A 72,089-nucleotide genomic window follows, 5' to 3' on the forward strand; every position below is an offset into this window, starting at 1 on the left:
GTGTAGTGTAATACAGTCTATGGAGGATGTTCATAGGCTGCAGGGTGACTTGGACAAACTGAATGTTTGGTCATCCACTTGGCAAATGAGGTTTAATGTGGATAAATGTAAGGTTATGCACCTGGGGGCCAATAATCCAAAGGCAAAATATGTCCTTGGGGGAGTAAATCTGGGAGAGTCCCTTGTTGAGAAGGACCTGGGGGTACTAGTAGATCATAAATTGAATAACAGCATGCAATGTCAATCAGCTGCCTCTAAAGCCAGTAGGATCTTGTCATGTATCAAAAGTGGTATGGACTCTCGTGATAGGGATGTAATATTACCATTATACAAGGCACTGGTTCGGCCACACTTGGAATATGCTGTCCAGTTCTGGGCACCGGTCCATAAAAAGGATGCCCTGGAGCTGGAGAGGGTTCAACGTAGAGCCACAAAAATGATAAGGGGTATGGAGGGTCTCAGTTATGAGGAAAGATTAAAACAACTAGATTTATTTAGTCTGGAAAAGAGACGACTACGAGGGGACATGATTAATTTATTTAAATATATGAATGGTCCATACAAAAAATATGGTGGTAAGTTGTTTCAGATTAGATCAAATCAAAAGACGAGGGGGCACTGTCTCCGTTTGGAGAAATCAAGGTTTAATCACCGGAGGCGACAGGGCTTTTTTACTATGAGAACTGTCAATCTGTGGAATAGCCTGCCTCAGGCGCTGGTCACAGCAGGGACAGCGGATAGCTTCAAGAAGGGTCTAGATGCCTTTTTACACCTAAATAACATTGATGGTTATGTTATATAGAATTGTTTCCCCTAAATCCCTTCCTCATCCAATCCCTTCCCTTCCTTGGTTGAACTTGATGGACAAGTGTCTTTTCAACCGTAGAAACTAGAATAGCCGGCCAGCAGAGAAAAGGATAGATTGGAGTCGCATTAGAGAGTTTGTGGGAAGAACCCAGAGAAGAGTGCTGCAATAGTCCAAGCAAGAAATGATAAGGGCATGAACTAGTAATTTTGTAGACTCTGGGTTAAGGAGCGGTCAGATGTGGGGTATGTCCTTGAGATGGAGGCGGCAGGTTGTAGTAAGGGCCTGGATGTGAGGCTTAAAGGATAAGGCAGATTCAAAGATGACTCCAAGTGTGGAGTGAAGTATGGATGAGTTGTGATGGTTAGGTCTGGTGGGAGGGATGTGCTAGGTGGAGGAATTACCTTTATAACAGTTTTATTAGGTCAATGTGAACATGTCATTATATGATCAGTTTTGTAAGACACACAGAATTTTATGTAGTGCATTGTGTATTATACATTGCTGGTATTACTTACAGGCCCCAGTATATACTGTATTGCTTAGGTCATTATTGCTCTATGAAGCCACTTTGCTTTGTTCAGGATTACCTGGGTAATTGCTGTAATTATTTCTTTGTAGCTGTTTGTCTTCTGGGAGTAATAATACATATTCATAAAACTATATATATGGTGGATTGTAACGTAGGCACCTTAGCTGCATAAAGGATGCTATGAGATTGCAGGTATAGGAGCATTACATATTTATTGTAGGAGACATTGAAAAGTACAGGACCAGATTTTGTTTGTGCCTTATACCAGAAACTCTTTGCTCTTACACGATTTTACTTAAAAATAAATAACATTGGAATTTAAAAATATTTATAAAATTGCATAGGAAGCCATAGGAGCTGCTATGGGGTCCATAGTGTCAGGGGGGCCCTGCATCTGACCTGACCTGATGCGCACCATTATATACCTGCTCTGCTACACATTGGGGCACATTTACTTACCCGGTCCTGTCGCGATCCCTGCTGTGCATTGTTCGACGATCATGCACTGTGCCTTGATTCATTAAGATTGTGCGCCCGATATCCTGCATGTGTAGCTTCCCCACTCAGGTCCCACAGAGTTCACCATCTTCTTCCTGGTGCATGTAAGTGGTTTCTATTCAAAATCCGAACACAAACCCCTTCTAAATACCTGTCACAGCGGGGCAAATTCCGAAAATTTCTAAAAGCCGACGAAAGTGCGATCCGCGGGACTCTTAGTAAATAAGCCCCACTTTGTTTGTGTGTGCATATTCTTTATGTCTGAATTTGTTATTGTAACTATGTGTGTATTAGTTGTATGTTTATATATGATGTGTTTATGATCTATATGTCGTCCCATACTTACATAGTTAATGTATGAACTAAAGATGAAAAAAGACACAGGTCCATCAAGTTCAACCAAGGAAGGGAAGGGATTGGATGAGGAAAGGATTTAGGGGAAACAATTCTATATAACATAACCATCAATGTTATTTAGCTGTAAGAAGGCATCTAGGCCCTTCTTGAAGCTCTCTGCTGTCCCTGCTGTGACCAGCGCCTGAGGCAGGCTATTCCACAGATTGACAGTTTTCATAGTAGAAAAGTCCTGTTGTTTCTGATGATTAAACTTGGTTTTCTCCAGGCGCAGACAGTGCCCCCTCGACTTTTGATTTGATTTAACCTGAAATAACTTTCCACCATATTTTTTGTATTGACCACTCATATAAATATATGAATGAATCATGACCCCTTTTAGTCGTCTCTTTTCCAGACTAAATCAATCTAGTTGTTTTAGTCTTTTATCATAATTGAGCCATTTTTGTGGCTCTTCGTTGTACCCTCTCCAGCTCCAGGGCATCCTTTTTATGGAATGGTGCACAGAACTGGACAACATATTCCAGGTGAGAAATACATACATGACAAGATCTTACTTCTGCATGTGTATATTTTATGTACATAACACATGCATGTCTGTGTATATGTTGTATGTCTGTGTATATGCTAAATAGGTGGATATAGTACTCTATGAATGTGTGTAAAAGCTGTATGTGTGTATATATGGTGTGTATATACTGTACGTATGTTTATGCTGTATGTCTGCATATATGGTGTGTATATGCTTTAAATGTGTATATGATGTATACATACTGTATGTGTGTATTTATACCATATGTCTTTATATGGTGCTCTATGTATGTGTGTATATATGGTGTGTATAAACTATATATTTGTATGAATAAATATATATATATATATATATATATATATATATATATAAATAATTGTGTTTATATTGCATACATGTGTATATATAGTATGTGCATACTGTATTTGTAATATATATATATATATATATATATGTGTGTATTTGATTTTGTATATACTGTGGGTATGTATAGGAGGTAAATATACTGTATGTTTGAATAAGATATATTGGGGCTCATTCACTAAGGGTCCACGGAGCGCATTTACGTCGGGTTTTCCCGACGATTTCAGTTTTGTGCTGCATTTAACAGGGGTTTTTGGTGCATGCGATAGAAATTTGGCGGCTTGCATGCAGCAGAAATCAGGGGGTGGACCATCGGACAACCCGACTGATTCGGACTACGTGCAGGATTTAACATTTAGAATTGTGTCGCAAGACACGCACTTACAAGCGCCATGAAGGAGAAGGTGAACTCCGGTGGACCTCGGTGGGGAAGCGACGGATGCAGGAACTCGGGCCCACGATCTTTATAAATCGCGCCGAACTTCATCCTCGTCGGACCGTCCGAATTGGGGATCGCAATAGGACCAGGTAAGTAAATTTGCCCCATTGTATGTAAAACTGTATGAATGCATTAATGCATTATGCATAAATGTGTGCATGACTGTATAACAGTGAATACACGTGTATAAGTAAAGTACGGTATGTGTGTATATAAGTATATAGAAATATTTATAGTAATTGTAATTTTCCTTTGATCAAAAAGTTTCATTTTTTAATTAAAATGTTTAATTTACAGAGGAAATAGATCATCAAAATTGGTTACTTTCAAAATCATTTTAAAAATTGTCAAATGTCCGATGAATTTAGAAGTAAATAATACGTCTGAGGATTTCCACCTTCTTGCTTTCTCAGGACTTCTTAATATCTCTTATGTTCTTATTTTTAGCATTGTATTGATGTATCTTCTGTGTATGATAGGAAATTTCATCATTATATCGGTTGTATGGGCGGTACCTCGACTCCATACTCCTATGTATTTTTTCTTGTGTAACCTCTCTACTGTGGACATGGCTTATGTATCTACGATTCTACCAAAACTCCTGGACTCTCAAATAACTGGAAATAACACAATTTCCGTGACAAGTTGTTTCATTCAGCTATTCATGTCCATCGCATGTATGGAAATAGAATTTTTATTACTATCTTCTATGGCATTTGACCGGTATGTGGCCATTTGTGTCCCCTTAAAATATTCCATCATTATGAATCAGAAATCATGTGTTGTACTTTCTCTGTCTCCTTGGACTTTTGGGTTCTTGAACTCATCATTATATGTCTTCTTGATATCTCATCTGTCGTTTTGTGGTTCCAAAAATATCTTCCATTTTTATTGTGACCTGAAAGCCCTTCTAGGGGCCTCCTGCAGTGACATCAGACACGTCATCATTGTGATATTATTGGAAGGATTTCTCATAGCTTCTCTAGCATTTGGTATGATTTTAGTATCTTATGCTTTTATTATATCGGCTATCCTGAAGATCAAGACATCGGCAACAAGATTGAAGATCTTCTCTAGTTGCTCGTCGCATCTAACGGTTGTTTCACTTTTCTGTGGTTCTTTGCTTTGTGTCTATATAAATCCTGACCCTAAGAGCTTTACGGAACAAGAAGACGTCATGCTCTCGCTGTTGTATGTGGCGGTGGTACCAGCCTTAAATCCTCTAGTCTATAGTTTGAGAAACAAAGATGTGTTAGATGTTTTAAGAATTCCTTGTAGTTTCTTCAAAGCTGGCAAATGAATTGAGGCAATTTGATTCCTTTACCATATATACTCGAGTATAAGCCTAGTTTTTCAGCACAAAAATGTGCTGAAACCCCAAATCCGGCTTATACTCAAGTAAAAAAATATAGGTTTTACCAGGTTTTTGTGGTAGACTCAGCTTATACTTGGGTCAGCTTATACTCGGTATATAATATAATATAATCATTGCTACTATTATGATGGGGAACACTCATTTTAGTGCCTTAAAAGTCCGAACTGTTTTTAAGCAAGTTTGGAGCCCTGATTCTGAAAACTACACCTGCTTTCCGCTATCAGCTCTTTGGAGATCTGGCATTGCCGCCTTACGAGCTATGCGCTGCTCAAATAATTTTTGACTCAATATTGTACTACCGAAATTTTGGAAATGAGTGTCAACTCAATTATAAATTTCATATTGCTGCCCAAACTAGTTGTCACTCAATATTGTGCTAAAGAAATTTTGGAAATTGATGACTAGACAGTTTCCATCAGGTCCCTAAAACCCTTATTTCTGTGATTTTTTTGTGATAAGTCTTTCTTGGATAGTCAAGCTGAAAGCTATAACAGTAATCAGCCATCATATGTGCATCCACTACACCATTATTACCGTCATTATACTTGTACTATTTTCGGAATCAGCAGCTCAAGAATACTCAGACTCCAGACTCCCTGAATTTTTTTTCTTATTTGTTCCCCACTGTATTTATTACTCATCACTGGTACAACATTTCTTTTAACTGTTTGATAGATTTATAGATCATAGATAAATTATTGATACTCCAGTCGGGTCAGGGGTCCGGGGTTTGGGAGTGTGCGTGACTGGGGTGAGTAAGCCCACCAGTCCATACCAAATAAATAAAATATCAAACATTTTTGCTAATTTTTTTCAATTTAAACTAAGTGTTGACATAGAAAGAAGAATGTAGACCTGTTGCTATGACAGTTATATTTCTGATAGTTAGGCCACCAATTTCTCTTGATTTTCTATAAGGCTGTGTTCACATGTGGCATTAACATTGTAATTTGAAACAGCGCAGCAGCTAAGAGAGAAAATTTGCCTAATTACATTTTGTTAACAATCGTGCTAACAATATTCACATTTACGGTCTGTAAATGCAATTATATTGCAATATTAACTAAATGTAAACATTTTTTGGAATTCATTAATATGTTGCAGGCCCCGACAGTGCAGAGCTCAACAACACTAGTCTAGCGCTGTGCCAGATTCATCATTGTGATGATGAATCTGTTGCAATATAAGACTGTTGAATTCTACTTTTAGACCTGGCTTAAACTGTGTGCCAACTCCTTAATTTTTTGGCACTCATCCAAACCACACACCCTTTTCTGGATACCATGCCCCTCTTTTGAAGTCACACCCCTTTTGTCGGGACACTCGTAAAAGTTCCAAAAAATGGTCTAAAACCTTGCTTTTTGGAGCAAATCCATATGTCTTTGGTTTAGGAGCATGAATTCTCCCCGATGTAATTAGGCAAATGGGAGAAACTTCCAGATCAACTCTCACTGGAGCATTACTTTCATCAAGGTTTAATGGCAAAGGGGCCAGAAAAAAGCCTATCTTCATTAATAATATATGTGATGAGTAGAGATGGGCAAATTTTTCAAAAATTTGATTTGCCGAGTTTGCTTAGTTTTCCGTCAAAATTCGATTCAATACGAATCGAATCATGGTGGATCACATTAAAAAAGAGGTATTTCCTGAATGCAGAGCGCCTGTAGGGTGTTGTAGAGCATTGTGGCATGCTCAAATATGCAAAGGGAGCGTGGTTTGGTCTTCAAACAATACTGTGTTTTAGTATGACACGCACATGACAGCTGCCGCTTCACTCTTCAATTCCATGGGCACTTACAGGGCCTACTTGACAAAATAAGTGAAGTGGGAACGCAGCCTGACAAGGTAACATCTGTGCCAGCTTGAAAGGACTGAGCTGAGGGCCAAGATCCCACTATAACATCAAAGAGTGCACTCTTTTTACACTGACATCAGATGATTCCATAGTTTACGACAGAACCTGTTCTGTTAAGCACTGATAAATGTAGATATAGGAGCACCCATGACATGGAGGTGGCGGCAGCGGCAGGAGGTCAGAGAGTGGCACAATCATAGTGTGTGTTGGTGGGCGGCAGCAGTAGCAGCAGCATGAGGTCAGAGAGTGGCACAATGGCAAATTCTGTTGGTGGCAGCAACATGGTAGGCCACAGTGTGGCACGACGACAGAGTGCGGAGGTGGGCAACTGGCAGAAGATGTGGGGCATCAGGCAGGTGGCAGCATCGGAATAGTGGCTGAGGCAGGTAGTTAGAATCCAGACTCATTTCTCAACATTTCGGGGAGGCGTTATGGCTGATCTAATCTGATGCATATAGCATCGGTGTGTTGAAATCCTGTCCGATCCACGCCTGATTTAGTCTCTCCACTTTACGGGTGGACAAGCGGGTTCACCTTGGGGTAACTATGGCCCCCTCCGCACTGAACACCTGCTCTGATGCCACACTACTGGCCGGGCAGGACAGCTTCTCTACTGCAAACCGTGCAAGTTGCGGCCACACATCAAGTTTGGCTTCCCAGTAGTCCAGGGGATCCTCTACCTGGGGTGGTAAAGTCCTGTAGGCCACCACCTGCCATGGCATGGTCTGCTCCATGTCCTGCTGTTGCTAGCGGCTACCCTCCTCAATAGGCGGGTGAAAGAAGCTGCTCATTAAGAACTCCAGACTTAAGCTGCTGCTGATGGAGCTGCTACTGCTCCTACCCCCCTATCTCCCCAAAACAGCCGTGGCAGTAGTACATGAGCAATGACTGCCAGTAATTTCTTGATATCTACTTTTGCAACAAAAAAGAATTGAAATTTGGGGAATACAAAACCCCAAAAATTGACATTCTGGACTTTGAGAAAAAATCGCTTCAGCAACTATGTTGATTTGACACTGATTTTTTTTATATCAACTTTAGCAACAAAAGAGAATTGAAATATGGGGTACACAGATTCCCCAAAATGGAGACCCTGGACTTTGAGCAAAAATCACTCCATCAGCTACTTAGTACAAGCAGCTTCCCAGAGTTCCCAGATCTTCCCAGAGTTCTCTGCCCCACGAATCACCGTAAACTTCAGAGTCGTGCACAACCGAAGTTTTCTAAAGGAATTCCACTTTGTTAGAATCGATTCGCCCATCTCTAGTGGTGAGTGAAAGCTTCTAAGCATCATATATAGACCAGACAGTGTTTAACACCTGCTCAATGTACTCCTAACAGTAAAGCATGGTGGTGGTACCATCATGTCGTGTGGGTCTTTATAGTAAACCTGTCATCAGAAATTAGCCTACTAAACCTCTACCAGTATGTTGTCAAGCAGCTGAGCAGATTGTAGAAGATTTTTCTTTCATGGCCCAGTGTTATGACATTATCCAGGAAATCAACATTGATGTGAGATATAAATTGGTTTTATGGAGGTGGAGAGTTCAACACAGAAATCAACCTTTCCCTGTCTTAGGATGTCCCCTTTACTGTAATTCATGGTCCTGTGTCATAGTGACATAATTGATCAGATCTACTGAAGTCCGGTGAATGATGTCAATCTCATGGGAGGAAATGTTCAGAGGCAGGTAGAGCTTGACCTCAGTGTTAAACTCTCTTCCTCTCTGACTTTATACAGCTAACTTACATCTCACTTCAAAGTTGATTTTCTGGATGATAGGCAATAAAAGAAACATGATCTGGATGATGTTCCGCTGCTTTACTGATAGTGGTTTACTAGGTAAATTTCTGATTGCAGGTTCTCTTTAAGCTTCAAGGACAGAGAGACAGTTGAGGTTTAAGGGGGAGCTGAATGTGGTGCAGAGATAGTACTTACAAATAAACACCAGATCCAGAGTGTTCTGTACCAGTGATGAGTGGACCTGTTAAGTTTGGGAACGCTCATTGAACCTCTGGCCTAAGTCCAGATTTGGGGACCTGAAGACTGTAGTTTGGATATGCTCAATCCTACTCTGCAGTTTAAACTGGAATTTTCATTTACACCAGGACAATTTCCCTAAACACAAAACCAGGACAACATAAGAGTGCCTTACAGATCGCTCTATGAATGCCCTGAGGTGACCCAGACAATACACTGACTAGAACCCAATCCAACATCTCTGGAGACAGCTGAAAATACCTGTTCTCCTTTTCATGGGGTATTAAGCTATTGGGGGGAAAAACTGATTTATTTTTTTAAATTTTTTATATTGGTACAAGTATAAAACTTAACAAATGAGAAAAATGTACTTTCTGTATACAAATAGAAGAACGATATTCAGTTTACCCTTACTCGCAAAAAAGAATGGAAAAAAACGGCGCAAGGAGGATACAGGTTAAAAAGATCCAAAAAAATAACCAGTAAATGTTAGTACAAAATTGATTAATCCTCCACCTCTACGTTCATCCACTCCACATTTAGGAAAAAAAGATGCAGTACCTTTCCAACCAGAGATTTTTGGTACTCACGGGGACAGTCCTTAGTCCATACCCAATGTCTTCAGCGTTGCATGCCTAGGGCATGAAAAATCCTCATACAGGGTATGGTAGCTCGGCTAATCTGTGGAGTGGATGAACGTAGAGGCGGAGGATTAATCAATTTTGTACTTTCTGTATACGTTGGGGCACATTTACTTACAGGGTCAACGGAGTTCACTGTCCGACTATAATGCACAATGCACCGATTCACTAAGATTGTGCACTCAAAATCCTGCATGTGTCGCTTCCCCACACAGGTCGACAGAGTTTCCCCGTCTTTTTAGTGGCCACCTGTGTGCTTGGGCTTGCGGCACAATTTAAAAGTTAAATCCTGCGATCAGTACGAATCAGTTTGAACGGCGTGGCCCCCAATTTGTGGCGCATACTTTGTCGGTGCCTAATCCCTCTCTCCGAAGCCTGAATAGTATTTATAATAGACACCAATGTATGCACCAATGTATGCAAAAATAATTGAAACAAATACATTTAAGTTAAGTTTTAATGTTGCACTCTTGCTACATGTGAACGAGGGGAAAAAGCACCAAGGGCAGTGAATTTTGCAGTTCCCCAGTTACATTAGCTTCTAACTCCTATGGAACCTGGAGCCCCTCAGTCTCATTTGCATAGTTTAAAAGCCTTGTTTCTTTAAAAATCAGGGCATAAGAAGCTAAAAGAAGAGCAGATCCTACCAGAGGCACATACCAGTATGACAGTGTGCTTGGCTTACAATATTTGATCTGGTGAAAGTTGTCATTTAACCCCTTCCTAACATTTGACGTATCATATTATCATAGTATAGTATGTAAGGCTGGAAAAAGATGCAAGCCCATCAAGTCCAACCTTTAAGAATTAAATGTTTTATCCCCATAACCCGTGATATTACAACCTCCTGCGGCAGAGAGTTCCATAGTCTCACTGCTCTTACAGTAAAGAACCTTTGTCTATGGTGATGGTAGAATCGCCTCTCCTCTAGGCGTAGAGGATGCCCCCTTGTCCTGGTCACAGGCCTAGGTATAAAAAGATCTTTGGAGAGGTCCTTGTACTGTGCCTTCAGGTATTTGTACATTGTAATGAGGTCTCCCCTCAGTCGTCTTTTTACTAAACTGAATAATCCCAAATTTTGTAGTCTAGTCCCCCCAATAATCTTGGTTGCTCTCCTCTGCACCCGTTCCAGTTCTACTATGTCCTTTTTATACACTGGTGCCCAAAACTGTACACAATATTCCATGTGTGGTCTCTGCCCACTCCTCATGCTTCCACAAATCCCTCTGTAATGCTAAACTAGTACTGCATAGCGGGAGGTGAGTTCCCGCATTATGCAGTACTATTACATCATGGATTGTAACCATCACTGTATCTGTAGATCAATGACAGCAAAGCATCTTCACCCATGGACCAGGGGGGTCACTCCCCCTCCATGCCCACAATCGCTGAAATCAGCTGGTCAGCGGTCAGCCGCCAATCAGTGTTGTACTTTACTGGTCATTGTCTGTGCTCTTTTTTGGGAAGTTTTTTCCTTGTGTGTGCTGCGACAACTAAGCCTTGATCAGTGACATTTTGCTGACCAGTATCTGCTAATTTTTTTTTGTCGTAGTATTTTTTTTATGTAGGAGAATAAAAGTTTATTTTTTTAACTGTAGTAACTTTTTATACTGCATTTTTTGTACTTGTTTTGATGAGCTGAGCGCTGATCATTGACATTTTATTATTCAGGTCTGTGATTCTTTTTTGTCATAGTGGGGCACATTTACTTATCTGTACGGAGGAGTTCACAGAAAGTGCATTGTCCGACGATAATGCAGTGTGTCCGGATTCACTAAGATTGTGCGCCCGATATCCTGCATGTGTTGCTTCACTGCTCAGGTCCGACGGAGTACACCTTCTTCTTCCTGATGCATGTAAGTGCATTGTCTTGAGACACAATTTGAATGTTAAATCCCGCACTCAATTAAATCAGTCGGATCCCGACGGCACTCCGCCCCCCCCCACCCTATTTCTGCCGCATGAAAGCCAGCGCAGCTGCGCCAACACAATCCCCTGCATAATACCTTTCATAGTCGTGTAATCCCTGAAAATGTTGGAAAATCAGATGAAAGTGCGTCGGCGGCATATGCTTTCTTTGCCTCTGGTACTGATTCAGAAGAGGAGGATGCCCTGTTCCTCTATTTATCCTCCTCCTCTATCTCCTTATCCGGTGATGAGGGGCCCTCCAGAGGTTGAGGTTGTTCCCCAGGCCCCAAGTGACTCTGAATGGATCCCAACCCCTGATAATTATGAGTTTCAAATTCCTGAATTTGTGGAAGTTTAGGAATTAATTTTGAGACAGAAGGCCTCACATAAATTGATTTTTTTCAAAGTCTTTTTCTCTGAGGGTCTTGTGAATTTGATGGTTTTTACAAACAAATTTGTATGCCCAACAGTTTTTGGCACAAAACCCAACATCATCAATTTCTAGGCGGACCCCTGTAGATGCTTGTCAGGATCAGTGGATCCTCTGGACCACCACGGGAGATGGAACTAGCCGACACCTGGGCCCAAGCGGCACCTGGTTTTCACCAGAGCCTGCCGCAAAGCGGGTTGGACCTACTGCAGCAGGATACCAACAGGTCGTTCCACAGGTGCGACCAGCCCGTGGTGGCAGCCGAGGTCGAGGTACCTTAGCGGATGACAGTCTCGTAGTCAGGTCCAGGCACAGGGTTAGGGCAGACGGCAGAGATGCAACGTCAAGTCCAAGTCCGAGGTCAGCAACGGGAGGTCCAGGCAGGTGGGAGCGGGATCACAGGCACACGGTACACAGCAACACGGAGGAACTCAGGTAACATGGGAACACAGGACTCAGGAGCGGGAACACACAGGAATACACAGGAAAGCAGGTATAAACAGGAACGCAGGAATACACAGGAACGCAGGAATAATCGATTGGAAGCTTTCTCTTAGGCTATGAGGCACAAAGATCTTGCAAGGGTAACAGGAAGAGGCAGGCTTATGAAGAATTGGGCAATATGGCCAGTGCCAATTAATGGCGCGCTGGCCCTTTAAATCTGGCGAAGGTGCCGCGCGCGCGCCTTAGCAGTCGGGGACGCGCGCGCACAGCGGAGGGGAGTGAGCCAGGAGCCGGGACGGGTGAGATGTGCTGGCGGCGCGCTGGCGGGGGCAGGGACCAACCGTGACAATGCTGTAGAAATTATGAAGTTTTTGGGTCTTGTACTACACATGGGCATTGTCAAAATACCTAAAATAAGTCAGTATTGGATTTCTGATATTTTCTACAGTACTCTTATTTACTGCACAGTAATGACTCGCTCACGTTTTGAGGCCATTTTAATTTTTTTTCACTACAATGACAATTTACAGTGCCCAACTCAAAGTGACCGGTCATTTGATTGTCTCCACAAAATTAGGCCAATCCTCAATCAGGTTAGAACAAAGTTTTTCGAGGCCTACACCCCTGAAAAATTAATTTGTGTACATTTTAAAGGAAGACTAAGAATGCAACAATACCTGCCCAGCAAGAGAGTGTGGTATGAAGGTATGGAAGTAAAATTTACAAGCTGAGCGAGAGTACCACAAGGTATACCCACATACTTAGGGTTTATGAGAAAAGACAAACAAATAAGCCCCCCAGAATGCCCCCCTGTTCTAGGAGTTACTATGAAGTTTGTAGGGGATCTCGTGCATCCACTGATGGATAAGTGTAAATATTGGGTGGGGTTGATCAAGTGCTGAAGCTGTACAACACCCTATGGAAAACAAAGATATGGTATAAAAAGGTGGTTGTATACATTGTACAGATGGCACTGTATAATTCCTATGTCCTATACCAAAGTGCAGGTCATGCTGTATAATTTCTTCACTTTCAAGAGGCGGTGATCAAGGCCTCTTAATTGGTCATCAGCAAGGACCCAGTAGCTCTGATGTCCCCCATATTGTACCAGGGAAACATTTTTCCCAGTGAGGTACCCCAAACTGGAGGACGAGGAGGGGCACAAAAAAATGCAGTTACAAAATGGGGAAAAGAAAGGACACAATTTATCAATGTGACACCTGTCTTATGCTCATATGCCCTGGTACATGCCACCACCATAAACCCAACCACATACTACTTGTTCCCTTCCAAGTCCTGCTGTGTGTCCCTTCAGAAGTTTATATCCAAAAGTGGGGCATTTCCATGTTCAGGAGAAGCCCTTGTGGACTCAAAAAATGGGGAAACAATGAACTTTTGAGGAAAAAAATTACTTTTTTCATGTTGCAGCCGAAATTCTTGATCACCAGTGGGGTCCAAATACTCATTATACACCTTGATAAAATCTCTGAAGGGTGTAGTTTCCAAATTGGTGTCTGTTTTGGGGTTTTTCACTGTAATGGTACCTCAGGTGCTCTCCAAATGCATCATGGCCATTGAAAACAATTTTTGTCCAAACTGCCTTCAAAAAGTCACTGGGGCTTTCCCAATCGACCATGGAAACATAAAGGTATTCCAGCTTAATCTACTCTGCAAAAACTCGGTGGTGCTCCTTCCTTTCTATGCCTTGCTGTGTGCCAGTACAGCTTTGTACCACCACATATGGGGCATTGGCATACTCAGAAGAAGTTGAGTATCAATCTCTGTGGAGCATTTTGGTATTTTATTCACTGAGGACAGGTAGATTTTTTGAAAAACATAATAATTTAGCCCAAAAAAATTAAATTTGAAAATGTAACCTGATTTTGTTTTCACTCCTCCTCAAAATCAGCAGGGTATGTTAAAGCGTTCCAAAGTTATCTCCATATGATTTGAAAAATAGGGCCGTGTCAGGAAGGTAAAAAGTGGCTTCAGCGGCAAGGCAAATCTTATAAATCTTTATTAACCCGAATGACACAAAAAAACCAATATACTAAAGGTACACAAAAAACATGATGTATCAGGTGAGTTATAAAATTAAACTGCATACAAACAAAGTGCAAGTGCATCCGAGGGTGTCGCCAGAGCCCCTCCGGTGCCCAAAGCACTTGTAACCCATCTCTCTTCTCCCTCACTGCTCTTCCCTCTTTCTGCCTGCCAGGAATATTGAGAAAGAACAGAGCTAATACTCTGTGTTGCCGCAAGATTTTCTGCAGAAGGCACAGAGAGTTGGAGAAATGCTTCGGGGGACATGTAACAGCAAGAGTTCCTGGAGGAGCTCCAGATGGATGTGGGTGGGTACTTTCAGGTTGTGACATCAGCTCAGGGCAATGAAGCCAAACCAGGACAACATGTTTGTAATGGGCCGATGAGCCATACTTGTGACATCATTGAAGGTCTCTTGCCAGAACTCTAAGGACTTTCAAATGACGCAGAACAGCATGTTAGTAATTGGATGGCCCAAAGCATGTGATGAGTCACTACAGGTCCTACAGCCCCTCTCAACAAGCGTCCCTCTTAACTGCTGTACCATGCAGTTTCCCATGGCAACAAGAAAGCATGGCAAATGGAGAATAGCCTGGGGGGCAAGGTAAAACCTCTGCCGGCTGCTAAACAGCTGCTAATTATAGAAAATTATAGTAAATTAGAGAATTGCTTATTTTTGCTTAGTGCAGGGCAAAAGTTTTTATACTTTACAATTATACTTTAACACGTACATGTACAATAACATGTCCTATAAACATATTCATGCTGCTAAGATCTACCCAGCAACACATTGTACTTGATTAATGAGAGTAATTGCTCATTACTGTAGAATTCTTCCCTCTGGGAGTAATAATAATTATTCTTAAACCTATAAATATGGAGGATTGTTAGAAAGACAGGGCAGCAGTGTACAGAGAGGCCTGTGCGCAGTCAGGTAAGTACTTCTTGATACAGAATGATTATATGTATATGATATATTGTACACCACAGTCCTGCTTTTAGTACAGGCACTTTTTTTGTTCCAGTTTATTCCCTGACCACTTTATGACTAGGCTGTATTTATCTCTAAATGATCCGTCATGTAGAAGTTCTTATTTTAGGTGAAGGTTTTAAAGCTACAGCTTGACTTATTTTTTGAATCAAATAATTTGGGATTTTAAAAGGTTTTTTTTTAATTATATATAGAGATTTTTTAGAAATAATTTTTAAAGAGGACAATAATTGATTTATAGATCCGGTATGAATCTGGGCATTTTCAAATCCAAATCTTTTCTTACTTTCTTGTGACCTATCTTGTACGTAGGATAATAATCGTCCGGTCTAATAGATTTGTTAAAATGTACATTGATTTTTAATGGTTTTTGTTTTCCTGTTTCTACCACTTCCTTTAGACTTCTCCTTTAGAGAAAGCTGAAAATTAACAAATCTGTAAAAATTAATGATACAAGAGATGTTCTCTGCATTTTAGAAGATAAGTTCATCTGTATAGAAATTTCTAGGACAATTAAAGCAACATTAGGACTGAAAAAATGTATTATCCATCGGAATGAGGCAAAAACTATTAAAAAATTCCAAGCATTTATTTAGGGAAATATTAAAAACGGCGAGGACAGGAACAAGAAGGTAACGCGTTTCGGACCTATTCGCATTGGTTGGGATTGATTTCCTTTGGTTCCGGATTGAATGTTACAATAAATTCTGCAAAGTTTAATGAATTAATCATCTATATTATGTTTGTATTTTTATTGTAACATCAGAGATAAATAAACATAATGTAATAAGTAATAGATGTTTGGCCACAACATAATAAACCCCATTAAACAGAACTAATCCCCATGCCTCAGGTTTTCTGTTAAAAATACATTTCTGACACTGAAAATTTGTGTGAAAATATTTTCATTTTTTTTTCGCCAGTTATTCACCCTGTTCCCCCGATTCAGTCCTCCAGTCAGTTATCTACACTTTTGGCTGGGGTATATGTCTCTCTGGCCGCGTGGATAGCACGGTAAGTGAACAATTTTGTGGGTATATGTATACATAAAGGCAAAAATGGTAATAAAGTAACTCTACCTCTCCCTGTATTTTTCTACCATCTTCATCCAAATAAAATAAAACCGGAATTAAAAGTGGAAATTTAAAGCACAAAGAAAATTATTTAAAAGTATATGGTTTTTATTTTGCAACTCATTTCCAACATGGTTAAACTACAGATGTATGTAACGGCCATTAATACCTCCTTTTCTGAAGATTTTCACCTTCTAGCTTTTTCAGGACTGCAGAGTGTCTCCTTTGTTCTTATCTTTGCTATATTATTACTGTATCTTCTGTGTATGATAGGAAACCTGATTATTATAGCGGTTGTATGGACGGCACCGCGGCTACACACTCCTATGTATTTTTTCTTGTGTAACCTGTCCGTCCTGGACATGACCTATGTATCTACTATTCTGCCAAAGCTCCTGGACTATCAAATTACAGGAAAGAACATCATTTCCTTCACAAGCTGCTTCACTCAGCTATTCATGTCCGTAGCATGTCTGGATACAGAATTTTTATTGCTGTCTTCGATGGCATACGACCGGTATGTGGCCATTTGTGATCCCTTGAAATATTCTATCATTATGAGTAGGAAATCATGTATATCTCTGTCCCTTACTCCTTGGACATTTGGCATGTTGAACTCATTGCTATATGTTTTCTTGATATCTCATCTGTCGTTTTGTGATTCCAAAAATATCACCCACTTTTACTGTGATCTTAAAGCCCTTCTAGGAGCCTCCTGCAGCGACATCAGATATGTGAACATTGTGATATTATTAGAAGGATATATCCTAGGTGTAATAGCGTTTGGTATGATATTGATTTCTTATGTTTTTATTATATCGGCTATCCTGAAGATCAACACATCGGCAAAAAGACTGAAGATCTTCTCTAGTTGCTCGTCTCATCTGACGGTTGTTTTTCTTTTCTGTGGTTCTTTGTTAAGCGTCTATATAAACCCTGATCCTAAAAGCTCCAAAGAACAAAAAGATATAATATTCTCATTGATGTATGTAGCAGTGGTACCTGCTTTAAATCCTCTAGTCTATAGTTTGAGAAACAAAGACGTCTTAGATGTTTTAAGAATTTCTAGTGTTACTTTTGGTCATATTTCGAAATTTGGAAAGCTTGTTAAGGCAGTTTGAGTCATTATATTGTTAAATTTATTGTATTATTATGATAATTATGATTCATTTTATTTACTCTATGAAGAAGTCTCAGTAGTGTCGAAAGCGAGCAACTGTCAATTAGCAATGGTATAAATGACTTTTAATTTTTATCTAATAATATTTTATTTAATTATCATTTGAAGTCACTTTTTCATTTCATCACAATGAGCTAATAAAAAAAACCCTCAGATTTGAGACAATGGTCTTATGGGTGTGATAAATAGATTGTACATTCATGGATGAAGAACATTATAAAATGGTCATAAATATACAGGATAGGGTCTGTAGGTTTGTTCTTTAGTTGAATTTGTAGGCAAGTCGGAACTGTATACTTCATAATTTTAATCCCCGTCAAAAAAAATGTTTGTCTCTGTGACAAATGGATTTTAAAAATGTTCTGTTGTCATAAGAACCAGGATTAACAATAAAGCTTAATTGCAGACACTTTTGATAACCGTTATAGCTGTTTATTGTAGCCTAGGGATAAAGGACAGTAAATTACCAATATCCAGAGGTCGGTTTGTAACTAGGGGTCATCTGTAAGTCGGGTGTTCTTAAGTAGGGGACCGCCACATACATGATTTCGTATTGGAAAGTATAGAGTGTTCATGATTCTGAGACCTTTCACATTACCATTCTATGATACTAATATTACAATATATTCTCAGTATATCAGTCAATATTATAATTTACATAATAAAAGATGTGGCCATGGTTGATGACAAGTTTTTTAAAAGCCATTTTTAGGACATTTACATATAAGGGATCATCCTTTATTTATTTTTTTAGGGCTGCCCCTGTCTTAGTTGCTATGGGGAAACCCCATGACAATTAAAGCCTTGGCTAGTTGCTTGGGATGTCAATTTCCTGGATTGGTTATAGACATAGATGATAGCATTCTAGTGAAGGTCTTAAAAAAACTTACAAAACAACACACGAGTAGAGATTAGTTGCCTTGACGTTTTAGTTCGGGTCCGGCCGCACATCCTGGACGTATTGCCGGATTGGTGGCCGAACAGGCAATCCAGAAAATTGACGCCACTAGCAAAAAGCTATGGCTATGGTTAGCCAAAGTGACCCCGTAGCAACTAGCCATGCCTATGACTGGCCAGGGGTAGTTGCTTTGTCAATTTGCCTGATTGGCTGTTTGGCTGCCAATTTCATTTTTGCCCACACTTATGTAACAGATTCAAGCTGCTGATCAAGTAGATATTTGGGGTAGCACAGCAGCCATTTATGGCTTCAATGGTTTGAGAAAGAGTCTGAAGGCACGGAATGGCCCATCACCTCGCTCTGTTTTCTATGTGCTACATCTGACAATATAGCATATTCATACGTATATTGGTGACTGCCGCTGCATGCTTTCTTCACTTTAACTACATTTCAAGGACTGTATTTCGAGCAGAGCACCACCCATCAGTACGATATACCCGAAACCCACCTTTCCATTCTCCTCAAGCCCACCTCTATAGTGCCAGGGCATTTCTTTCTCTGTAAGAAATATTCGGGTAACACTTCGGGAAAACGCGAATCGGGCCCTTAGTAAATGACCCCCAATGTGCTCTTCCAATGGAGCTAGGAAACTTAATGCACACTTTCTACCTAGACCAAACTCCATACCCAACCAATCCAGGTCAATGATGACAAAAGCCTCTGTCTACTATGTGACTGCTATATCATAGAGAGGGCTGTATGGCTCTATAAGTATAAACTTATACTGCTAACTCACCCCTGTCAAAATTCATAGACTTCAATAACTCAGTTATGAATTTATTATGAGGTCCTATGATACTTTCAGGAAGCCAAAACAATAAATTATAGTATGTCACTTGCTGGACACTTCTTCTTGTTGAAAAATCCTGAGAAATATATGACATACTGGGGGTCATTTACTAAGGGCCTGATTCACGTTTTCCCGACGTGTTACCCGAATATTTCCGATTTGAGACGATTTTTCCTGAATTGCCCTGGGATTTTGGTGCACGCGATCGGATTGTGGCGCATTGGTGCTGGCATGCACGCGATGGAAATGGGGGGCGTGGCCGAACGAAAACTCGACGGATTCGGATAAACCGCCGCATTTTAAAAATAAACACCTGGTGGACGTCGGAGGAACTGCCTTAGTGAATCGCCGGAAGACCCGAATCCACCGCAGAGAACACGCCGCTGGATCGCGAATGGACCGGGTAAGTAAAGCTGCCCCATTGTACATCCTCCAACATGACATGCATATCGAGATCTGAGGGAGGTCCAGCAAGACCGTTCAAATGGGCATATCAACATTTCCATTCATTCAGCTTTAGATGATGCAACCCAACTCCTGTAAGTACTGTAAGTTGCTTTATATGCAACATAGATATGATCCCATACTTTCAACAAGGTAAAATCAGCCGTGTTATATTGTAAATGACTAAGTACTAGCAGTTATTCTGCTGTCAACAACAATAAGCATATAGTTGGGGCTATTAGCCTGCATTTAGATCGATAGAGCAACCTGTGTTAAGATCATATATGTTGTAGATCAATACAACAAATTAATACCAAAACTAATTAATCCACATACACTGCAGTAATAAACTACAGATATTAACACATGGTTAGAAATGGATCAAAAACCACAAGATAGTATTACCCTGAGAGAAAGAGCACCAACCTTAATGGACATTGCAGCATTACATTCCTAGCCCAGAAGAAGGTGTTCTTTCTTTGCTCTATCTTGTGTTTTTGACCATACCAGTGAAATGTACTGGGTAGTGATGAGTGGACTCAAACCCGAATGTCCGCGATAGGTCAGTGCCAAACATAGCAGGTTCCGGTTCCCAAATCTGACCAGTGATTGGTGCTGATTATGAATGTTAACTCTTTAAATGTAGATGGTAAAGCTGCCACTTTCTCAGGATCGAACTCGATCAAACCCATAATTTAAAAGGTCCCTATATTTATAGCACTGGAAAGCTGAAAAACAATTCCAAAAATGCTGGAATTGACCAAAGAAGCACAATTCTGCCATCTTCCAATGGGCTTTGTTTTTAAAGGAAACCTACCATCAAGAATTCACTAACTGAGGTATTCTCGATGGTAGACTCCTTCTTCTGCACTGTTTTTTGCTTGTATTGTTCCATAACTAACTTAAATATTTATCTGTTTGATCGCCGACAGGTAAGGCTACATAATGCCCAGTAGTCTCTTCCTGCTCTGCCTCCTGCGGTGCTGCTGCTCATGCCGGTGCATAGTCAGTAAATTCTGGCTTGGCCCCGGTTCTCTTTTGCTTTGAGCATGCGCATTAGTGGCTTCATCACTTACCTCTGCTCTTTATAGGTCTTTGCTCTTTCACAGAGCCAACACTTTAATAAATGTGAGCCAGTATGTAACCAAGAGTACATACCTAATTTAACCCTTTAACGATCTAGCCCTTTTTTGTTTTTTCATTTCCATTTTTCACTCTTCTCGATTAAAAATCTGTAACTTTTTTTCTACATGTAATAATCTCTGTGAGGGCTTGTTTTCTGTGTAACAAATTGCACTTCATAGTTACAGTATTTAATATTCCATGTCATGTACTGGGAAGCTGGAAAAATAATTCCAAATGCAGTGAAAATGATGAAAAAACGCATTTGCACCGTTTTCTTGTGAGCTTGGATTTAGCGACTTTTTACTGTGAGCCAAAAATGACATGACTTTATTCTTTGCGTTGATGCGATCACGGGGATAAAAAATTTGTATAGGTTTTATCATGTTTTCATACATTTTGCCATCTTCTGGTGCTAATAACTTTTACATACTTTGGTGTACAGAGCTGTGGGTTTTCAGACTCTTGATGACATTTTCAATGCTTCTATTTTTAGGACTATATGACCTTCTAATCACTTTTTATAGAATTTTTTATATTTTTCAAAATGGAAAAAAAAGTGCCATTTTCAACTTCAGGCGCTATTTTCCGCTTAAACACAGTGAGTTAAACACAGTGAAAAAACGTTATTATATTTGATCAGCCATTTTTGGATGTGCCAATACCTAACTTGCTTATGATTTTCACTGTTTATTTAAATTTATATGACTTCTATGGTTTTTTAATATATTTTTTTTTTACTTTTTTATTTTTACTTTTTTTCAGACCCCCTAGGGTACTTTAACCCTAGGTTTTCTGATTGATCCTACCATATACTGCCATACTACAGTACTACATACTACATGGGGATTTTCCTCCTCATTCATTACAATGTGCGAATCGCTCATTGTAATCAATAGCTTAAAACGAGACAGCCTTGGGAAGACCCGAGGCTGTCATGGCAACCAATCACCACTCCCCGATGACGTCAAGGGGAGCGATGATCTTCACCAAGTTTTGAAGCCGCAGAGATATGCAGCAAAGACTTACTGGCTATGGAGAAGGCTCAGCCCTATGAGCCCTCTCTATGCACCCACAGCCAACCCGTAACGTGCTATTATATCATGGGTCATTGAAGGGTTAATACATGACAAGTTGCGACTGTCTTTGAATGACATTGCATGCTGTTATTTTATCCATGATCTACAAATGCACATAGTTCATTCTCAACATGGGGCACCCAGATTTACTCCCCTTTAAGACATATATTATGTTGTTTGCAGATTATTCGTTCCCAAGTGCATGGCCGTACATTTGCAAGTTGATTCCTACACACTGAGCTTTCAGCCTGGGAACATCCTCTATAGACTGCACTAAACTCACTGAATACAGAGAAGAACAAATGTTGAATGTCAGTTTCCCCCATAAGACCCCATTTTATAATATTACCGTACTCCCATTTCCCTTCTATAATATTGAGGAATCAAATAAAACCGATGAAGATAATTTGGTCATTTAGACCTTGATGGATGTCAATTCCTTTGTATTCCATTTGCACAAGCTTGTAAGATAATTCCCCAGGCCGATAATAGGAAGTATACAAACACAAGACAAATGGAGAGCAGAGGCTATGGGCCTCCGGACTTTGAGGGGCCCACTGAGGAGCTTTCATTTCTAGATGTGTCTCTAGGAGGAATACAAGATCTTACAGTCTATGAGGATGAGAGGGGCACAAGAGATAACAGTCTATGAGGATGAGGGGGTGACACAAGAGCTTACAGTCTATGAGGATGAGGGGGTGACACAAGAGCTTACAGTCTATGAGGATGAGGGGGGACACAAGAGATTACAGTCTATGAGGATGAGGGGGTGACACAAGAGCTTACAGTCTATGAGGAAGTGGGGGGGACACAAGAGCTTACAGTCTATGAGGATGAGGGGGACACAAGAGCTTACAGTCTATGACAGTGGTGGCGAACCTATGGCATGGGTGCCAGAGGCGGCACTCTGAGCCCTTTCTGTGGGCACCCAGGCCTTCACCCCAGAATGAAGTTCACCAGACAGAACTCAAAAAAATCTGCCTGCAGAATCTTCCTACAATAATAGATGAATTTGCCCTCCTCCTTTTAACTGTGTTGGTGTCCTTAGGAGGCTGAAAAATTGAAAGTTGTCAATGAACAAGGAGAAATACATTACTGCTTACATTGCTGCGCTGGCACTTTGCAATAAATAAGTGGCTTTTGTTTGAAGTTTGGGCACTCAGGCTCTAAAAGGTTAGCCATCACTGGTCTATGAGAATGAGGGGGTGACACAGGAGCTTACAGTCTATGAAAATGAGAGGGTGACGCAATAGCTTCCATTCTATGAGGAAGTGGGGGAGGACACAAGAGCTTACAGCCTATGGGCATGAGGGGGTGACACAAGAGCTTACAGTCTATGAGGATGAGGGGGTGACACAAGAGCTTACAGTCTATGGGGATGAGGGGGTGACACAAGAGCTTACAGTCTATGAGGATGAGGGGGGTGACACAAGAGCTTACAGTCTATGAGGATGAGGGGGTGACACAAGAGCTTACAGTCTATGAGGATGAGGGGGTGACACAAGAGCTTACAGTCTATGAGGATGAGGGGGAGACACAAGAGCTTCAAGAGCTTACAGTCTATGAGGATGAGGGAGTGACACAAGAGCTTACAGTCTATGAGGATGAGGGGGTGACACAAGAGCTTACAGTCTATGGGGATGAGGGGGTGACACAAGAGCTTACAGTCTATGAGGATGAGGGGGTGACACAAGAGCTTACAGTCTATGAGGATGAGGGGGTGACACAAGAGCTTACAGTCTATGAGGATGAGGGGGTGACACAAGAGCTTACAGTCTATGAGAATGAGGGGGTGACACAAGAGCTTACAGTCTATGAGGATGAGGGGGTGACACAAGAGCTTACAGTCTATGAGGATGAGGGGGTGACACAAGAGCTTACAGTCTATGAGGATGAGGGGGTGACACAAGAGTTTACAATCTATGCCTCCCTTTGGGTGGCATCCAATGAGGGCCGGTCTCTCCCACTGGCCAAACTTTTACCTACACTAAGGGCAGTACTCACTGGTGTGAGATTCCCTATGATGAGGGACAGCATTTCATAATTATTCTCAACTATGCTGGACTGCTTTCAGAAAATGTGCTCCCGTTGATGTCCTCAATGATGTCAGATGCCTACTCGCTCCTGCATACAGAAGCACAGCACCCTATAGAGAGGTGTAGCATCAGTTAAGCTCTAGGAGTGGGCACTTAGCAGGTGTGGAATCAAACCCTTGCCATGCCTGATGTGTGCCCTGATTGGTGCCTGAGCCAGAAGGCATCACTTGCTCAAGTTGAGACAGAAGCCACTTAAACCCAGGGATTGGCTGGGGAACTAAGGCTAATATCAATGCCTATACATCTGAAACTAAGACATATCTGTTTCCAGATGTCAGACAATAACCCCTTCAAACACATCATTTGGTGGTTTCATGGTGTGGGGAATATTTTCTTGGCACTCTTTGGGCCCCTTGGTACCAATTGAGCATCGTTGCAACGCCACAGCCTACCTGAGTATTGTTGCTGACCATGTCCATCCCTTTATGACCACAATGTACGGTACCCAACATCTGATGGCTACTTTCAGCAGGATAAAGCGCCATGTCATAAAGCTGGAATCATCTCAGACTGGTTTCTTGAACATGACAATGAGGTCACTGGACTCAAATGGCCTCCACAGTCACCAGATCTCAATCCAATAGAGCATCTTTGGGATGTGGTGGAACGGGAGATTCGCATCATGGATGTGCAGCCGACAAATCTGCGGCAACTGAGTGATGCCATCATGTCAATATGGACCAAAATCTCTGAGGAGCTTCCAGCACCTTGTTGAATCTATGCCACGAAGAATTGAGGCAGTTCTGAAGGCAAAAGGGGGTCCAACCTGTTACTAGCATGGTGTACCTAATAAAGTGGCCGGTGAGTGTATATCCCTCTTGCCCAAAGTGCCCCCAGGTCTGAATTGATAGGAGTGAGGGTTGCATTTTGATAAGCATCTTACATCTTATGCATCATATTCAAGTCAGATACTGGAAACTGTATCTTGTGTACTAGTTTTTCAATCCCCTATTTTTATCCCTTCTTTAAAAAATATATTTTTTAATCATCCTATAATCTATTAATGAATTGCATTATATACAGTGAGGAGATATCTTCAGTGTCAATGAGCGGAGTACAGTAATTCAATTAGATGACGGTCATGTACCTGCTCATGTGAGAAAAGGGGGTCTCTCTCCTATTTCCACTCATGGCTTCCACTACAAGCAGTTCTGCCCAACCGGATATCTCCTACTTTGTCCATCATGTTCTATACTGCTCTTCACTCTCCATCTCCCGCTATTTCCCACAACTTCTAGATGTTATGAACTTCTAGAAAAAAAATTAAAAACGCCCCTTTAGGTAGTAGCATGGCCTACATGGCATACCCTACAAATAATTCCACTCACACACAATACTCTCCATCCCTCTCCTTCCTCATCTCTGCCACATTATTTTTTTCTCTAATCCAAACCCCTCACATACTTGTTTGTCTCTTTGGACTTCTCCTGAGATGCACCAGTTTTCTGGGATACCCTATTCCAGGCTATGAGATGATTACACAACTTCTTTAAAACCTCTTCAATGAAGACCTATTACACACCTTAACTGGATGTAGCTTTAACTCTTATTATTATAATTATTAATTATTATTATCCCCTTAACAAAATATAACGTACATGTATGTGGTAGAGCAGTTAAGGATGTATGAGCAGGTCTCACAGGCTGAATCGGCTTCAAACATGGTGGCTGTTGGCTGCATTATATAGGCAACATCCATGCTGACCAGTGCTAGGGGCAGGTGATTGCTGACTGCGCACGGACATCACCATCTTGGATGTGATTGTCGCCCCCTTTGTTGTCATCAGGAAGCGACAATCCATCCCCCTGGCAGCCTGGAGTCTGTGTACTGTAGTTTTACAGTATATGGTAGGAGTAATCGACCCCCAAGGGTTAAAGTACCTTCTTGGGGGGGGGGTCTAAAAAGTAGAAAAAAAAATGACCCGCAAAAAACTACATCTTACACAGCTCAGTATAAGTATAAAAACTCAATGGGTGTCAGAATAAGGCAAAATGAATAAAACATTTTTGTACAAAATATTTATAGTTTTGGGGACCTGTAGTATTTTAAAAAGTTAAAAACATTGTAAATAAAACTCTATTCGCTACCGCAGGCTGTCCACGTTTTATCCACATTCTTATAGGTCTGTGTTGCTTTGACACTGTCTTGAATGGGGTCACTTGTATTATCATAGAAATTAAAGCAATTGTCGATCTGGATGGAAACAATTTAGACCCAAACAAATCTGACTACATTTTATTGATAGATTTTAAGTTTTTTCTTTAATTTTACTCTTACATTTTCTGTGCAGAGCTCAAAGGCTCATTCAAAGCATTAACATAGTAGAAGAAAGATATTTGTCAAATTGATTATCAGAGTAATTGCTCATTATTTCCTTGGAGCTTGTCCTAAGGGAGTGATAAATACTTATCCATAATGCTATATAAATAGGGGACTGTAAGACAGACAGAACAGCATCACATGGAGAGACCTGTGTACATTCAGGTTACTGTCATGAATTGCATTAATAAACTTAATTAAACATGAATATAGTCCACAAAATATTTTTCTTTTCCAATAATTTACAATATTGTTATATTCCAGATGAACGTGAAGGTCATTAATTCATCAATTTCTGAAGATTTTTACTTGCTGACCTTCTCTGGACTTCAAAACTTCTCCTATGTTTTTATACTCACTATTGTATTGATGTATCTTCTGTGTATGATAGGAAATCTGATCCTTATAGCGGTTGTATGGGCGGCACCACGTCTACATACACCAATGTACTTTTTTCTATGTAACCTCTCTACATTGGACATGGCTTATGTATCTACTATTCTACCAAAGCTTCTGGACTCCCAAATAAGTGGGAAGAATACAATTTCCTTCACAAGCTGCTTCACTCAGCTATTCATGTCGGTAGCATGTATGGCCACAGAATTTTTATTACTATCTTCTATGGCATTTGACCGGTATGTGGCCATTTGTGTCCCCTTGAATTATTCTACCATTATGAATAAGAAAATATGTATTGTACTTTCCCTTACTCCATGGACCATCGGTTCCTTGAACTCATTGCTATATGTCTTCTTGATATCTCATCTATCTTTTTGTAAGTCCAGAGATATCATCCACTTCTACTGTGACATGAAAGCCCTTCTAAGAGCCTCCTGCAGTGACATCAGACACGTGAACATCGCAATATTATCAGAAGGATTTACTTTAGGTTTTTTAGCATTTGGTATGATTCTGATTTCTTATGTTTTTATTATATCGGCTATCCTTAAGATCAAGACATCGGCAAAAAGATTGAAGATCTTCTCTAGTTGCTCGTCTCATCTAACGGTCGTTTTACTCTTTTGTGGTTCTTCTCTAAGTGTCTATATGAACCCAGAATCTAAAAGCTCAACAAAACAAGACCTGATACTTTCCTTGTTGTATGTGGCAGTTGTACCAGTCTTAAACCCTCTGGTCTATAGTTTGAGGAACAAAGACGTCTTAGATGTTTTAAGAATTCCTAAGTTTACTTCTGGTCGTTGTTTAGTAATTGTCAAACCTATTAAGGGCATTTGATTAAATGAAAAAGAATATGAGAAATATTATATTTATTATTTTATGTCTGCAGGTGGCTTATAAGCTGGGCCATGTGAAGACCATTGACATGCACCTTAGCCACATACTTTTCTAAAGACAAGGGGAGATGCCATTGGAAATCACAAAAGATTTTTTTTAATACCATATATACTCGAGTATAAGCCTACCCGAGTATAAGCTGAAACCCCTAATTTTAACACAAAAAACTGGAAAAACCTATTGACTCGAGTATAAACCGAGGGTGGGAATTGCATTTGTCACAGTCTCCCCAGTATATAGCCAGCAAGCCCCCTGTAGTATATAGCCAGCCACTAGTAGTATACACCCTGCAAGCCCCCAGTAGTATACAGCCAGCCCCTATGTAGTATACAGCCAGTTCCCTGTAGTATACAGTCAGCCCCCTGTAGTATACAGCCAGCCAGCCCCCAGTAGTATACCCGGTATACTAGTATACTGGGTATAAGCGGAGTAGTACTCGGCTTATACTCGAGTATATACCTTTGTTGGTACCAATGGTTCTGACCACCAATGCATAACAGCTGCTCTATTGCTTTACTTTCTACTTCTATATCATTAACTTCCTTAGCTTTGCTGCATAATATGAATGATATTTTGGTAACTAAAAGGGTTTTTTTCTTTTTATTTTCATTAATCACAATTAATCATAGGTTCACTTCTACTGTGAGGGATAGAATCTATCAAAAATTCAGAAGATCACTTTGTATGATTTTTATATAATTAATTTGCATTTTATGGCATGAAGTAAATATTTGATACAATAGAAAAAAACAGATCTTAATATTTGGTACAAAAACCATTGTTTGCAGCTACAGAGATCAGAAGTTTCTTGTAGTTCTTGTATTTTGCATACACTGCAGCAGGAATTTTGGTTCCACTCCTCCATAGAGATCTTCTCCAGAGCTTCAGGTATTGGGGCTTTTGATGAGCAACACTGAGTTCTGGTTTTCTCCAAAGATTTTTGATCAGGTTAGGCCATTCAAGGAGCCACTCCTTAGTTTTCCTGTTTTTCAGGTCATTTTTATTCTGAAACAACAAGCCACAAGCTTCAATGTTCTCACTCAGGGAAGGAGGTTCTTGGCCAAAATTTTGCAGTACATCACCCCCCATCCAACCTCCCTTGAATATAGTACAGTCGCCTTTAAATAAAGTCAGTCTCAAAGTATGATGCTACCACCCCATGGTAGGAACAGTAATTTTATGTTCTAAATACGGTAAGTGGTGTTTGTACCAAAAAGCTTTATTTTGGTCTCATCAGAACACATGACCTCTGGATCATTCAAATGGTCACTAACGAACTTCAAACAGGCCTGGCAGTGAAGTTCTGGCATAAGAAGGGGGACCTTGGTTGTCCTACATGCTGGTGTCGTTTGTTACTAGTGGTAATCCATGAGTCTGTGGTTCCATCCAACCTAAGCCATTGTCGAGGTAAGCCGATGTAGTTCTGGGCTGATTCCTGACCTGTCTCAGAATATTCTGTAACCCAGTAGGTGATATCTTACATGGGGCGCAGACCAAGGAAGATTGACCTTCATCTTGTGTTTCTTCCATTTTCTAATAATTGCATCAACAAATGTTTAAGGAGGCATTCAATACTGACCCATTTCAGCACCCATGACAGAGTCTAGTATTAAGCATACAACGATCAAGCTCCTTTTACCATTATTATTTGTACACTGGTCTAGTAACACGAGCTTCCATTAATCATGAAAGTCAGTCAACTTCAAACAAAACTCAAATCAAATGTGCAATCCAAACTATCTTCTTTATATAAACTTTGGATGACAAAGACAACAGTAGCACATATACATCACCAGTTCCCGGCTAAATATGCATAAGTCCAAATAAAGTCCACACTAAGGATTCCTGGCTTCCACTGAGACGCCGAACGCCCGGTGTGTCCTGTGACGTTTCGGAGGGAGTTCCTCCTTCCTCAGACATGCGCAATGCCGGTCAGGTAAGGGTTTTAATACATTTGTTACTACATCTTAATTCAACATTTACAAACCCTATTGAAACAACATTACACAACATAAATCACACATCTTAAAATATTACAAACAAAATTTAGAGAAACGCGCAAAAACAGCATTGTTCATATAACCCTCAAGTTGCAAAGTATTCAGCTTAATAATCCAATACGCCTCACGTTGTAATACCGTATATACTCGAGTATAAGCCGACCCGAGTATAAGCCGAGACCCCTAATTTTACCACCAAAAACTGGGAAAACATATTGACTGGAGTATAAGCCGAGGGTGGGAAATGCATTGGTCACATACCCCCCCAGTATATAGCCAACCGGCCCCCTATAGTATACAGCCAGCCCAGCTTGCCCCCAGCAGTATACAGCCAGCCCAGCCTGCCCCCAGTAGTACACAGCCAGCCCAGCTTGCCCCTAGTAGTATACAGCCAGCCTGCCCCCAGTAGTATCCAGCCTGCCCCCAGTAGTATACAGCCAGCCACCATTGCTCTCTCCCAGCCGGCACCTAGTATGACGCGCCCCTCAGAAGAATGAAGACGGGCGTGGAAGCCTGAAGACGAGCCGCGCGGACATCGGGGGAGCAGCGCTGCACACCGGGGCCACCGGAGGGTGAGTATATAAGTTTATTATTTGTTAAGTGCCTTTTTAACTCGTGTATAAGCCGAGGGGACATTTTTCAGCACATTTTTTTTGCTGAAAAACTCGGCTTATACACGAGTATATACTGTAATCTTTTCTTCAGAAGTAAGTCATTTTCATGTGTACCTTCTTCTAATATTAACCAGCGCAAATCACTTACATAATGTTTATATTCCCGAAAGTGCCTAGCCACGCCAGTCTCTTGTTTAACCCTTTCACTACTCAATTTGAGTTCTTCTTCCGCTTTGGTAAGATATTGCCTAATCACTGACGTGTTCGTTCAGCCTTATTCTTATGGCTCTACTAGTCTGACCAACATAAGTCAACAGCATGGGCATTTCAACATATACACAACAGCTTCAGTGTTGCAAGTATAGAAACCTTTGATCTGAACTTTAGTCCCTTTCCTAGGGTGATTTACAAAATCACCTTTAACAACGCCAGAACAATTTTGACAGGAAGGACATGGAAACGTGCGATTCCTCTTAGCTGCTAGTAGAGTTTGATGTGACTTTTTCTTTTCAGCTATATCAGATCTAACTAACTCATTAGCGATTGAGCGACCTTTCTTATGAATAAATTCGGATGATATTTAAGCAATAACCCATATTTAGGGTCGTGGGTAAGTATATTCCAATTTTTCATATTAGTTTTTTTATCAAATCGGCATGTCTATCATATTGTGAAACATAGGATATCTGTTCTCTCAATTTTTTAGTTCTAGATGTTCTAACAACTTCTCTGGGTAACTCAGACACTTCTCGACCCACTCTCTCTACTTCTTTTTTAGGCTAACCTCGATCAACAAATTTCTTAATCAATTTATCCCAATTTATATTCTTGGTCATTACTGCAAATCCTTTGGGCGCGTACAAACTGGCCCTTGGGGATCCCTTTAAATGTTCAGGGTGCATGATTTAATAGGTTATTGCGGTCTGTTTCTTTAGTATAAAGAGTAGTAACCACTTGTTCCTGAGACTTTCTTATTTTGACATCTAAGTAATGTAACACATGAGCACTTTTTGCAGAGAACTTAATGGGGCATATTTACCAGGACCAAATGCTAGCTTATTGCTAGCACTAGCGATTATTTTGCCCTCTCCGGCACCTTCACGCCAGTAGGGCGTGAAGGGGTGGGAAGGGGGGGACGCAGCCGGCTGAGCCGAGGGCGCGGCCGGCCGGGAGTGTGCCGGCGCGGGGCGTTACTGTCCCCGTGCCGGCGCACTCGCTACTGCCTGCGACTTTTCATATGTGAAAAGTCGCCGGCTGCGTATTTTCCCTACGCCAGGCCCTGGGGAAGCCTCTTGATGTATGCCGCTGCGAACATGCAGCGGCGGGCCATCATACGCTTGCGCACGAGCGCCAGCGTATGATAAGTATGCCCCAATGAGAGTATGATATTGATTCAAATACACGATAAATTCATCAAGGCTCTGTTCTGAGCCCTTCCATAATAAGCAGACATGGTCCACATACCTCATCCATAGTGCAATGGATTCGGACCACTGGCTTACATACACATATTTACGTTCAAAAAAACGCCATAAAAATATTGGCGTAACTTGGAGCCACAGGACCCCTGTAGCTGCAAGTAATACTCCTCGCCAAATCTGAAATAATTTTTCCTGAGAATAACATCAAGCAATGTCATAAGAAATTTTATCTCCCTGTTGTTCAAAGACACCTCATTCTTAAGCGCTTCATACACTGCCATGGTCCTCTCCTCCTTTATACTAAGGAAACCGCAATAACATATTAAATCATGCACCCCGAACATTTAAATGGATTCTTAAGGGCCAGTTTGTACGCGCCCGAAGGATTTGCAGTAATTTGCAGTTGTGCCCATAGGGATAAATTGATTAAGAAATTTATTGATCTAGGTTAGCCTAAAAAAGAAGTAGAGAGAGTGGGTCGAGAAGTGTCTGAGTTACCCAGAGAAGTTATTAGAACATCTAGACCTAAAAAATTGAGAGAACAGATATCCTATGTTTCACAATATGATAGACATACCGATTTGATAAAAAAAACTATTATGAAAAATTGGAATATACTTACCCACGACCCTAAATATGGGTTATTGTTTAAATATCGTCCGAATTTATTCATAAGAAAGGTCGCTCAATCGCTAATGAGTTAGTTAGATCTGATATAGCTGAAAAGAAAAAGTCACGTCAAACTCTACTAGCAGCTAAGAGGAATCGCACGTTTCCATGTCCTTCCTGTCAAAATTGTTCTGACGTTATTAAAGGTGATTTTGTAAATCACCCTAGGAAAGGGACTAAAATTCAGATCAAAGGTTTCTATACTTGCAACACTGAAGCTGTTGTGTATATGTTGAAACGCCCATGTGGTTTGGCTTATGTGGGTCAGACTAGTAGAGCCATAAGAATAAGGCTAAACGAACACAAGTCAGTGATTAGGCAATATCTTACCAAAATGGAAGAAAATTCAAATTGAGTAGTGAAAGGGTTAAACAAGAGACCGGCGTGGCTAGGCACTTTCGGGAATATAAACATTATGTAAGTGATTTGCGCTGCTTAATATTAGAAGAAGTTACACGTGAAAATGACTTACTTCTTAAGAAAAGATTATTACAACGTGAGGCGTATTGGATTACTAAGCTGGATACTTTGCAACTCGAGGGTTAAATGAACAATGCTGTTTTTGCGCGTTTCTCTAAATTTTGTTTGTAATATTTTATGATTTGTGATTTATACCTGTTGTAACGTTGTTTCAATAGTGTTTGTAAATGTTGAATTAACATGTAGTAACAAATGTATTAAAACCCTTACATGACCGGCATTGCGCATGTCTGAGGAAGGAGGAACTCCCCCGAAACGTCACAGGACACACCAGGCGTTCGGCGTCTCAGTGGAAGCCAGGAATCCTTAGTGTGGACTTTATTTATACTTATGCATATTTAGCCGGGAACTGGTGATGTATATATGCTACTGTTGTCTGAGTTTTGTTTGAAGCTGGCTATTATTGCGCTTACATTAGAAAAGTGAAAAGGGCACATTTACTTTGGAAGTGGTAAACTGCCCTAAAAGTACCGTATATACTCGAGTATAAGCCGACCCGAGTATAAGCCGAGACCCCTAATTTTACCACCAAAAACTGGGAAAACCTATTGACTCGAGTATAAGCCGAGGGTGGGAAATGCATTGGTCACAGCCTCCCAGTATATAGCGAGCCAGCCCCCAGTAGTATACAGCCTGCCCAGCCTGCCCCCAGTAGTATACAGCCAGCCCAGCCTGCCCCCAGTAGTATACAGCCAGCCCAGCCTGCCCCCAGTAGTATACAGCAAGCCTAGCCTGCCCCCTTAAGTATATAGCCAGCCCAGCCTGCCCCCAGTAGTATACAGCCTACCCAGCCTGCCCCCTTAAGTATACAGTCAGCCCAGCCTGCCCCCTTAAGTATACAGCCTGCCCAGCCTGCACCCAGAAGTATACAGCCTGCCCAGCCTGCCCCCAGTAGTATACAGCCTGCCCCCTTAGGTATACAGCCTGCCGAGCACTAACAAAAAAAAAATAAACTTATATACTCACCCTCCGGTAGCCCCAACGTCCGCGCTGCTCCCCCGATGTCCGCACGGGTCCTCTTCTGTCTTCTATCTTCCTCTGTCTTCTGTCTTCCGCAGGGCGCGGGCGGCAGGCGCATAGTATGACGCGGCTGCTGCTGACGTCATACTATGTGACGGCCGGAGAAGAACATGGCGGCGCCCTGCGGAAGACAGAAGACAGAGGAAGATAGAAGACAGAAGAGGAACCGTGCGGACATCGGGTGAGCAGCGCGGACATCGGGGGAGCAGCGCGGACATCGGGGCCACAGCCTCCCAGTATATAGCGAGCCAGCCCCCAGTAGTATACAGCCTGCCCAGCCTGCCCCCAGTAGTATACAGCCAGCCCAGCCTGCCCCCAGTAGTATACAGCCAGCCCAGCCTGCCCCCAGTAGTATACAGCAAGCCTAGCCTGCCCCCTTAAGTATATAGCCAGCCCAGCCTGCCCCCAGTAGTATACAGCCTACCCAGCCTGCCCCCTTAAGTATACAGTCAGCCCAGCCTGCCCCCTTAAGTATACAGCCTGCCCAGCCTGCACCCAGAAGTATACAGCCTGCCCAGCCTGCCCCCAGTAGTATACAGCCTGCCCCCTTAGGTATACAGCCTGCCGAGCACTAACAAAAAAAAAATAAACTTATATACTCACCCTCCGGTAGCCCCAACGTCCGCGCTGCTCCCCCGATGTCCGCACGGGTCCTCTTCTGTCTTCTATCTTCCTCTGTCTTCTGTCTTCCACAGGGCGCGGGCGGCAGGCGCATAGTATGACGCGGCTGCTGCTGACGTCATACTATGTGACGGCCGGAGAAGAACATGGCGGCGCCCTGCGGAAGACAGAAGACAGAGGAAGATAGAAGACAGAAGAGGACCCGCGCGGACATCGGGTGAGCAGCGCGGACATCGGGGCCACCGGAGGGTGAGTATACAAGTTTTTTTTTTTTTAAGTGCTGGGCTGCCTATTGACTCGTGTATAAGCCGAGTTGAGGATTTTCAGCACATTTTTTGTGCTGAAAAACTCGGCTTATACACGAGTATATATGGTACTATTTAAAGTACTAAGTATAATGCCGGGTGTAACAGATTCTTTAAGATTGTGCGCCAGAAATCTTGAATTGGTCCCTACCCCGCACTGGCCTGACAGAGTTCACCATCTTTTCATCTTTTTTGTGGGGCACCTTTAACATACGACATGCGACACAATTTTATAGTTAAATACGACGCTCGATCCGATTCACTCGTATGGAGGCCAGCGCAGCTGCTCACAGAAGAGTCACATGCAACACAACTTCGTAAATACATGTGCAAGCCGTTTTAGAAGAATGTGTAAAGTCCGAAAAAAGTGTGGCACAAAGCCCTTAGTAAATGTGCCCCAAGAAGTTTCAAGAAAGAGGTTTGTTTAAACCTATTTAATTCAAAATTAATTCAATTCTTTTCCAGTGGAAGGATTTAAGTAAATGGAGTCCTGCTGGATGTCCTCCCTCTATCTAGTAGTGTAGAGTTCTACCATGTTAGCCATGGAGAGCATAAGAAGAGTGAAGAAATCAGGCGATACCTTTTTGAGACTAACTCACTGGGGCAGATTTACATACCCGGTCCATTCGCGATCCAGCGGCACGTTCTCTGCGCTGGATTCGGGCCCGGCCGGGATTTATTAAGGCAGTTCCTCCGACGTCCACCAGGTGGTGCTGCTGCGCTGAAGTTCCCTGGAACGCACTGGAATACACCGAGCCTGGCTGAGTGAAGGTAAGTGCAAGCTCCGCGACAGATTTTTTGTTTTAAATGCGGCCGTTTTTTCCGAATCCGCCGGGTTTTTGTTCGGCCACGCCGTGGGAACATTTTTTTTCCCTCTTTATTAGCAAAATGGCCATGAGAACAAAGTGTTACATGGGGCAGAGAACTCTGGGAAGAAGAAAGGAACACCCTCAATCACATGTGCAGACATGTAAGCCAATCAGCAACCGGCAGGCTTATGTGATGTCACAGCCCTATAAAAACAGACTTACATTTGCAATCCCGTCATTTCACATTGCATGTGCTCTCTCTAGCATCCAGCTGCTTGTACTCAGTAGCTGGTGGAGTGATTTTTGTTCAAAGTCCAGGGTGTCCATTTTGGGGGATCTGTACACCCCAAATTTCAATTATTTTTTGTTGCTAAAGTAGATATCAAAAAATCTTTGTCAAATGACACTGTAATTGTGCCACTCTCTGACCTCCTGCTGCTGCCACCTACACACTTTGTCATTGTGCCACTCTCTGACCTCCTGCTGCTGCCACCTACACACTTTGTCATTGTGCCACTCTCTGACCTCCTGCTGCTGCAGCTGCCGCCACCTCCACGCTCTATCATCGTGCCACACATTGCTGCCACCACCAGAATTTGCCATTGTGTCACTCTCTGGCCTCATGCTGCTGCCACCACCTTCACGCTCTGTCATTGTGCCGCACTGTGGCCTACCATGTTGCTGCCACCACCAGAATTTGTCATTGTGCCACTCTCTGACTTCATGCTGCTGCCGCCACATCCACTCTCTGTCATTGTGCCACTCTTTGGCCTAATGCTGCTGCTACTGCTGATGCCCACCTAAACACACTGTGATTGTGCCACTCTCTGACCCCCTGCTTCTGCTGCTGCCACCACCTCCACACTTTGTCATTGTGCCACTTTGTGGCCAACCATGTTTCTGTCGCAACCAGAATTTGTCATTGTGCCACTCTCTGACCTCCTACTGCTGCCCCCACCTTCACACTCTGTCATTGTGCCACAATGTGGCCTACTATGTTGCTTCCACCTCCAGAATTTGTCATTGTGCCACTCTCTGACTTCATGCTGGTGCTGCTGTCTCCACCTCCACACTCTGTCATTGAGCCACACTGTGGCCTACCATGTTGCTGACAGCTCCAGAATTTATAATTTTACCCATATTCGCGAATGCGGAGTTCAAGTATCCCATCATGCCATTTGGACAACTGTATTCCAGGAGTTTGTTACCGACATTTTCCGAGACCTGCCATATACATGTGTTGTGGTTTACCTGGACAATATCCTGGTGCTCTCTGCTGACCATGAATCCCATCCGGGTCATGTACATCTAGTCCTCAGGCCCCTAAGGGCCAATTGCCTGTATGCTACATTCAATAAGTGCCTATTCCACCAAAAGACTCTTCCTTTCCTTGGGTATATCATCTCTGACAAGGGACTACAGGTGGATCCAAAGAAATTGTCTGCGGTGCTTCAATGGCATTGCCCTGTGGGACTTTGTGCCATCTAGTGAAAGGGCCCAAAGGTCTAATCCTCACCTGCGGTTTCTTCTCAAAAACTTTCCACAGAAAAGAACTACTCCATAGGTGATTAGGAGCTTCTGGCCATAAAGGCCTTGGATGAGTAGCGTAATCTTGTAGAAGGAGTTTACCATCCGGTCTGTATCTATACTGACCACAAAAATCTCCTGTATCTCCAGACCTCTCAGCGCCTCAACCCACGACAGACTTGTTGGTCCCTCTTCTTCTCTTGCTTCAACTTCCTGTTCTGAAGATGATGAGTTGGTACTGGAGGATGCCCTGGTTGGGTCACAGGAGGCCTTGTTTAATCTAGTTTACTGAGAAGGGAAATATCCAATTTAATGCTAGACTTCCAACATAGCAGCATGGGACAAAATGAACCCCACTAATAATGTGGTGGGTGGAAGAGATGTCATCATCCTTGTACAACCCACTTTAGCATAATTGCAGACTGAACATCAGACTAGAGATGAGCAAGCACTAAAATGCTTGGGTGCTAGTTATTCGATACAAACTTTTCCCGATGCTCGAATGCTCGTATCAAATAACGAACCCCATTAAAGTCAACGGGAGACCCGAGCATTTTTTCACTGAAAGATTACATTAAAAGAACAGTGAAGAACAACAAATTGCAGATGTTTACAGATGTTTTCCTTGTAAGAACACATTGAGAGAACACTATTCTTCACATTGCAGGTGTTCGCAGGTGTCTTCCGATAAGCTAGGAGATGTGCGCGAACATCTGCAGTGTGAAGAATAGAATAAAAACAGTGAACACAGGATCATTTAAGTGAAGTACACATTGAAAGAACACTATTCTTCACATTCCAGATGTTCGCACACATCTCCTAACTTATCGGAAGACACGCGTGAACACCTGCAGAGTGAAGAATAGTGTTATTTCAATGTGTTCTTACAAGGAAAATATCTGTAAACATCTGTAATTTGTTGTTCTTCACTGTTCTTTCGTAAACTAAATGCTCGTTATCGAGCAGGGGAAATACTCGTCCGAGCAACGAGCCGGTCCAAGTATGCTAATACTCGACCGAGCATCAAGCTCGGACGAGTATACTCGCTCATCTCTACATCAGACTGAATTTGAATCCTGGTCATGTAGGGATATCAAGAATCAGTCAAGGACATCGAGAGGGTGTGTTATATATATTATTAAACTCTACACCAGGAGTTACATTTGCCCCACAACTCTCTTTATTGCTAGCTCCAATTTTGACATGCAGTGGAGAGACAATTTTGGAAGTAATAACAATTTTTTTATGTAAACCTTTGGAGATGATTGTCAGGACCAGGGACCTCAGTATGCATTTATATAGACAGATAAACAACTGGCTGACATGCACCCGTCCCCTACAAAACATTCTTATGCAGAGTGGCAAAGGCAAATCTATCTCCAGGATCAAGGATTGTAAATAGAGATGAGCGAACATACTCGTCCGAGCTTGATGCTCGATCGAGCATTAGCGTACTCGTAACTGCTCGTTGCTCGGACGAGTATTTCGCCCGCTCGAGAAAATGGCAGCTCCCGCCGTTTTGCTTTTTGGCGGCCAGAAACAGAGCCAATCACAAGCCAGGAGACTCTGCACTCCACCCAGCATGACGTGGTACCCTTACACGTCGATAGCAGTGGTTGGCTGGCCAGATCAGGTGACCCTGGGATAGACTAGCCGCTGCCCGCGCTGCTCGGATCATTCTCTGTCTGGATGCCGCTAGGGAGAGAGCTGCTGCTGGTCAGGGAAAGCGTTAGGGTGTTCTATTAGCTTACTGTTAGGCAGGAGTGATTCTACAACAGCCCTTCTTAGGGCTACAATAACGTTATCCTTTTTTTTTTTATTTGCTTGTGGCTGGGCTTGCTGGCACTAGTAGTGTGGTAATAGTACCATATTGTGAGGAATTAGCAGGGGGACTTGCTACCGTTGTGTTTAGCTCTTAGTGACACACATATCCACCTCAAACACCAAAGTGGGAAAATTTATTAGGGGTTTGATTTCAATTAGGCACAGTCTGCCAGTTTCTTTTTATTTTACGTTTATTTTTTTCATAACTCAGCGTCATCTCATCTGGCATAGTAGTGTGCTTTAATACTTGACTAGAAAATAGCCATAGGAGAATCCAAAACGGCTTACTTACGCCTACAGTAGCGTTATATATATTTGATTTCTGGTTGATCTGCTGGTGGCTGTAGTTGTTGCAGTGCATCTACTAGCAAATTGTGAGCAATTTGGAGTGAGACTTGCGACCACTGTGTTTTGCGCTTAGTGACGCACATATCCATCGCAAAGACCGAAGTGGGAAAATTTATTAGGGCCCGGGGTTGGATTTCAATTAGGCACAGTCTGCCATTTCCTTTTTTATTTTACGTTTATTTTTTTCATAACTCAGCGTCATCTCATCTGGCATAGTAGTGTGCTTTAATACTTGGCTAGAAAATAGCCATAGGAGAATCCAAAACGGCTTACTTACGCCTACAGTAGCGTTATATATATTTGATTTCTGGTTGATCTGCTGGTGGCTGTAGTTGTTGCAGTGCATCTACTAGCAAATTGTGAGCAATTTGGAGTGAGACTTGCGACCACTGTGTTTTGCGCTTAGTGACGCACATATCCATCGCAAAGACCGAAGTGGGAAAATTTATTAGGGCCCGGGGTTGGATTTCAATTAGGCACAGTCTGCCATTTCCTTTTTTATTTTACGTTTATTTTTTTCATAACTCAGCGTCATCTCATCTGGCATAGTAGTGTGCTTTAATACTTGGCTAGAAAATAGCCATAGGAGAATCCAAAACGGCTTACTTACGCCTACAGTAGCGTTATATATATTTGATTTCTGGTTGATCTGCTGGTGGCTGTAGTTGTTGCAGTGCATCTACTAGCAAATTGTGAGCAATTTGGAGTGAGACTTGCGACCACTGTGTTTTGCGCTTAGTGACGCACATATCCATCGCAAAGACCGAAGTGGGAAAATTTATTAGGGCCCGGGGTTGGATTTCAATTAGGCACAGTCTGCCATTTCCTTTTTTATTTTACGTTTATTTTTTTCATAACTCAGCGTCATCTCATCTGGCATAGTAGTGTGCTTTAATACTTGGCAAGAAAATAGCCATAGGAGAATCCAAAACGGCTTACTTACGCCTACAGTAGCGTTATATATATTTGATTTCTGGTTGATCTGCTGGTGGCTGTAGTTGTTGCAGTGCATCTACTAGCAAATTGTGAGCAATTTGGAGTGAGACTTGCGACCACTGTGTTTTGCGCTTAGTGACGCACATATCCATCGCAAAGACCGAAGTGGGAAAATTTATTAGGGCCCGGGGTTGGATTTCAATTAGGCACAGTCTGCCATTTCCTTTTTTATTTTACGTTTATTTTTTTCATAACTCAGCGTCATCTCATCTGGCATAGTAGTGTGCTTTAATACTTGGCTAGAAAATAGCCATAGGAGAATCCAAAACGGCTTACTTACGCCTACAGTAGCGTTATATATATTTGATTTCTGGTTGATCTGCTGGTGGCTGTAGTTGTTGCAGTGCATCTACTAGCAAATTGTGAGCAATTTGGAGTAAGACTTGCGACCACTGTGTTTTGCGCTTAGTGACGCACATATCCATCGCAAAGACCGAAGTGGGAAAATTTATTAGGGCCCGGGGTTGGATTTCAATTAGGCACAGTCTGCCATTTCCTTTTTTATTTTACGTTTATTTTTTTCATAACTCAGCGTCATCTCATCTGGCATAGTAGTGTGCTTTAATACTTGGCTAGAAAATAGCCATAGGAGAATCCAAAACGGCTTACTTACGCCTACAGTAGCGTTATATATATTTGATTTCTGGTTGATCTGCTGGTGGCTGTAGTTGTTGCAGTGCATCTACTAGCAAATTGTGAGCAATTTGGAGTGAGACTTGCGACCACTGTGTTTTGCGCTTAGTGACGCACATATCCATCGCAAAGACCGAAGTGGGAAAATTTATTAGGGCCCGGGGTTGGATTTCAATTAGGCACAGTCTGCCATTTCCTTTTTTATTTTACGTTTATTTTTTTCATAACTCAGCGTCATCTCATCTGGCATAGTAGTGTGCTTTAATACTTGGCTAGAAAATAGCCATAGGAGAATCCAAAACGGCTTACTTACGCCTACAGTAGCGTTATATATATTTGATTTCTGGTTGATCTGCTGGTGGCTGTAGTTGTTGCAGTGCATCTACTAGCAAATTGTGAGCAATTTGGAGTAAGACTTGCGACCACTGTGTTTTGCGCTTAGTGACGCACATATCCATCGCAAAGACCGAAGTGGGAAAATTTATTAGGGCCCGGGGTTGGATTTCAATTAGGCACAGTCTGCCATTTCCTTTTTTATTTTACGTTTATTTTTTTCATAACTCAGCGTCATCTCATCTGGCATAGTAGTGTGCTTTAATACTTGGCTAGAAAATAGCCATAGGAGAATCCAAAACGGCTTACTTACGCCTACAGTAGCGTTATATATATTTGATTTCTGGTTGATCTGCTGGTGGCTGTAGTTGTTGCAGTGCATCTACTAGCAAATTGTGAGCAATTTGGAGTGAGACTTGCGACCACTGTGTTTTGCGCTTAGTGACGCACATATCCATCGCAAAGACCGAAGTGGGAAAATTTATTAGGGCCCGGGGTTGGATTTCAATTAGGCACAGTCTGCCATTTCCTTTTTTATTTTACGTTTATTTTTTTCATAACTCAGCGTCATCTCATCTGGCATAGTAGTGTGCTTTAATACTTGGCTAGAAAATAGCCATAGGAGAATCCAAAACGGCTTACTTACGCCTACAGTAGCGTTATATATATTTGATTTCTGGTTGATCTGCTGGTGGCTGTAGTTGTTGCAGTGCATCTACTAGCAAATTGTGAGCAATTTGGAGTGAGACTTGCGACCACTGTGTTTTGCGCTTAGTGACGCACATATCCATCGCAAAGACCGAAGTGGGAAAATTTATTAGGGCCCGGGGTTGGATTTCAATTAGGCACAGTCTGCCATTTCCTTTTTTATTTTACGTTTATTTTTTTCATAACTCAGCGTCATCTCATCTGGCATAGTAGTGTGCTTTAATACTTGGCTAGAAAATAGCCATAGGAGAATCCAAAACGGCTTACTTACGCCTACAGTAGCGTTATATATATTTGATTTCTGGTTGATCTGCTGGTGGCTGTAGTTGTTGCAGTGCATCTACTAGCAAATTGTGAGCAATTTGGAGTGAGACTTGCGACCACTGTGTTTTGCGCTTAGTGACGCACATATCCATCGCAAAGACCGAAGTGGGAAAATTTATTAGGGCCCGGGGTTGGATTTCAATTAGGCACAGTCTGCCATTTCCTTTTTTATTTTACGTTTATTTTTTTCATAACTCAGCGTCATCTCATCTGGCATAGTAGTGTGCTTTAATACTTGGCTAGAAAATAGCCATAGGAGAATCCAAAACGGCTTACTTACGCCTACAGTAGCGTTATATATATTTGATTTCTGGTTGATCTGCTGGTGGCTGTAGTTGTTGCAGTGCATCTACTAGCAAATTGTGAGCAATTTGGAGTGAGACTTGCGACCACTGTGTTTTGCGCTTAGTGACGCACATATCCATCGCAAAGACCGAAGTGGGAAAATTTATTAGGGCCCGGGGTTGGATTTCAATTAGGCACAGTCTGCCATTTCCTTTTTTATTTTACGTTTATTTTTTTCATAACTCAGCGTCATCTCATCTGGCATAGTAGTGTGCTTTAATACTTGGCTAGAAAATAGCCATAGGAGAATCCAAAACGGCTTACTTACGCCTACAGTAGCGTTATATATATTTGATTTCTGGTTGATCTGCTGGTGGCTGTAGTTGTTGCAGTGCATCTACTAGCAAATTGTGAGCAATTTGGAGTAAGACTTGCGACCACTGTGTTTTGCGCTTAGTGACGCACATATCCATCGCAAAGACCGAAGTGGGAAAATTTATTAGGGCCCGGGGTTGGATTTCAATTAGGCACAGTCTGCCATTTCCTTTTTTATTTTACGTTTATTTTTTTCATAACTCAGCGTCATCTCATCTGGCATAGTAGTGTGCTTTAATACTTGGCTAGAAAATAGCCATAGGAGAATCCAAAACGGCTTACTTACGCCTACAGTAGCGTTATATATATTTGATTTCTGGTTGATCTGCTGGTGGCTGTAGTTGTTGCAGTGCATCTACTAGCAAATTGTGAGCAATTTGGAGTGAGACTTGCGACCACTGTGTTTTGCGCTTAGTGACGCACATATCCATCGCAAAGACCGAAGTGGGAAAATTTATTAGGGCCCGGGGTTGGATTTCAATTAGGCACAGTCTGCCATTTCCTTTTTTATTTTACGTTTATTTTTTTCATAACTCAGCGTCATCTCATCTGGCATAGTAGTGTGCTTTAATACTTGGCTAGAAAATAGCCATAGGAGAATCCAAAACGGCTTACTTACGCCTACAGTAGCGTTATATATATTTGATTTCTGGTTGATCTGCTGGTGGCTGTAGTTGTTGCAGTGCATCTACTAGCAAATTGTGAGCAATTTGGAGTGAGACTTGCGACCACTGTGTTTTGCGCTTAGTGACGCACATATCCATCGCAAGGACCGAAGTGGGAAAATTTATTAGGGCCCGGGGTTGGATTTCAATTAGGCACAGTCTGCCATTTCCTTTTTTATTTTACGTTTATTTTTTTCATAACTCAGCGTCATCTCATCTGGCATAGTAGTGTGCTTTAATACTTGGCTAGAAAATAGCCATAGGAGAATCCAAAACGGCTTACTTACGCCTACAGTAGCGTTATATATATTTGATTTCTGGTTGATCTGCTGGTGGCTGTAGTTGTTGCAGTGCATCTACTAGCAAATTGTGAGCAATTTGGAGTGAGACTTGCGACCACTGTGTTTTGCGCTTAGTGACGCACATATCCATCGCAAGGACCGAAGTGGGAAAATTTATTAGGGCCCGGGGTTGGATTTCAATTAGGCACAGTCTGCCATTTCCTTTTTTATTTTACGTTTATTTTTTTCATAACTCAGCGTCATCTCATCTGGCATAATAGTGTGCTTTAATACTTGGCTAGAAAATAGCCATAGGAGAATCCAAAACGGCTTACTTACGCCTACAGTAGCGTTATATATATTTGATTTCTGGTTGATCTGCTGGTGGCTGTAGTTGTTGCAGTGCATCTACTAGCAAATTGTGAGCAATTTGGAGTGAGACTTGCGACCACTGTGTTTTGCGCTTAGTGACGCACATATCCATCGCAAAGACCGAAGTGGGAAAATTTATTAGGGCCCGGGGTTGGATTTCAATTAGGCACAGTCTGCCATTTCCTTTTTTATTTTACGTTTATTTTTTTCATAACTCAGCGTCATCTCATCTGGCATAGTAGTGTGCTTTAATACTTGGCTAGAAAATAGCCATAGGAGAATCCAAAACGGCTTACTTACGCCTACAGTAGCGTTATATATATTTGATTTCTGGTTGATCTGCTGGTGGCTGTAGTTGTTGCAGTGCATCTACTAGCAAATTGTGAGCAATTTGGAGTGAGACTTGCGACCACTGTGTTTTGCGCTTAGTGACGCACATATCCATCGCAAAGACCGAAGTGGGAAAATTTATTAGGGCCCGGGGTTGGATTTCAATTAGGCACAGTCTGCCATTTACTTTTTATTTTACGTTTATTTTTTTCATAACTCAGCGTCATCTCATCTGGCATATCAGTGTGCTTTCATACTTGGCTAGAAAATAGCCATAGCAATAGGATAGCATCGTTTGGTTTTAAAAACTAAAAAACACACAAAAAAAAAAAAAACACAAATAAAAGGTAAAAAAAAAATTAAAGTTATAACTCTCATTTTCAAAATGTTTAACCCGAGGGCTAGGGGTAGAGGACGAGGGCGGGGACGTGGGCGTCCAACTACTGCAGGGGTCAGAGGCCGTGGTCCTGGGCGGGGTGAGACACCACCTGCTGATGAGGGAGCAGGGGAACGCCGCAGAGCTACACTCCCTAGGTTCATGTCTGAAGTTACTGGGACTCGTGCTAGAGCACTGTTGAGGCCAGAACAGTGCGAACAGGTGATGTCGTGGATTGCCGACAATGCTTCGAGCAATTTGTCCACCAGTCAGTCTTCCACGCAGTCCACCCATGTCACCGAAATCGGCACTCCTCCAGCTCCTGCACCTCAGCCTCCTCCCCCCCAGTCTGCCCCCTCCCAGCAAAATTTGCCATTTGAACCGGCATACTCTGAGGAACTGTTTTCTGGACCCTTCCCACAGTCACAAACCACTTGTCCGGTTGCTGATGAGCAATTTTCCGATGCCCAGGTTTTCCACCAGTCGCAGTCTGTGGGTGATGATGACCTTCTTGACGTAGTGGAAGAAGTGTGTAAAGAGGTGTCCGACGATGAGGAGACACGGTTGTCAGACAGTGGGGAAGTTGTTGTCAGGGCAGGAAGTCCGAGGGGGGAGCAGACTGAGGGATCGGAGGATGATGAGGTGACAGACCCAAGCTGGGTTGAGAGGCCGGGTGAACACAGTGCTTCTGAGACGGAGGAGAGTCCTCGACCAGAACAGGTTGGAAGAGGCAGTGGTGGGGCCAGACGGAGAGGCAGGGCCAGAGCTGGTGCATCAGCGCCAAATGTGTCAACTAGTGAAGCTCCCGTGGCGAGGGCTCCTGCGGCGAGGGCTAGATTTTCAGAAGTCTGGAGGTTCTTTAAGGAAACACCGGATGACCAACGGACTGTGGTGTGCCACATTTGCCAAACCAGGATCAGCAGGGGTTCCACCACTACTAGCTTAACTACCACCAGTATGCGCAGGCATATGAATGCTAAACACCCCACTCAGTGGCAACAAGCGCGTTCACCTCCGGCCGTGCACACCACTGCTCCTTCCCCTGTGTCAGCTGATAGTCAGCCCCCTGCCCAGGACCCTGCCACAAAAACCCCATCGTAGCCTCCACGATCCTCCACAGCATCCACCAGCGTTCAGCTCTCCATACCCCAGACGCTGGAGCGGAAACGCAAATATAGTGCAACCCACCCGCACGCCCAAGCCCTTAATGTGCACATTTCCAGATTGCTAAGCCTGGAGATGCTGCCCTATAGGCTAGTAGAGACCGAGGCCTTTCGCAGCTTCATGGCGGCGGCCGCCCCTCGGTATTCGGTCCCCAGCCGCCACTACTTTTCCCGATGTGCCGTCCCAGCCCTGCACCAGCACGTGTCAGACAACATAATCCGTGCCCTGACCAACGCCGTTTCTGACAAGGTCCACCTGACCACGGACACGTGGACGAGTGCTGCCGGGCAGGGCCACTATATATCGCTGACGGCACATTGGGTTAACTTGGTGGAGGCTGGGACCGAGTCTGACCCTGCAGCTGGTCATATACTGCCGACGCCGAGGATTGCGGGGCCTACCTCGGTCCAGGTGTTTCAGGCCTACTATGCCTCCTCCTCCTCCCACCCCTCCTCCACCTCCTCCTCCGAACGACCATCCGTGGGCATGGCGCCATCAGTCGGTAGCTCTAGGCACAGCAGCAGTGCAGTCGCTAAGCGACAGCAGGCGGTGCTCAAACTGCTGAGCCTAGGCGATAAAAGGCACACCGCCCAAGAACTATTACAGGGCATCACGGCGCAGACTGATCTGTGGCTGGCACCGCTGAACCTGAAGCCAGGCATGGTTGTGTGTGACAACGGCCGTAACCTGGTGGCGGCTCTGCAACTCGGCAGACTGACACATGTGCCATGCCTGGCCCATGTGTTAAATCTGATAGTTCAGCGTTTCCTCAAGACATACCCCAATCTGTCTGATTTGCTCACGAAGGTGCGCCGCATCTGTGCGCCTTTCAGGAAGTCCAGCACAGATGCTGCCACTCTCAGGGCAGCGCAGCGCCGCCTCCAACTGCCCGCTCACCGACTGTTGTGCGACGTGCCCACGAGGTGGAATTCAACACTGACCATGTTATCCAGAGTTTACCAGCAGCGCCGAGCGATTGTAGACTGCCAGATGTCAACTTCCACCAGAACTGGTAGTCAGGTCAGTCAGCTTCCTCAAGTCTACAATGAGGAGTGGACGTGGATGTCTGATATCTGTCAGGTGCTGAGTAACTTTGAGGAGTCAACACAGATGGTCAGTGGCGATGCCGCCATCATCAGCCTCACCATTCCGCTGCTTGGCCTGTTGAAAAACTCTCTGGTCAGCATGAAGTCGGAAGCTTTGCGCTCCTCACAAGAGACGGGGGAAGAAGATTCCCTTGTTGATAGCCAAAGCACCCTTAGGTCTGTTTCTCAGCGCATATCGGAGGAGGTGGAGGAGGATGAGGAGGAAGAGGAGGAGAATGTTGGCGAGACACAAGAGGGGACCATTGTTGAGTCCTTCACTGTTGAGCGTGTATGGGTAGAAGAAGAGGAGTTGGAGGAGTTGGAGGAGGAGGAAATGGACAGTCAGGCCAGTGAGGGGAGTGAATTCTTACGCGTTGGTACATATGGCAGATTTCATGCTAGGCTGCCTATCCCGTGACCCTCGCGTTCAAAGAATTTATTCCAGCACCGATTACTGGGTGTTCACTCTCCTGGACCCACGGTACAAGCAAAATCTTTCCACTCTCATCCCTGGAGAGGAAAGGAGTGTGAGAATGCATGAATACCAGCAGGCCCTGGTGCACAAGCTGAAACAGTATTTCCCTTCTGACAGCGCTAGCGGCAGAGTGCGTAGTTCTGCGGGACAAGTAGCGAGGGAGAGTAGGCGAGCAGGCAGCTTGTCCAGCACTGGCAAGGGTACGCTTTACAAGGCTTTTGCCAGCTTTATGTCACCCCAGCAAGACACTGTCACCTGTCCCCAGTCTCGGCAGAGTAGGGCTGATCTTTACAGAAAGATGGTGAGGGAGTACGTAGCTGACCATACCATCGTCCTAAATGATCACACAGCTCCCTACAACTACTGGGTTTCAAAGCTGGACATGTGGCACGAACTGGCGCTGTACGCCTTGGAGGTTCTTGCCTGCCCTGCCGCTAGCGTCTTGTCCGAGCGGGTTTTCAGTGCAGCTGGTGGCATCATCACCGATAAGCGTACACGCCTGTCGACTGACAGCGCTGACAGGCTGACGCTTATCAAGATGAATAAAGCCTGGATTTCTCCTAATTTCCAATCTCCACCAGGTGAAGGAAGCTCAACCTGAATAATTTATCCACTCCTCCTCCTCCTCATTTTCCTCCTTCTCCTCCTCTTTGTACAGTAAAGCAGAGGAAACTGGCTATTTTTTTACAGGGCCCACTGGCTCTAGCTATAGTACTTTATGCATTTAATTTTTCTGGAGGGCCACCGACCCGGTCCTCTGTTTTAAACAATTTTTGGGAGTGCCACATACAGGCACTCAATCTATTCAATTTTCTGGAGGGCCACCTACCTGCTCCTCTGGTTTGAAAACTTTTTTGACTGCCACATACAGACACTCAATCTATTCCATTTTTATGGAGGGCCACCTACCTGCTCCTCTGGTTTGAAAACTTTTTTGGACTGCCACATACAGGCACTCAATCTATTCCATTTTTATGGAGGGCCACCTACCTGCTCCTCTGGTTTGAAAACTTTTTTGGACTGCCACATACAGGCACTATCCAAATTGAATTGTCTCCATAGCAGCCTCCACACGTTGTCTCCATTGCTACCTCCAAAAGTCGTCCATATAGCTGCCTCCATACATCGTCCCATTTTCAAACGAGGTGTGTCAGGCCGAAATTTGGGTTGTTTTCATGGATTCCACATCAAAGTTGTTAACTTTGTCGCCACCCTGCTGTGTTATCCACAAAATACACTGGCAAACTTTTACCATTTACGGATATTATTTCAGTGCTTCTTGCGCAGATGTTTACATTCCCCTCACCCTCCATATCCCAAACTTATAAGAACGCTACTACACTTGATCTTATACAAAAGGTTCTTAGAAGTGCTGTTTGGGGAGTAGCCTAGAGACAGGGGCTTGGATTGGCAAAAGCTCGCCTGGCAGCGGAGCGCCAGCTCCATGCCAAGATCCAACTAACATAGTTTTAACTGCAGCACCTTTAATCTACTACTAGTTCACTGCCTCCATACATGGTCCCCTTATCAAACGAGCTGTGTCAGGCAGAATTTTGGATTGTTTTCATGGCTTCCATGTTAACTTTGTCGCCACCCTGCTGTGTAATCCACAAAATATACTGGCAAACTTTTATCATGTACCGATATTATTTGAGCGCTTCTTGCTCACCTCCTTTGGTTCCTCTCTGCCACCCATTGGTTTGAAGCCTGAGTCCATTTAGGGTATGTTGCCATGCCACTCTCTAGCCTGCCGCTGCTGCCGCTGCCTCTGCATGCCGTCCCCTATAGTGTCAGGGTCAATTATTGGATGTTTTAGATGCTATCTAGCCTCATTCGGTCACTCTGTCATGGCCATGCTGTTGCCCATAATTTTGGCATAATGGTGCGATTAAGCAGCCTCAGAGGCATCCATGCATGCTGCCCCTGCTGTTTCCTGTCCATTTCCGTGGTGTTTCCATCCTTTTCTGAGGTTCCCAGGTGTTTGGCCAAGCTTCCCTGTGCAGAGCCTTGGTCCCCTTGAAAAATGCTCGAGTCTCCCATTGACTTCAATGGGGCTCGTTACTCGAAACGAGCACTCGAGCATCGGGAAAAGTTTGTCTCGAATAACGAGTACCCGAGCATTTTAGTGCTCGCTCATCTCTAATTGTAAACCAAGTACACTTACATACTGGTGTGTGCCCCCTCTGGCAGGAACCTCAATTATTTTACCTTCTTATGCCCTTGTTTTTATTTAAAAAATCCTGCTGGTAGAGGTTCTTTAAAGGAAATTTACTATCAAAATCCATCATGATAAACCGGCAACAGGACTTGGCACTTGTCTACACGGCCAAAAGTACTAATACCTGGTTTGATAAGGACAATATCCCTGTGCATGATTGGGCCAACAAACTCGTCTGACCTATATGGAGTATTGTCAAGAAGAAGATGAGGACCACCAGACCCAACAATGCAGCTGTGCTGAAGGCTGCTATCACACAACCTGGGCTTCCATAATACCTCTGCAGCGCCATCAACTGATCACCTCCCTAAATGCCCCAATCATGTATTGAGTGCATTCACGGTACAGACTTTCCATTTGGCCAACATTTCTGTGTTCCAAAAATGTTATAATATTCTAATTATTTGAGATATGACTTTCAGGTTTTCCTTAACTGTAGCCATAATCATCAATATTAACAGAAATAAAAAAATCTCTCAGTTTTTAATGACTTTACGTAATATATGATGTTCACTTATTGAATTACTGAAAATGAAATAACTTTTTGCTGATGTTCTAATATATTGAGAAGCACTTTATGTGTAGCCTGTTGAGAGGCCATAAGAAAATTCTCCAGTGGACTATCTTGTGGGATTATTAGGAATCCATATTATAAGAACACTATAAATACTCGTGATGGTAACAGATCAGCTGCGCTGTACAAGAAGCAGGACCCTCAGGTAAGAAGCTGGGTGATTTATATTTACCACATTTTTATAGGCTGATAGATTCTAATGGGTTTCTCCTGAATATTAGATTTAGCATTAAATTTAATGGTATAATATTTTGTTTAATCTTTTCCATTATTTTCCATTTCTTTTCGAGAGTCTCATAGTGGCTGTTTAATCTTTGTCTATGATTTTTTTACACCTTTATTTATCTCAGTTATTTAAACAATTTTTTTCTTCATGTCTCAGGCAATTTTTTTCCACTTCACACACCTAGGCTTGTTTTTATGTGGGGTTGTATCACCATATCATGTACAGGCGGTCCCCTACTTAAGAACACTCAACTTACATATGACCCCTAGTTTCAAACGGACCTCTGGATATTGGTAATTTATTGTACTTTAGTCCTAGGCTACAATAATCAGCTATTACAGTTTTCAAATGTGGTTGTAATGAAGCTTTAGTGTTAATATTCATTCTTATGACAACCCAACATTTTTAAAATCCAATTGTCGCAGAGACCAAAAAAGTTCTGTCTAGGATTACAATGATAAAATATACAGTTCCGACTTACATACAAATTCAACTTAACAACAAACCTACAGACCCTATCTTGTATGTAACCTGGGGACTGCCTGTATCGGAATTGTTTAAGAAAAACTCATCATTACAAATATGTATTTTTGTTTTTGTTTATTTATTGCAAAACTATTTTCTTGTTGCTATATATATATATTTAAGGACAATATAAAGCAGCACAGCAAATGAGCAATAAGTGCACAGCTGTACGTGGCATGGACCATTATATATAAATCCAAAAATAGGCAGCACTCCAAGGTAATTCAAAGTTCAAAGATGAAGTTTATTGAAAGGTGGGCGCCACCACCGAAACGTTGCATTGGAATAAACTTTACCCTTGAACTTTGAATTACCTTGGAGTGCTGCCTATTTTTGGATTTATATATATATATATATATATGTATATATTAGTTTGAAATTTTTTTTTTTATTTCTGAATGGAAATTTTGGAAAGTAGAGTGATTTGAACACAAAAAAAGATTAAATTTTTAAATTTTATATAATAACCTTTATTTTTAGTCCTCTTAGGAGACTTGGGAAAGTGTTTGCTCGATCACTTACATTTGGTGAGCTTCAGAGGGACTTTGTATATGTTATAGATGTCCAGTGTCTTAGTAGAGCAATTCTGAACGTGGCATCCAAAAATGCTTTCGCAATAATGTGTTTATTTAACAATTTTTTTTTATGTACAGTCATATTGGTGAAAGTTTGATTAACACATCAAGTCATTTAAAATGTGCGGAAATGGAACAAATGAAACATTTTATGGAGATTTTAACTTACGAACCTTTTCTGCATATAAGAAAGCTTCTATTGTTCTAATTTTAGCCATTTTTTTGATGTACGTCTTCTCCATGCTCGGAAACCTTATCATTATAGTGGTTGTACATGTGGCACCCCGACTCCACACTCCTATGTACTTCTTCCTGTCTAATTTGTCTACCCAGGATGTGGCTTATGTCTCCACTATCCTCCCAAAACTCCTGGTTATTGAGATAACGGGAGAAACCTGCATTTCTTTTTTGGAATGTTTCACTCAGATGTTTGTATTTATGGGAAGTGCTGCCACAGAGTATTACTTATTGGCTTTTATGGCTTTTGACCGATATGTCGCAATCTGTCTTCCCTTGAAATATTCCGTCATTATGAACAAGGGAGTGTGCACTATACTCGCCCTAATCTCCTGGATGGCGGGTTTCTTCAATGCTCTACTATATGTCTTCCTGATATCCCATTTATCATTTTGTGATTCCAAGTCTATCCAGCATTTCTTTTGTGATATGAAAGCTTTGATAAGTCTCTCTTGTTGTGATGTCACACACATGAATAATTTGATGTTAACTGAGGTATGTGTCATAGGGATTCTGCTATTTGCCATGATTCTGACTTCTTATGCTTTCATCATCTCCACCATCCTAAAGATCAAGACTTTGGCCAGTAGAATGAAGATCTTCTCCAGTTGCTCTTCTCACTTGACAGTAGTTTTCCTCTTCTGTGGAACGTCAATGACTATCTATTTAAAACCTGACTCTGAAAGCTCCAAAGAACTAGACATGGTGCTCTCACTGTTGTATGTAGCAGTGGTCCCGGCCTGTAACCCTCTTGTCTATACCCTGAGAAACCAAGAAGTCTTGAGCGCTCTGAAAATAAAAAAGAACATTTTCAACTGAATTATTGTAAATGTATTAAGTTTTCGAGCGTGTTAAGGGTAGGTGTTTGATGCAGGGATCGGTGTTTGCTGTATAAGACCATCCCAGAATTCTGAAAAGATTATCAGGGGTTAAAAAGTTGTCTTAATTGCCAGAAAATATGGTGCATAAAGTGCAATGAAGTTTTATTGTTTTATTTACATGACAGCCCAAAATTCTAAAGATCCAATTGTCACAGAGACAAAAAAAATACTCTATATGGAGTTACAAAATATACCATTTCCGACTTACAAATTTGCATACAAATTCAACTTAAGTTTAAACCCACCGATCATATTTTGAACTTAACCGGGGGCCTGTAAAGCTAATCTCTGCAAAATATTCCATTATTACAAAATATTCTGTATAAATATTCAAAATGACTGCATCTAATTTCCTTCATGTTTGTATAAATTAATAGGGTAACTATGACCATTTCTCTCATTTGTTGTACATGTGTTAAGGTTAATACTAAATTTAATAATACCAAAATAATAATAAATCTTGTTTGACCATATGCATTTCTCAGTTTACTTTACTTTGTTGCAAAGTGGTACCAGGGATATTAGCAGCTACTCATGAGTTAAAGTCTCATCTCATCAAATCTTCAGTGTAACATAAATGTATCAGCCATGAATAAAATAAGGGTAGCGGTTTTACCCGAAACGCGTAGGAAATTTCTTTCAACCCCCCTGTGATTGACTCCGTATGTGAATGCTTTAATGCTAAGATGTCAATAAAATTCGGGAATTTTTAAAAGAAAAATAGTGGAACGTTTGTCTTGGAGCAGGATCTCATCTGTTTCTGATAAATGTATCATATATTTGGTCCAAATTACATGACTACAAAATTCACTTAGATTAATAAAATTGCCAGAAAACATGTTCAATATTTTGCTTTTAGACAACTTTATTCATAGATAATTTTTAGGCTTTACTTATCCTTATTATAATTGTTTATGAAATGTATGATCTGTATGAATAAGTTAATTTAAAGTATTTTGATCTTATTATAGTTTAAAGATCCCTGTAGCAAAGATAAAATGTAATATTCTTTTATTTTCATCTCCCTATTCTTTGTCAAATATCCTCCCGATCCTATTTACTTGAAAAGACCAATTTATCAGAATATTGCCAAACCTTTGTCTAATCACAGTAGAGAAAAATTTTAAAAAGTTGTAAATGCAATTTATTCAGAAGGAACCTTCCAGTAGCTCTTCTTAGAAGCAGTTAAATTGTATATGGTGTCTTTAAAGGAAATCAACCAGTTAAAAAAAAAAAAAACACTTAAAAATACTCACTGCCACTCCTCTTCATCTTGATCCCGGCAGTGTTCTTCACTATTCTTGACATGCTGGGATCACCTACAAAAGAAACTTATAATTAGCAGCACAGGGCTCAGGGACAAGGGGGTCATTTACTAAGGGCCCAACGTGTTACCCGAATATTTCCGATTTGCGCCGATTTCCCCATAATTGCCCCGGGATTTTGGCGCACACGATCGGATTGTGGCGCATCGGCGCTGGCATGCACACGACGGAAATCGGGGGGGGGGGGGCGTGGCTGAACGAAAACCCGACGGATTCCCACCGCATTTAAAAAAAGAAATGTGTCGCGGAGCTTGCACTTACCTTCACTAAGAATAGGCCGGTGAACTTGAGTGCGTTCCGATCCTCTGCAGCGCAGCAGTGCCACCTGGTGGACGTCGGAGGAACTGCCTTAATGAATCACGGCCGGACCCGAATCCACCGCAGAGAACGCGGCGCTGGATCGCGAATGGACCGGGTAAGTAAATCTGCCCCAAGATGTCTAGTGCTTCGGGCTGCTATCTATGCCCACTCCCACACCTCCTGTATGATGCCACCTCGCTCCACACTGCTCCCAGCATGGGAGAAGGAGGTACAGGGGCAAGCACAATTTGGGCAGGGTGAATGACATCCTGACTGTACATACAAAACAATAAAAGATGATTTTTCATTCAACCTAGAAATATGCTAAAAAGATCACCATGGGATGTACATATTATAGACGAAGGTACTGTTTGTGGGCTTTGGGGGTTATTGTGGTGGCAGGTTCCCTTTACAGGTATATCAGAAGACTAGCAAAAGGGTCAGGACATATCAGATATAAGCATACAGAATATTCCCTTGCTTGATAAAGTGTGAACTATAAAAACCATTGAGGAAAGGATCCCAGGACCTTTTCTGTGATGGCAGAATCCTCGTTCTCTGCTATTAGAATAAGGACAGCACGTTAACTCCTGATGAACTGAGGAAGCCACATTGGTGTGGCAACAAGCATGGGGCAGCAGTCTCCCCCATCTCCATTTGGACTTTGGTGATATCTGTTATCAATTTGAGTAATCTAATACTTGTGTACAACACATTCTATGGTTATGTTCTATGTACCTTATAAAACCTTATCCACACCAGAGTGTGACTGGTCAATACCTTGGCAGGGGTTGGGGGTGGGTTCAGACAATGCTTATTTCAGCATGTTTGTGATTAGCATACACACTAATATATGGGTTTTGTAGATGTTTTAACCCTTTGCCACACTGTGACACTTCACTGTATGAATAGCCCTCTTTATACACAGTGGACACAGATCATAGGTGTCAACCATTTATTTGCAGCCAGTAAATTTGAATGCCGGCAATGTATGGACGCGGCCATCTTGGGCAGATTCGTCACCCTTTCTCCATGACGTCATCATGATCCTCCGGTAGGAGGATCAAAGAGGCTATTGGGGCATGGAGTAGCTCCGCCGCGTAGTCTAAAAAATTTCTTTTGATAGATGCTTAATAATATTCAACTATTGTGCCCAGAATCAACTGTTTCACCAAATTTTGGAAAGAGTATTTTTTTTAGTTATCTTTTAATTACAATATTTATCATAAATTCATGACCCGGCACAAAATGTTCTTGTTTTCTGCGGAAAAATGACATTTAATATAATGTATTTATTATATATATATATATATATATATATATATATATATATATATATATATATAGCAACAAGTCTTGAAATTCTTGTAAAAATCCACAGAGGATTCAACATACTGTATAAATATTAACCTGGGAACAATATTCTCTCAGTACAACCTGCTGCCTTAGAGATTTACACATCCATCACACTGAGAAGGGATTTTGTGCATGAGGTATTTTCAATGTCTACGATACATAGATTTACTACCTTGATATTCTCATCCACTTTTTCTGGGGTAAGCTATACTATCAGAAATGGTCCATGGACAATAGACATGGACATGGACATGGACCTTACAGGAAAAGCATTATATATTTTATTTTATTCCAGTGGAAACTCCTTAGATTGTTTGAAACTCAGTAGAACATATTGTACATACTGTATGTAAGAACTTTCTTTATAGATTTTAGCATTTATATGATACAAGGAAAATTTAGATATTTATGGATGAAACAATGAGCATATGTCCTCTACAATACAGCTTGTTGTCTGAAATGTGTTTTACCTAGACAGAGTTGCTCAAGGGCTAGTACTTATGGGCAATTTTGGTCCAACAAACTTTATCTGGGTGTCAAACCCAAGGTTAATCCAGCCAACAACCAGTTTTATTGGCCCAAACTCTATACTAAAAGTAAACATTGGGGGTCATTTACTAAAGGCCCGATTCGCGTTTTCCCGACGTGTTACGCGAATATTTCCGATTTGCGCCGATTGTACCTGAATTGCCCCGGGATTGTGGCGCACGCGATCGGATTGTGGCGCATCGGCGCCGGCATGCGCGCGACGGAAATCGGGGGGTGTGGCCGAACGAAAACCCGACGTATTCGGAAAAACCGCCGCATTTAAAAACCGAAAAAGTGTCGCTGGGGGAGCGCTTACCTTCACTTGGTCCGAGGTGGTGAATTCCGGCGCGATGAGATGACTTTCAGCGCAGCAGCGCCACCTGGTGGACGGCGGAAGAACTACATTCATAAAACCCGGCCGGACCCGAATGCAGAGCAGAGAACGCGCCGCTGGATCGCGACTGGACCGGGTAAGTAAATGTGCCCCATTGTCTCTCCACGGCTACTATGTCTTAGCAAAAAAGAATTTAGAAAATTGAGATAAGAATTTTGGAAATTTTACATTTTTCCATGATGAAAATGTGCATACCGTAAAGGCAAAGAAGTAACCGAAATGTCATGAACTTAAATGGGATAAATTGAGCCTTCCGGTTCCAAGTATTTAGGAGTGTGATGATGTATACTAGCGATGAGTACATCCGAACCGTAAAGTTCAAGTTTATACCTGGTGGCCTGGCAGTGGTGACCCTCTTCAAAAATGCTAGGGCACAGTGCTATCGGCATGTTGCTTTTGGAGCGTGGATGACAGCATACGTTGCCAGTGGCATTCAAACAGTTCACTCCCATAATCGATGCAAGGAGTAACGGTGCCAGCACCAAACCCGGACCTGAACAAAATTTAAAAATTCAGATTTGGCTGAACACGAATTTTAACAGGTCCACTCATCACTAATGTACACCAGTCCAAAATATTGTTACACTTATGAATGGAATAGAGCTCCATGGAATCTATATAGAAACCTAAATCCTTGATTGGTTAGGGTTGTAAAATAATTAACTAATATTAAAAGGTGGTCTTACCTATAAATCTTAATCACTTCTGTGTAGATTTTGTAATCGAAAGCAGATTAATACTACAAATTTTTGTAATTTGAGAATATTGTTTTCTCCACTCAGGATGATGAATAAATCCATTACCGCAGGTTTTCGGTTTATAGCATTTTCTAGAGAGGGTGTGAGACAACCTTTGTTATCTATTGTCTTCTTTGCCATTTATTGTATTGGTGTCCTTGGAAATCTCCTTATTCTTCTAGTTATTGTAATAGATAGGCATCTGCATACACCAATGTACATCTTTCTGAGTAACCTATCTTCTGTGGACATCTTCTACATAAACATTACCCTTCCTAAACTTCTGAACATTCTACTATCCGGGGACAACTCCATGTCCTTTAGTCAGTGCTTCACTCAGCTGTACTTCTATAATTTCATTGTCGGGACAGAGATTATGTTGCTGTCAATCATGGCTTATGACCGGTATGTGGCCATATGTAGACCCTTACACTATCATCTCATCATGAAGAAGAGGAACCTTGTGCTGCTCTTGTGTATGAATTGGATATCAGGATGCTTGAACTCGTTGCTTTTTATTAGCTTTGCTTCTCAATTGTCCTTTTGCCGTTCCACAGAGATTCATCACTTCTATTGTGACACTAAAGCTTTGGTCAAGATTTCTTGCCCCACAATATATTTCCAAATACTACTTCAACTGGAATCTTTACTATGTGGACCATTGCCATTCATGATTTCATTACTTTCCTATGTCCAGATCATCAGAACTGTCCTGCAAATAAAGTCAACAAATAGTAGAAGAAAGGCCTTCTCCACTTGTACATCCCATCTCACTGTGCTCAGCATCTTCTATGGAACGGTAATCTGCACATACATGACCCCCATTTCAGAAAACTCAGAAATTATAGATCAGATATTCTCAATATTATATACAGCAGTGACCCCCATGTTAAACCCACTTATATACAGTCTTAGAAATAAAAATGTAAAAAACGCACTGCACCATTTGCTAACACACAAGTATTAAAATCTATAGTATATCTGCAACGGGATAAGGAATTAGGTCCACAAACCACCACCAACCCGACAGGATCACAGTGATGTCCTTCTGTGTCATAGGAGAGACACAGAAAAAGACAAAAGAAAAAGTTAAATGCTGTATACAAATTAACTAAGGACCTGCAGGGATGAGGAAGAGTTGCAATAGTATATAGTAGGTTCTCCTGGCTTAACTGATGTGTCATGGAAATATTAATCTTAAATGTGTGAAATTGTTGAACTATAGGGCAATTAATTATTTCAGACCTCAAAAAACACTTGGTCATCTGTGTTCTCCCCCCTCCCTGTCAGGACAAAGAATATGTTTAAATATTCCTGGACTCTCCCCCTCATTAACACTTTGTCCATTCATGAGAGACAATTTTGAACTAATTGATCAATGGGAGGTTCTGAAGCCTGAACCAAATAGAAAATTTAGAAAACATTGTGACATTCAGGTAAAAAGGGTTCAGTGTATGAAGAATGATGGAACAAGCTGGGGTGTTCCATATTTATCCCACCTCCAGGGAAACAGAAATTTCTTTAATTTGTAAGTTTCTGTTATTTTTCTCCTTTTTATTGTATTACTGTTTTGCTGTTATGTGTCCTATTTTTTAAATTCTTTTATTTTAACATCTGAACACCTTTTGTATTAAAGCTTTCATTTTAATTGTGGTCCCTGTATGCTGTTTGAACTCATAGCCTTGTAAAGTGTGGTTAGCTGTGTGATTGTTAGAGTGCTGAGCGTGCATGTCTAGTAGTATGACAAGGCGTCTGCTTGAGAGGAAAGAGCAGATGTAGAGTGGGATACTTATTGGCCCCAGTGTAAATTCAAAAAGTGGTGGCAACGGATTCATAATTGGAATGTGGGACTGTATAAGGTGTGGTTTATGCTCAATTTGTGTCCTGAGTGAAAAGTGAGTGCAAGGTTGAGTGGGATAAATAAATTAACTCGTACAGTCGCAGCCCAAGTCATGTGACGAGGGAGCGCATCATTTGGTGACAATTGGTGCCGCATTGAGATAATTTTATTTTTGTTAGAGCTAGAGATGAGCGAGCATTAAAATGCTCGGGTACTCGTTACTCGAGCCGAACATTTCCTGATGCTCGAGTCCTCGTTTCGAGTAACGAGCCCCATTGAAATCAATGGGAGACCCGAGCATTTTTTAGTAAAATTAAAAACTGAACGAGCACTGTGAAAGAACACAGTGCAGAACAGATTGCAGATGTTCGGGAACATCTGCGATCTGTTCCGGAGACACGCTTGCAGAACGGTGTTCTCCGCAATAGTATTTGAAGAACAATATGTGTGAAGAACAACTTGCAGATGTTTGGAAACATCTGCAAGTTGTTCTTCACACATATTGTTCTTCAAATACTATTGCGGAGAACACCGTTCTGCAAGCGTGTCTCCGGGATATCTGCGATCTGCTCCGGAGACACGCGTGCAGAACGGTGTTCACCGCAATAGTATTTGAAGAACAATATGTGTGAAGAACAACTTGCAGATGTTGTCAAAAATCTGCAAGTTGTTCTTCACACATATTGTCCTTCAAATACTATTGCACCGTGCAAGCGTGTCTCTGGAACATCTGCGATCTGCTCCGGAGACACGCGTGCAGAACGGTGTTCTCCGCAATAGTATTTGAAGAACAATATGTGTGAAGAACAACTTGCAGATGTTTCACAACATCTGCAAGTTGTTCTCTACACATATTGTTCTTCGAATACTATTGCGGAGAACACCGTTCTGCACGCGTGTCTCCGGAACAGATCGCAGATGTTCGCGAACATCTGCAATCTATTCTGCACAGTGTTCCTTCACTGTGTTCTTCAATTAAATGATTAAATTAAATGTTTTAATTGTATTTTTTTACTGTTCTTTACTTTTTTTTTTTAAATTAAATGCTCGTTATCGAGCAGGGCAAATACTCGTCCGAGCAACGAGCCGGTCCGAGTATGCTAATACTCGACCGAGCATTAAGCTCGGACGAGTATACTCGCTCATCACTAGTTAGAGCATTAAGTTTGGAATTAAACAACTAACCACTGAATTTAAGGACTAGTGGAATACTTGCAAGGAGTGCCCTAGTTAAACATCGACCAACCATCTACAAGAGGCAGAGAGTTATCGACCCAGCTGACATGTTCAAAGAGCTGATGGTTTGTGCTTTGATGTAACAAGATATAGAGCAAGCATTTGGCATGGCTCAAAGAAGCCAATATATGGACATTAATCCTGGAAGAGTATCCCGGAGGCTTCCCACAGCAGGAGCCCTCAGGAAGGCATGGTTGTGTCTCTACAAATGGCCCTACAGCAGCTAGGTGAATGTGATCCTTATCGCATTCACCTAGCTTATCCATCAATTTTATCAGGCCACAGAGCGAGAGAAGGAAAGAGAGGCCACAGAGTAAGAGAAGGAGACAGAGGCCATAGAGAGAGAGAGAGAAGGAGACAGAGGCCATAGAGAGAGAGAAGGAGACAGAGGCCATAGAGAGAGAGAAGGAGACAGAGGCCATAGAGAGAGAGAAGGAGAGAGTCCACAGCACAATAGGAGAAATAAGCCGCAGCATGAGGGCACCAAGCTGATAGAGAATTCCAGTTGGAAATGGCGGGTAATGAAAGTATCAATTTGGTGCAACCCCAATCTCAGGTTGTAAACCCCAAAAGAGCTTGTCAAGAATGTTTCCCAGCACTGGAAAAGGATGTGAATTTGGACATTTTTCTGCTTTCATTTGAGAAGAACTGCAGACAATACCATCTGCCCTGGGAGCAGTGGGTACAGTATTTATAGCCATCTTCTTCAGCTTGCTGAGGACTATGATGCTATAAAAGCTGCTTTGATTAAAAACTACAACCTAACTCTAGAGGTGTACCACAATAAGTTCCAGAGTGTAAAGCGTGGACCAACTGATAGCTATGTTGATACAGTAGGCAATTTATGGACTACATTTCGACAGTGGACCTGAGGACTTTCTGTCGACAGCCATGAGGACCTTGAGGAAATAATGATAAAAGATCAATTTCTTCATATTTGTCCTTTGGATGTATGACAGTTTGTATTTGACAGGCAGCCTAAAACTGTGGATGAAGCTCCGCAGATTGTAGACTCCTACACCGCCAACCGGATGCTTGAAGTCAAGAGGGAAACATCCCCCAATGGTCCTCCAGCTGGAAGGAGAAACAAGCTAGGATAACACAACAGCCTTCTGTATCCAAAGTGAATGAGAACATTTCACTGATGGAGTCTATAAATCAGGGGTATATTCCCAAATGTTTTAACTGCAACAAAGGGGGTCATCTGAGGTCTGCGTGCCCATAGAGAAAGGTGGCTGCTGGTTTCTGGTGATACGGAAAAATTACAGCACCATATGCAGACTGTGATGGTTGGTGATAGAGTCACCCAGGGATTAAGAGACTCAGGGGCAGGTTATTCTCTAGTTCACCCTGAGATTATAAACTCTGAGGACATTATTCCACAAAAGGGATAACTAGGTGCCATCGAGGACTGCCCATTGCCAAGGTTTTTGTGGACTGGGGTGCTGGTAGAGGTATCAGGGAAGTGGGAGTATCACAGGAATTGCCTGTGAATGTATTGTTGGAATCTGTTTAAGTGCCTGTTTTACCACAATCACATGAGAAAATGGGCAAAATCCCAAAGGGACAGATCTGGAAGGGAGGAAAGGATAGCAAAAAAAGGCTATGCCATGAGGAAGCTAAGAGGGAGGGGGTGGTGAATGAACCCCCAGAGATAACCCTGCAGTTATTGGATATGGTTAAGAGTGTAAGAGCCTGCCAGGATAGTCTCTGAATCTGCACCTCAAAGCTCTTCAGTTTGGAGCGTGAATCTGGTGAATGCCATTACTCAAGCAAGTGTCCTAGGGCATCCAGATGAGTCAGGCTCAAAGCATGAGTCGAAAAGATGGCTGTACTCAGACTGGAGAGATGAAGTGTGCCTATGAGCCAAATACAGCCTATACACTAGAACCAGTGCTGAAAGAGAAGACTGGGGTCCTCAGTGAAGTCGAGTTCCCAGGGGTGAGCATGGCCAGTGCAACTTTGGGGAGCAGAGAGGTAAATTTCCCAGAAAGCGGTCTGGCAGCTTCTTGATTTACCTGACTCCAGCTCAGAGAGGAAGGAAGGGGAGAAGGGGCATAGGGACTCTCATAAGTGAGCTCAGTCTACAGCTCCTGGGAGGTGTGTGGTCTTTCAACTGGACAGTTGAGCTTCAATAAAGCACGCTGCCATTTCTCCTTAGCTGTACTGAAGCTGGTGGTGCAGTCACTGCACTGACTTGATCAGGAGGCAGGTGAGGAGGAGGTGGATGCAAGGAATGATGTCTGGCAATCAACGGTGATGGAAGAATGTGGACCAAAGCGCTAGCTGCCTCATGCTCAGCAGCGGTGCTTAACAGTGGACAGTTGAGAATATGTCATGTCCCTGCTTATTTTTTCTTGTACACATGTCAGTTTTAATGTTCACCTTGGGACTAATGACATTCTGAAGTGAGCATCTAATTTTTCACAGCCTCTTTTTGCAGTACAGGGATGGCATGCTGTGAAAAGTAGTGGCAGCTGGGAATTACATAGTGTGGGACAGCCCCCACTTTAAAATATTTAAAGCTGTCTGTCTCCATCAGGCTATTTGGATAGCATTCAAAAGTCCAACAATTCTGAAATGCTTTCATTGAATAAAGTTAGTGATTGAGATGGGCCTAATTTCTTGTTTCTCTCCTGTATTTGGGAGATAGAAAGCTGTTCACTTCCCTGGGATGGCTGTGTTGCTGATAGCAGTGTCACTCAGTTGGTAGAGGTAATGAAAGCAGCAGAGGGAGCCTCTGGTGTTTCCCATTTTATTTTGGTGTCTCATCCACTGCAGCTCACGTATAAGTGCTTAGTCATACATGATGTACTCTAATTATTGAAACTTTGTCCTTGCTTTAGGGACTAGCAGAACAGCATGCAAATGAAACTGGGTGAAAAAAATGCCATATCCTCTGGAAATTGTGTTCTCAGTCCCATGGCACGATGGGCAGTAGCCTATGACTTGTGGCATTGCTGTTTTGGAAGGGGGTGAGGTGGAGGCACTCTGAACTTTCATCAAAGGTGAAGCAGACACTCAAATTGGAGACAATTCTATTGATCTTGAGGCAATGTTTGCCTAGTCGTTTACCAATGCCTCAACTTCATGTGGCCTCTCTATTTTGGCAGCACTATTGTGGTCTATAGGAATATACTGTAAACCCTGGCACCTGCTTGCACCAGAGGAAAGTAATAACATGCAGAGATGTAAAACTTCCTCTCCCAGCAGCACCAGCTCCATCACCAGCAGCTACAGTTACAGTCACTACATTATAGTATGGTATATGTATACAAATCCAGGAATAGTAACTGCCTTAAAAAGGTCAATTATCTAAAATTTCCAGGTGTATCTCTATATAACAGACACCTATCTCTACCTAGTTGCCCAGAAAAGGGCAATTATTAATTCTTTTCAAATGTGTATCTGCCTGTCTCTGTCCCCACCACCAGCCTTTCTCGCTTTCTCCTGGCTATAATGGTGCTGGCACACATGACCAAGTAGCGTCATAGGCTCTGTCTGGCCAATCACAATCCTATATGAAAGTCAGGGATAATTCTACCATAATATTTCCACTGTAAAGTAGTGCCTTTCCCTCATAATGTTACCGGTCAGACATAATGGCCCAGATTTATCAATAGGGAGACAAACTGCACTAAGTGCAACTTCCCTCATGAATGTGCGGGATGCACCAGATTATTGAATAATGGCACACGATCTTCAATTATCTGTATCCCCCTGCACTGCTCGGGAACTGTGCATCGTTTCTTTGGCGCACCTTTAACATGCAGCATTCAGCACAATTCTGTTGAGTTACTGTGTTAAATGTGTCCCAAACTCCGCCCCTTTGGATGCACATTTTTCAGTCTTGTCGGAAACAGAGTAGCCTTCACACAAAACTGAGCCAGAAAAATAATTCTACATTAACAGCCATAGACAATGGGGGTCATTTACTTACCCAGTCCTGTCGCGATCCAGCGGTGCATTCTCCGACGAGGATTCGGATCTTCCGGCGATTCACTGAGGTCGTGCGCCAAAGTCCGCCGAGGTCCACCGGAGTTCACCAACCTATTCCTGGTGCATGTGAGTGATTGATTAAATTCCGCATTTTTTCCGAACCCATCGGGTTTTCAGACGGCCACACCCCCAATTTCTGTCGCGTGAAAGGTGGCGTGATTGCGCCGAAATCCGATCGCTTGCACCAAAATCCCAGCGGAATTCGGCGCAAAACGTAAAAAGTCGGGAAACCCAACGAAAGTGCGGCTGTGGAGCCCTTAATAAATGAGTCCCACTAACTTCATTACATGGCCAATTGTAGAGCATAACCCCATAACAATGCTAGCTGAAGACAGTGGGGGAGAGAACTGTTCTAGTTTTCCATGGCAACCAATCAATGCACAGCTTTAATTTTATAAACAGCTGTAAGAAAATTAAAGATAAGCTCTGATTGGTTGTCTTCTGATAAGTCTCCCCAACCCCATACCCTTGCCAGTTGTAGCTATAATCCCCTAACACAGGCTTTAAACAGTAATATCATAACATCCCGGTACAGACAGAATTTTCAGTTTCAATTTCTTGATATCATAGTCATACATTGAGAGGGACAGCGGGAAATGGGCTTGTTCTGGAGACCGTCCTGTAAGTCCAATCAAAGCCAATGGAGTGTAGGACAAGTCTCATCCTGTGCACCATTGCTTTTTATAAGACCTCTAAGAAGGACCCAGAACAAGCTGATTCTGGAAGTCCCATGTCTTATGTATGTCATACTAAAATAGGGGCGGTCACACACATCACATGCTCATTGAACACATATTCTCTCATTCTAGTAAATACCATGTACAGCCAGTGTAAAATATATAGCACTTTGCATGGTGGGCTGAGAGAAAGCCTAACACTTGCTTTTAAACGCTGTGGTCTTTTACAAAAACTGATACCCCCTCTAAAGCGTTATCAAAGTACACAGCCATTGTCCAGCACCAGCAGTGTCTCTTGACTTGAGATATATCAATGATATATATATATATATATATATATATATATATATATATATATATATCTGATTGCATGTTCTGTATTTAATATCACTATATCTGTAGGTCTCATGTGGGGATTATATGTTGTAGTTGCAGTCACATTGAAAAGTTTTAAGGAAAGTGACCCACTATTTATTGCATAAAAAACCCAGGATTACAAAAACAGCCATGTTCTAGGAGAAACAGCATCCATCTATGGCAGTGATGGCGAACCTTTTAGCGACCGAGTGCCCAAACTACAAACCCAAATCCACCTCATTTATTGAGAGGTGCCAACCAAAAGTAGAGCAGTATCTTATTGCTCCCTGTTCTTCAACAACGTTCAATCTTACTGGCCTCCTGAGGACACCAACACAGTAGAAAGAACACAACATTTTAGCTTCTTTCCAGTGTCCCTCTGTACACAGAGAATCGTGGGGCCAGCAGGAGGTCCTCCAAAGATAATTCTGCCCTATCTACACATTCTCCCTCTTCCTACAGTCCTAAGTAGCCAAGTAAGTCACTTTAAAATATCACTGAAAGCAGCATCTTTTAAGTTGCTTGGAACTACAGGAGAATTCTTTGAGTCCTGTCTGGTGTGCTGGGGCGATGGCCTGGGTGCCCACAGAAAGAGCTCGGAGTGCCGCCTCTGGCACCTGTGCCATAGGTTCGCCACCACTGATCTATGGGATGTGTCTGGTACTTCAGGTGAGCACCATTGAAGTAAATAGGACTGAGCTGCAGTACCACACATAACCTGTGGATGGTGCTGTTTAGATGGCATGCATATCGTAATCCTTGACAAGCCATTGACCATTCTGACCTTTACTATATTATAACAATATAACTCGGTATTCACTTTCTCCACATTACAATGAATGTAATTGACATTATGCTGGTATATGGCTGAGGTTATTCCAGGTCATCATTACATTAGATTTGTGCTTCATACAGAAGATAATCAATCCATAGAGACATTTCCTCAATTTCATCCTGAATAACATTTCATTAATTTTCCACATTAGACAAGACTTAATACATCATCTATTATCACAGGACTCCACAAGGGATTTATTACACCATTGGGATTGTGGGAAATGATCAGATGTTGTAAGACACAAGCAATATCATGAAATATTTAGAAACAATAAGAATACAATAGCATAATTGATTTACATCCATCTACCTTTCTATGAAGTGAGATGTGACAGTTTTGATACAGGTTGTCCTTCATAGAGAGTATTGTGAATAAAGACGTTGAATTGTCCCATGCACAATACAGACATATACACACCCATTGAGCGTACACTAAAAGTTTGCTGGATTGAGGTTGAGCCCCATCCTTCCACCCAAACCAAAATTGTTCTGAAAAAATGTGGTTTAAGCTGCTCTTGAAAATGAGTGTAGGGACTATCCTTGTAGACTGCAAAGAAAACCCAAAGTATCTTCCCTCCATAACCAATCTTGGATACCATCCAACAATACAATATGGGGCACATTTACTTACCCGGCCCATTCGCGATCCAGCGGCGCGTTCTCTGCACAGGATTCGGGTCCGGCTGGGATTTAAGATGGTAGTTCCTCCGCCGTCCACCAGGTGGCGCTGCAGCGCCGAAAATAATCTTAACGCCCCGGAATGCACCATCCCATAGAAGGTGAAGGTGAGCGCTCCCCAAGCGACACATTTTCGGTTTTTAAATGCGGCGGTTTTTCCGAATACGTCGGGTTTTCGTTCGGCCACGCCCCCCGATTTCTGTCGCGCGCATGCCGGCCCCGATGCGCCACAATCCGATCGCGTGCGCCAAAAACCCGGGGCAATTCATGTACAAGCGGCGCAAATCGGAAATATTCGGGTAACACGTCGGGAAAACGCGAATCGGGCCCTTAGTAAATGACCCCCTATATCTTTTACCAAATAGTATGGACCATAGTATTTTTAAAAAACTAACAATAAACATATTCCAATACCACTTCATTTAAAAACATAAAGCCACGTATGTTGATGTAAATGTCCTATTCTGAAGCGGTTTGCTAGAACGACTGCCCTCAGAGATCCACAATAACTCTCTCCGATTGATCTCTTGAGTTATCGCTCAGGACAGTGCTAAAAAAGAAACAAACACTAACATCATGGTGCTTAATAGTAGATACCTAAACTAAATCTCTAAACAGATATCCAAAAAAAAGGGATAGGGCATGAAAAGGAAGGAGGTTAGCTCCACAGGGGAGAGGTGAAGCTAACAAGATGGACTGAACCAGTCAAAATGACTCAACAGAGAGGGCATGGACTTTACCATTTTGGACATCCATTGAGAAAAAGGAATGGCATATCTGTAAAGGGTCCCCCCAAGCCAGTGTGTGCCCCTCTTACAAGGTCAGCTGCACTTTAACCAACTGTCCATGAACCAATTTATGACACTTACTTTGTTTAGGCCAAAATGTTCTGTCTCCTTCAATATCATTCAGGAAACACTCCTTGAATAACCCTACATAAGAGCAGGATGGGTACCCTCATATCAATGAAAATATCTGAAAAGCTTCCATTGCTGGACTTTGGGCTAGGCACATGCTTGACACATATTTTCCATTGCAGATTACCCAATTTGTGGAGTGACATCTGCCTGGATTTCTTTCTTCATAGTACCTATAATTTTTTCACATGAACAGAGAATGGCATTCAACCTCCCAATGAGTTAAGTTCTAGAACCACCATTTACGGAGATACTGGCTTACATAAGATCAGTCAGAAGCCTATCAACCTATGATAGGTAGAATGGTCCTAATGGAAAATGTCAAAATCCTCCATGTGAACCAGCCCATTTACTGTCACAATATGGTAGTTTTTTCATTAGGCAGGAGTGTTAGAATGCAGGTTTTGGCTATGTTTGTCTGAACCCAAAGTTAAAATGCCTGTTTGAAAAAATTCAGGTTTTTTTATATACTATGTGACCAACCACCTTCCCATTAAAGAATGCCCTTGAGAATAAAATGGTGTCCATCTTCCACATGCAGCCTAAAAGATAGGCCCCTTACCCATTCAAATAAACCATGTTCACTTTCATTTATAAAATAAAAGGCTGTCCATGGTCTGTTGACTCACCCTATACTAAAAACCTCCTTGGAGCCTCAGCAGTACGTTGTCCATCTCAACAAGTCTTCCCTGGACCAGTGGGCCTGTTACTCATACAAATCCTAGTTGTACAAGTGAAGTTCACAAATGATTACTAGTGAGGCCTCCAGTTCTAAGTCAAAGTGCCTTGTACTTCTGTGAGTTAGCTGATACTTGGTGGCCATACAAGGCTACAAAGCTACAGCTGCCATGAGATTGGGTTACCCACCAAGACTTTATAGAAAGTCTAGAGGTGACATTTAGTCGAGATTAAAGAAGTGACGCAATGCCAGAACATGAGCACCCAAAAAGTAGACCTGTAAGTGAGTAGTGTCATCACACTTAATTTTAGAGCCCTCAAACTCTACCACCATTTAGTCAAAGTTGTCACCTTTTCAACTGCCTGATGTGGTCCATGACAAGTTTGATTGGAACACAACATAAACCTTGAAAAAACATACATTTAGCTTCATCTCTGCAATTTTTAATAGGGGTCACTTTGCTACTTTTGCATAATCTGAATTTTCTCTCCTGCCCCAACCTTTCCAAAACAATCTATGTAATTTTTTTCAGAACATTACCGTCAGATCCAGAATGTTTGTTGCAGTTTAGGACCACACATCTACACCACACATTAGAGGCCTCTGAATCTACTAGTATATGCTAATTCAGCTCTTATGGTCAGATATATGGTCCTTGGATGGAGCAGACAGTTTGGTAATGCTCAGTGGAGAGCCAAGAATATTGACAATAATCATTCTGCAATGGTGGAAATTGTAAACGTAGGGGTCTCGTCACTTTAGATATTTTATAAACTGACCTTATGTTTTTTCTCAATTTTTTGAGTTCTATGCATTGATACATGGATTGTCCAGGATAATAAAACATGACTATTTGATACATATACCACCCCCTCATCATTATCCCATCCATGGGTTTTGTTTCATATTGCATCTGTGCTCAGTTAAAGTATATGAAGCTGAGTTACAAGAGCACAAATAACCTTGTGTTATTGTTTTATATGGCAGCTATATTTTTGTAATATTGGGCAATGACTTGACCATTCTGATCTTTACTATATTTTAACATTATAATGCAGATGTCCTCCACATTACAATGAATGTCTCACGTTATACTGGTATGTGGTTGAGGTTATTGCAGGTCATCATTACGTTTGGTTTGTGCTGCATACAGAAGATAATAAATCCATAGGGACATTGCCGTAATTTCATCCTGAATAACATTTCATTAATTTTTACATTATACTAGATGCGATTTCCATTTACCATTATTACAAGACTCAGAGGGATTTATTACGCCACTGGGATTGTGGGAATTCTTCAGATGTTGTAAGACAAGAATTATCATGATTTTTTTTTAGCAATGTTAAGAATATTTTAGCAAACTACATTTTCATCTATGTAACTTCTCTAACTATCACTCACATATGTATCTATGAATCTATCTGGTTCTATTTGCTGTCAACTATTGTATTAATCTATGGGGGGCTACCACCAAATTGGACAATTGGACATCCTATCTACCCAAGCTTGTTTTCATTAGGAATAAATGTAGATACTTTGTAGGCCTAGGCCTAAGAGAGAGAATTTGTATTGCATGGTCCGACTCCCATCTATGTAATTCATGTAATATATGTAATTCATTTTTTACTGTGCTTTTGTATTCTGTTTGTCCCTTAATGACTAAAAACCTAAAACAGGACCACTAAAGCTAATCTGCAGTAGACCTGACAATACCATAGATATATAAAACTTGTTGATTTGAATTCAAAGCAATGACTTAAGGACCTGAAGATGTGATCATGTGGCATTATTGATCATGTGACATTATTTGTGAAGGTCCTTCTAAAGTAACAGATCCAAAAGTCATTTAAGAGCATTTCACTTTTCAAAATTTTTTCCCACTACACATACGGTTTCTGCAATATCCATAAAATTTCTGTGTCCCAAGCTTACTGCATCAAAAGTCACAAACCATAGAATGGTTAAAGATACAAATGGAAGTCACAACTAGACGGCAGGATGGTACCATCAAATTATCAAAATAAAAGGCATAACCACAGATCTAAGCAAAATTTGTGTGTCACGAGTGTCCCCGTGATCCATGCCGCGGATCGTGTGCACCCCCGTGTCCCTCTCGGTGCCACGGTCCCCATGGCTGCTTGCCCGGGCTCACCTCTCCACACAACTGGCTGTGCTCCTGCTTCCCGTCTAGGCCGCGCACTCCCGCTCCTAGAGCGCACACGCCGGCTCTTCAAGATTTAAAGGGACAACGTCCAGCTGACTGGAGCTGATTAATTCGGCTCGCCCTTGTAATCCAGCACCTCCCTTAACTCCATGCAGGATCTTCAGCATCATTTCCTGCTAAGGGAAAGCCCTCCAGCATTCCCTGTGTTTCCAGTGTACCTCCATGTTCCTGCGTTACCAGTGTTCCTCCGTGTTCCTACCAATCCTGTCTCCTGCTGTGCCTTCCAGGGTTCCTGTTCTGCTGTCATCTCAGATTTGGACTTTTGCCTGCATTTCCTGCCATACCACCTTGGCTGCCACCGAGGGCCTAGTCGCACCCGTGGAATGATCTGGTGGCACCCTGCCGCAGCAAGACCATCCCGCTTTGTGGCGGGTTTTGGCGAAGGCCGGGTGTCACTTAGACTCCGTTCCGGGTTGCGGCTAGCTCCATCACCTCCCGCAGTGGTCCAGAGGGTCCACAGACTCTTCCCAAAGAAACTCTCAGACAGTTCATCCCCTCCGAACTGTGACAGTAAGATCCGCCAATGGATCCAGCCAAGGAGTCAGACTTCACCAAGAAACCACATTGCTTCAACAACTGATCGACTCCCAGCATCAGGCTTCTGAGTCTCCTCCTGCTTTGATGGTGACCCCAAACTCTGCAGGGTTTTATCACCCAGTACTCATTGCACTTCGAACTTATGCCAACTCAGTTTGTCACCGAAAGCTTCAAGGTGGCATTCATTCTCAGCCTCCTTTCCGGGAAGGCCCTGGCCTGGGCTATTACTCTGTGGGACAGAAAAGACCCAGTGATAGCTTCCCATACCACCTTTCTGGCTGAATTTTGCTCTGTATTTGAAGAACCCGTTGGAGCCTCCTCAGCTGAAACAGCACTGCTGAACCTGCACCAAGGAGACTCTTCAGTTAGCGACTATTCTGTCAAGTTCCCCACACTAGCGTTCGAGCTCTCCTGGAATGATGCGGCCTTGTCAGCTACCTTCAAGCAAGGACTATCCCCCCAGGTGAAAGATACACTGGCTGCCCATGAGTTGCTGACTACTCTGATTAAGTTTCCCATGACGCATATTTGATATTCCTGGACTTAGATGACTACCTGAAACTTGCCTTTCTGGGTTTTTTTCCTTTATAGCATAACACTCCAAAGAACCATTCATTGTGGCCCCATCATTCGACACAAT

The 72,089-nt window shown here is 42.2% G+C and overlaps 4 protein-coding genes across 4 annotated transcripts; all 4 read left to right on the plus strand.

Annotated features, from left to right (window-relative positions):
* Positions 1 to 16,395: 16,395 nt before the first annotated feature.
* On the plus strand, positions 16,396 to 17,385 carry LOC140128527 (olfactory receptor 1f45-like). Its single transcript, XM_072150223.1, has one exon. The coding sequence runs from the start codon at positions 16,396 to 16,398 to the stop codon at positions 17,383 to 17,385; it is 990 nt and encodes a 329-aa protein (XP_072006324.1).
* A 9,132-nt stretch (positions 17,386 to 26,517) lies between these two features.
* LOC140128528 (olfactory receptor 1f45-like) lies at positions 26,518 to 27,489 on the plus strand. Its single transcript, XM_072150224.1, has one exon. The coding sequence runs from the start codon at positions 26,518 to 26,520 to the stop codon at positions 27,487 to 27,489; it is 972 nt and encodes a 323-aa protein (XP_072006325.1).
* A 24,338-nt stretch (positions 27,490 to 51,827) lies between these two features.
* On the plus strand, positions 51,828 to 52,763 carry LOC140128529 (olfactory receptor 8I2-like). Its single transcript, XM_072150225.1, has one exon. The coding sequence runs from the start codon at positions 51,828 to 51,830 to the stop codon at positions 52,761 to 52,763; it is 936 nt and encodes a 311-aa protein (XP_072006326.1).
* A 4,748-nt stretch (positions 52,764 to 57,511) lies between these two features.
* Positions 57,512 to 58,432, plus strand: LOC140128530 (olfactory receptor 1A1-like). Its single transcript, XM_072150226.1, has one exon. The coding sequence runs from the start codon at positions 57,512 to 57,514 to the stop codon at positions 58,430 to 58,432; it is 921 nt and encodes a 306-aa protein (XP_072006327.1).
* Positions 58,433 to 72,089: the final 13,657 nt, after the last annotated feature.

The sequence above is a fragment of the Engystomops pustulosus genome, chromosome 4 (genome assembly GCF_040894005.1).
Source record: "Engystomops pustulosus chromosome 4, aEngPut4.maternal, whole genome shotgun sequence".
Lineage (NCBI taxonomy): Eukaryota > Metazoa > Chordata > Amphibia > Anura > Leptodactylidae > Engystomops > Engystomops pustulosus.

Bases quoted from the DNA above. Each gene is read 5' to 3' on its own strand.
- LOC140128529 (XM_072150225.1), top strand. From the start codon at position 51,828: ATGTGCGGAAATGGAACAAATGAAACATTTTATGGAGATTTTAACTTA.
- LOC140128527 (XM_072150223.1), top strand. From the start codon at position 16,396: ATGGTTAAACTACAGATGTATGTAACGGCCATTAATACCTCCTTTTCT.
- LOC140128528 (XM_072150224.1), top strand. From the start codon at position 26,518: ATGAACGTGAAGGTCATTAATTCATCAATTTCTGAAGATTTTTACTTG.
- LOC140128530 (XM_072150226.1), top strand. From the start codon at position 57,512: ATGATGAATAAATCCATTACCGCAGGTTTTCGGTTTATAGCATTTTCT.